Source organism: Vombatus ursinus, unplaced genomic scaffold (assembly GCF_900497805.2).
Source record: "Vombatus ursinus unplaced genomic scaffold, bare-nosed wombat genome assembly UNPS02015098.1, whole genome shotgun sequence".
Classification (NCBI taxonomy): Eukaryota; Metazoa; Chordata; class Mammalia; order Diprotodontia; family Vombatidae; genus Vombatus; species Vombatus ursinus.
In genome coordinates, this window is record NW_020954876.1 from 341,369 (window position 1) to 413,457 (window position 72,089).

General features: G+C 42.9%; 1 protein-coding gene, 1 pseudogene and 1 gene segment (V, D, J or C); 1 reads left to right on the forward strand and 2 right to left on the reverse strand.

The window, feature by feature from the left end:
• Window positions 1-12,864: 12,864 nt before the first annotated feature.
• Window positions 12,865-40,117, reverse strand: LOC114031215 (vomeronasal type-2 receptor 26-like; the record flags this gene model as incomplete). The annotated part of the gene is given in 5 exon segments (XM_027846241.1): window positions 12,865-13,797; window positions 21,144-21,267; window positions 23,353-23,580; window positions 30,878-31,716; window positions 39,841-40,117. Coding segments are annotated over 5 exon segments (2,376 nt in total), but the record flags the coding sequence as incomplete, so codon positions are not given.
• Window positions 32,131-32,620, forward strand: LOC114031207 (annotated as a pseudogene).
• A 12,596-nt stretch (window positions 40,118-52,713) lies between the features above and the next one.
• Window positions 52,714-53,217, reverse strand: LOC114031206. The segment is given in 2 exon segments: window positions 52,714-53,030; window positions 53,172-53,217. Coding segments are annotated over 2 exon segments (363 nt in total).
• Between the last annotated feature and the right edge of the window lie 18,872 nt (window positions 53,218-72,089).

The window sequence follows — 72,089 nt, forward strand, 5'->3', positions numbered from 1 at the left end:
TTGGAAGAACACAGGTCGTATCTTGGAAGTTACTGACCATTTACCTGGGGGGTCCAGCCATCCCCAACCAGGAACCAGCCAGCTCCTGCATTTTGCTAAAGAGTTGGGGGAAAATATAGGGTGTTCCCAAAGTCGTGATGATATTTCTTAGACTGTGGTTTCCCAGCCGTGTTTCTCTCTGAAGAAGATAAGAGATTTTGAAAGTAAACAACTCAGGGAAATGATCATTTTGATGGGAGTCAAGAAGTCTAGTACCTGATCTTATCACCCTCAGGGAGACCGTTCCCCATTCTGATCCTTTTGACCACCCGCTGCTGAAATGTGATAGACTTTGAAGCCAGAGCAGAAACCTCAGTGGAGTTGAGCTAGTATTTCTGAAGCATGTATACAACACTAGTGGGAAGAATGCCACTGGCTTTATCCCATCCTTCCTGATGTTTGGGTGGGAGCCATGTTTACCTATTGATTTGTGCTTTTAAAATGCTATGTTATTTTCCAGCCAAACTAGGAAAAGCCGCCCATGCTCATTGCCTCTCCTTCTACTCTTTCCTCAACTCTTTGAAATCTGGCTTCTGACCTCATCACTCCATTGAAATAGCTCTCTACAAAGTTACTAATGACCTCGTGTTTTCTTTACCCTAATACTCATCAACCAGTTTGTGGTTGCATTTGACACTCATCTTCTCCAAGGCTTTCTCTCTTCTCTGAGTTTTCATGGGCCCATAGACATAGACTCTGGATAATGGGAGACAGGGCATAAAGCGGCTAAGACTGTATCCTTAGAGGATATTGCTAAGATAGGACACCGTAGGTGGGGTCAGGCCATGAGGGACAGGTCCAGACTCCATCTTGGACACATTCTTTAGCTGAAGTCTGACAGGGACACAGGAACGTACAAGCAATTTACTTAGACAGAAGAGCTGGCCAACAGACTTAACTCTGTAATCAGAGAACCCTGTGCCTTGGGCAGTATTCCACTTATATTTCATAGTAAGCATGAAGCCAAGATGAAGGAATTCTGTAGCAAATTACAAACAAAACCCCAGAGTTTTCAATGTTTTACCTAAGAAAACAATGGTAAAGTGGGCATATCCTGAGGAAGGTGGCCCTTCTTGGGATCAATATCAACAACCATTTATTAAGTATCTACCACGTGCAGGCACTGTATCCCCAGACACTCGGAAATACAAAGAGACAAAAGACAGAATCTGCCCCCAAGGAGCTTCAAAGAGAAACATGTGGACAGATATGTACAGAACAAGCTATATACAGGATAAACAGAAAATAATTACACAAAGGATATCCTCTGTCTTGATCTGGTCATTTCCATTCTCAATTTGGGTCTAATTCCAGGGATACTGTTAGAACATTAATCGGTAACTTCTGTAACACAACAGAGGCCTTAGTGCTGTAAGCATCCCCAGGCATTAGGTCACTTAGATGCTTCACTGAAACAGGACTGTTAGTGGCTAGGGGAGACTACAAGATCCACAGGCCTCTTGGCACAGACCAGGCCACTGGGGACAAGTCAACCCTCCACCGAAGACACGGAGGCACCCGGATATTAGGAAGCAGCATGGATGCCTGCCTCAGACAAGGTTTGGGGGCACTTGGGAATTCTGCAGAACATAAGAATCCAAGGTGAAACCATGTGCCAGGCATTGTGCCAACTCCTGGGGGTACAAAGACAAAGTCATGCCTCTGAGGGACACGGGCAAAGACTCTTATTCTTCCTATTCCCAGTGCTGAGCATAGCGCTTAGCTTAATAAACATTCAACTAACCAACATTCTGAAAGGGACACAAGTTGTACACATGTCTGAATGCACAAAATGAGTACATCCATAATGTCTATTTTTTGAATAGAGCCGTGCATTCCTTAGAACAGCAAACGTGATGAAGAGCTTGGTCTGCCAATGCAGATCACTCCCTGCTCTGCAAATGTACCCTCTGAAAGTTGCCTGGGGCCCTGGGGGTCAAGTAGTTTCCCAAGTTCAAACAAGTCAGAGCTGGAACTTGACCTGATGTTTCTAACTACTCTGCCACGTTGTCTTTGCTAACACAGAAGATGGAGCTCTGAATGGCTGACTTGTTCCTTGAAAACATTCCAGGGCCCACCTGTCTTCAAGGGTGTCATCCATCCTTGGCATGATCTCTCTCTGCTTCCTCTTTCCTGTCTTCCTGGCAGCCTCAGTCACATCCTGCCCCTCCCCCCCGCCCCGCCCCGGGCTTTCCTGGTCCTTCAGGGGCTGGTGACTGAGATGACATTCCCTTTGCTTGGTATCTATCTTTTAAGGACCTCACTAGTTTCAGGTTGCCTCTCCTATTACACTGTGTGATCCTTAAGGGCAAGGAGTGCTTTTGCTGTTCTTTCTACTTCTTATATGTAGCATGGTGCTAAATGCTGGATAAAGCCTCGTGGTCTAATTCATGGGAGGCACTGGGCATACCGAGAAAACAAACAACAATCTCCAGCCTCTGGGATCCTTATTGTCCTGGTTACATAACATACAAACAGGTAAGCCAAAGATCTGAGGAGGCAGAGAGGAGGCGTCAGAACACTGGTCCAAGCAGGTCAGCTGTGGAGCTGTACCTGAGGCAGTTAGGTGGTGCTTTGGCTAGAGGCCTTGACCTGGAGACAGAAAGACCCGAGTTCAAATCTGGCCTCAGATATTTACTGTGAACAAATCACTTAACCTGTCAGCTTCAGTTTCCTCAAGTGGAAAACGGGGAGCATAGTGACACCTAGCACGGTGTTATGTAAAGATCACGATTATCAGTAAAGCCTTTAGCACAGGTCCCACGTCCCACTTATGCTTGAAACACATCCCCTGCACCCATTACCTTCTGGCAATCCGAAGCTTCCCTCAAAGGAGTTTGGGGTAAAGGACAAAACTAAGTTACCTTTTTCTGATCCATCAATAAATGTGATAAGCACAATATACTTTAAGATTACATGTATATGGGGCTTTAAATTTAGCATTTTACACATATTATCTCCAGACATTGACAAAAAAATTCAATATGATAAGGCTAAGCCCAAATTCCTAAAGGCCCTTGAGAGCTATCAGACCATTCTTAGCTACTCAAGCAGCCACTAAACTGTTCTAATCTCACTTACTATACTATTGTCTCCCCTAGATCTATCTTTCATGTTGGAAGCATGATTTTCCAGAAGCTGTGCGCTCTGGCTGAAGGGTTACAGTACTGTTTTATTAATGGTCCCGTTACTTTTTGGACACATCTCTGACCCTCACCACTCACTGTCCCCTCCCCAATAAAGAGTAACAATTAAATATCATCAAGGAAAATAAGTCAACACTTTGGTTACTTGTGAAAGTATGTGCCTCACCTTACCCAACTGATGGGCATCCCCTCAATTTCCAATTCTTTGTCACCACAAAAAGAGCTGCTATAAACATTTTTGTACATGTAGGTCCTTTCCCCTTTTTTATGATCTCTTTGGGATATAGACCAAGTAGTGGTATTGCTGGATTGGATCAGTTCACAAATCCACCAGTAAAGCACTGGTGTCCCAACTTTCCCACATCTTCTCCAACATTTATCATTTTCCATTTCTGTCATATTAGCCAATCTCACAGGTATGAAAAGTGGTACTTCACAATTGTTTTAATTTGCATTTCTCTCATTTCTCTAATCAACAGTGATTTAGGGCATTTTTTCACGTGACTATAGATAGCTTTGATTTCTTCATCTGAAAACCACCTGTTCATATCCTTTGACCATTTATCAAATGGGGAATGGCTGAACATGTTGTGGCATATGGATGTGATGGAACACTGTTGTGCTACAAGAAATGATGAGCAGGCAGACTTCAGAAAAACCTGGAAAAGACTTACCTGAACTGATGCAAAGGGAATTGAGCAGAACTGGGAGAGCATTGTACACAGGAACAGCAACATTATGTGTTAATCAACTATGACTGACTTAGCCCTTCTCAGCAACAAAGTGACCCAAGACAACTCCAAAAGACTCATGATGGAAAATGTGATTCACATCCAGAGAAAGAACTGACAGAGTCCGAATGGAGATCAAAGCATACTATTTTCACCTTATTTTTTGTATTCCCCCCCGCTTTTTGTTCTATTTCTTCTTTCACAAAATGACTAATATGGAAATATTTTACATGATAACACATTATAACCTACATCAAATGCTTACTGTCTTGGGGAGGTAGAAAATTTTGAATTCACAATTTTGCACAAAAAAAAAAAAAAGACTGGGGGCAGAGCTAAGATGGCAGAGGGAAAGCAGTGACTTGCTTGAGCTCTCAAACCTCTTCAAATACCTATAAAAAATGGCTCTAAACAAATTCTAAAGCAGCAGAACCCACAAAAAAACAGAGTAAAACAAATTTCCAGCCAAACACAACCTGGATGGCTGATCAGAAAGGTGTATCGCGCCAGGCTGGGAGAGGAGGGCAGTTTGGCGAGGGTGCGCAGGCCACAGCAAACCTGGAACAGGCCTCAGAGGACTGAATTGCGGGCAGCTGTGGCAGTTTCCAGACTTCTCAACTCATAAACGCCAAAGACAACTTAGAAGGTCAGTGGGAAAAGTCTGTGATTGCAGTGAGAGAAGCAGCTAGGTCTCAGCCGCCCCCAGGGCAACGGCTGCCTCCTGAGCTTCCGGCCCACAGACTGAGGGGGAATCCAGTTGCTGATCAGAGGGGGATTGCAGGGATCTCTTTGCCAGTGCTGAGGCAAGAATCTCTTGCTTTGCCCGTGCTTGCATCTGGGTCACAGTTCTGAGGGGCAGTCCTGGGGCAAGGAGGAATGCTGGTGTGGTGGAGCTTGTTGTGGTAGTAGAGAGAAAACACCTCGCCCCTTATCATAGCACCTTGGAAAAACTGAAAATTTACAGGTCCCTAGAAGTATCTCTGACAATAGCTGTACAAACCTCCGAAGCTTGAGACAGTACATTCTCCACATTGGAAGCAGACTCTTACCTTGACAAAGAGTTTAAAACTCGAATAATTGACCGGGATCATGAGCAAGCAGTGCAAAAAGAGTCAGACTATATTAACTTACTTTGGTGACAAAGAAGATCAAAACATACAGCCAGAAGAAGAAAACAGAGTCAAAACTCCTACATCCAAAGCCTCCAAGAAAAATATGAATCAGTCCCAGGCCTTGGAAGAGGTCAAAAGGGATTTTGAGAAGCAAGTAAGAGAAGTAGAGGAAAAAATGGAAAGAGAAAAGAGAGTGATGCAAGAGAATCATGAAAAACAAGTCAACAGCTTGCTAAAGGAGACCCAAAAAAATACTGAAGAAAATAACACCTTAAAAAATAGCCTAACCCAAATGGCAAAAGAGGTCCAAAAAGCCAATGAGGAGAAGAATGCCCTAAAAAGCAACATTGGCCAAATGGAAAAGGAAGTCCAAAAGATTACTGAAGAAAATACTTCCTTAAAAATTAGAATAGAGCAATCGGAAGCTAGTGACTTTATGAGAAATCAAGACACTGTAAAACAAATCCAAAAGAATGAAAAATTAGAAAACAATGTGAAATATCTCATTGGAAAAACAACTGACCTGGAAAATAGATCCAGGAAAGAGAATTTAAAAATTATTGGACTATCTGAAAGCCATGATCAAAAAAAGAGCCTAGACATCATCTTTCAAGAAATGATCAAGGAAAACTGCCCTGATATTTTAGAACCAGAGGGCAAAAGAAAAATTGAAAGAATACACCGATCTCCTCCTGAAAGAGATCCCCAAAGGAAAACTCCTAGGAATACTGTAGCCAAATTCCAGAGTTCCCAGGTCAAGGAGAAAATGTTACAAGCAGCCAGAAAGAAACAATTCAAGTATTGTGGAAACACAATCAGGATAACACAAGATTTAGCAGCTTCTACACTAAGGGACCGCAGGGCATGGAATATAATATTCCGGAGGGCAAAGGAGATAGGATTACAATCAGGAATCACCTACCCAGCAAAACTGAGTATAATTCTTCAGGGGAAAAAAATGGTAATTGAGTGAAATAGAGGACTTTCAAGCATTCTTGATGAAAAGACCAGAGCTGAATAGAAAATCTGACTTTCCAATACAAGACTCAAGTGGAACATGAAGAGATAAACAGGAAAGAGAAATCATATGAGACTTATTAAGGTTGAACTGTTTCCATTCCTGCATGGAAAGATGGTATCTGTAACTCATAAGACCATTGTCAGTATTACGGTAGTTGGAGGGAAAAAATTATATGTATGTATATACATCTGTATATAGATAGCTAGATAGAGGGCACAGGGTGAGTTGAAGATGAAGGGGTCACATCTGGAGAATAAAATTAAGGGGTGAGAGAGGATTATACTAGAAGGAGAAAGGGAGATGTAGAATGGGGTAAATTCTCTCACTAAAAAAAAACAGAAAAGGCTCTTACAGTGGAGGGGAAATGGGGGAAGGTGAGAGGGAATGAGTGAATCTTATTCTCATAGGACTTGACTTAAGGAGGGAATAACATACACACTCAATTGGGTATGGAAATGTCTTACCCTAGAGGAGAATGACGGGGGGGGGGGAAGGGGACAAGAGAATAGGGGGATGATAGAGAGGAGGGCAGATTGGGAAAGGGGGTAATCAGAAGCAAACACTTCTGAGGAAGGGCAGGGTCAAAAGAAAGAATAGAATAAATGGGGGGGTGGGATAGGATTAATGGAGATAAGAGTTAGTTTTTCACAGCATGTCTACTATGGAAGTATTTTGCATAACTGCACATGTATAGCCTATATTGAGTTGCTTGCCTTTTCAATGAGGGCGGGTGGGGAGGGAGGAAGGGAGAAAATTTGGAACCCAAAGTTTTAAAAACACATGTTTAAAAAAAAATGTTTTCACATGCAACTGGGAAATAAGAAATACAGGAAATGGGTTTCAGAAATCTATCCTGCCCTACAGGAAAATAGAAGGGGAAGGGGATAAGAGAAAGGGGGAAGAAACAGAAAGGAAGGCAGACTAGGGGAATGGGTATTCAGAATGCATGCCATCTTGGGATGGGGGAGGGGCGAGATAGGGTGAAAATTTGGAACTCAAAATCTTGTGGAAGTAAATGTTGAAAACTAAAAATAAATAAATTTATTAAAAAACAAGAGTATTAAATTGTGTTTACATGGAATTCGGAAAGAAATAAAGTACTATTCAAATGAAAAAAAAAAGTACCTCATTTGCATTTTTAGGCAATGACCCCTGTACAAGAAGTGGTTCACCAACATTAACTGAAAGGCTTTCCACATGTACTGTACGTCCATGGATCCTTTCCAATATTAACTAAATTTATCAATCTCTTCCAGAGAAAAAATTTGCTTCAATGATTACATTAATGTATTAATTTTTATCCATAATGAATTCTCTATGTTGAACAGGTATTCTGATATAGTTAGTGGGAATGTCCTTGCACTTTCATTGTATTCCTAAGACTTCTTTCTGGCATGAATTCTCCTATGGAATGAAAGACCTGCATTCTGAGTGAAGGCCTTTCCACATTCATTACATTCATAGGGTTTCTCTCCAGTGTGAGTTCTCTGATGTCGAGCCAGTGTTGTGATGCGGGGAAAGGCTTTCCCACAATCACTGCATTTAAAAGGTTTCTCTCCAGTATGAATGCTGAAGTGTTGTGTAAGATCTGACTTCTGGCGAAAGATCTTCCCACATTCTGTGCATTCATATGGTTTCTCTCCTGTATGAATACTACCATGATGAGTAAGATCAGACTTTTGAGAGAATGCCTTCCCACATACACTGCACTGATGAGTCTTTATTCCTGTGTGAGTACTCTGGTGCTGAGTAAGGTTGGAGCTTGGTCGGAATGCCTTCCCACATACACTGCACTGATGAGGCTTTATTCCTGTATGAGTACTCTGGTGCTGAGTAAGGTTGGAGCTTGATCAGAATGTCTTCCCACATTCATTGCATTCGTAGGGTTTCTCTCCAGTGTGAGTTCTCTGATGTAGAGTCAGTGTTGTGTGCCTGGGAAAGGCTTTCCCACAATCATTGCATTTAAATGGTTTTTCTCCAGTATGAATCCTGTATTGTCGAATAAGGGCTGTCTTCCGGTGGAAGGCCTTTCCACAGTCACTGCTTTCTCAGCAGGATGATTTGAAGACCTTTAGCCTGCCTCCTCATTAGAGGCCTACCAATCAGAATTGGGTCTCACTTGTCTGGAGAGTTCCCTATCACAAAATACACATCTGATTTAAGGTTTCTTTTGAATCTCCCTTGGCATCTTTGGTTACAGAGAAAAACTGTTAATTTGTTATTAGCTGACCTGATTAATAAATTGATCATTAATTACCCTGAAACTCTGTATCTCATGGCTTTTATTTACTACAGCTTGAGGACCATAAAGGGACCAGAGCTCTGTACCCCAGATTCTTATTAGAAAACTCGCCCTTACCTTTTAGGGCCTGTTGCAGTTTGAAGTGCTGGGAACCCCAAAATTCAAGGATACGGTGGGTCTGCCTTGAAAGAATTCAATGAGAAGATCTAGATGGGGTTAAGGAATGGTAGAGAGACTGGGTTGGGCCAGGTGTAGACAATGAAAGGAGTTAAATCTGGTTAATTGTTGTCTTTCAGAGCATAGCACCTTCTCTGATGAGGGCATACCATGCTGGGTGGTCCTGTGCCAGTGTCTCCCATGTCACACAATCAATTCCAAAGTTCTTCAGAGAGACCTTGAGAGTGTCCATGTATAGCTTCTTCTGACCACCATGTGAATGCTTGCCCTGTGTGAGTTCTCCATAAAATAGTCTTTTTGGCAAGCCTACGTTTGGCATTCGAACTCCCATTGGAGTTGCGCTCTCTGAGAAGCAGAGTTTGAATGCTTGGCAGTTCAGTTCAAGAAAGGTCTTCAGTGTCTGGTATCTTATCCTACCAGGTGATCTTCAGAATCTTCCTAAGACAATTCAAGTGAAAGAGATTCCGTTTCCTGGCATGGCACTGGTAGACTGTCCAGGTTTCACAGGCATACAACAATGAGGTCAGCACATTGGCTCTATAGACCTTCTGTTTGGTGGTCAGTCTAATACCTCTTCTCTCCCATACCTTCCTTTGGAGCCTCCCAAACACTGAGCCAGCTCTGGCAATGTGTGCATCAACCTCATTATCAATGTGTATGTCCCTGGAAAGTACACTACCAGGGTAAGTGAACTTGTCTACAGCATTTAAAACTTCCCCATTTGCTGTAACCAATGGTTCCATGTATGGATGGTGTGGTGGTGGCTGGTGGAGAACCTATGTTTTCTTGTTAATTTTTAGGCCAAAATTAGCACAAGCAGTAGAGAATCGATCCATACTTTGTTGCATCTCAGCTTCAGAGGCTGCATTGGGTGCACAATCATCTGGGAACAAAAAATCATGCACCAACACTCTCTCCACTTTGGTCTTGGCTTATAGCCTTTTCAAGTTGAAGAATTTACCATCAGTGTGGTAGCTGACCTTGATGCCACGTGCATCATCATTGGAAACGTTTGACAACATGGCTAAAAATATCCTGCTAAAAAGCATGGGAGCAAGCACACAGCCTTGTTTTACTCCGTCGTTGACTGGGAAAGCACAGGAACATTGTCCATTATTCAGACCCTGGAAAAGTATGCCATCATGAAATTGACCTACAATGCTGATGAACTTTTCCAGGCAACTGAATTTTGACATAATTTTCCATAAGCCCTCGTGACTGACAGTATCAAAGGCCTTGTGTACATACCTCTGTTCAACTCCTGACATTTCTTCTGGAGTTGTCGGGCAGCAGACACCATATGGACCATTCCTCAGCCCTTTTCTGAAGCTACACTGGCTCTCAGGTAGTTGGATCCAGCCTATTAAGGAAGACTCCGGCAAGAATCTTGCCAGCAATGACTAAGAGAGAAACCTCCCTGTGATTGTCACAGGACAATCTATTTTCTTTACCTTTATAGAGATGGACAAAGGAAGCACTCCTGGGGGGTAACCTCCTCTTGCCATATAACCTGGAAAACTTCAGTCAGCTTTTGTATGAGCAATGGACCCTCTGCCTTGTAAATCTCAGCTGGAACAGAATCAGCACCAGGTACTTTGCCACATGAAAGGAGACTAATGCACTCAAAACCTCTTCTTCAACTGGAACTTCAGTTAGGGGAGGATTGACTTCAACCTGAGGTAAACAGTCAATGGCCTCAGCATTGATTGATGATGATCTGTTGAGAAGACTATGGAAGTGTTCAGTCCATCTCTCTAGGATCATGTCCTTAACACTAATCAATGTGGCTCCATTAGCACTGAGTAGTTGAGATGCACCATAGGTCTTTAGCCCATAAATAGCCTTTGGGGCATCATAAAAGTGCTTTGGATTGTTACTATCCACATAAAACTTAACTGAGTCAAGAATCCTACATCTCTCTAAGCTTTGTACTTTACTTTTTATGGAATTAAATGCTGTCTTCCTAGAGATGGATGAACTGCCTTGCTGATAAACCCTGTGGAGTTCTCGTTTTTCATTTAGCAGCTTCTGAATTTCCCCATCATTTTCATTAGAACAGTCTTGATGTTTGTGAGTGTTCTGACCTGGATGAGCAAATGCAGTGCTTTACACCAAATCTCTGAAAGCTGCCCATTCCTTTTCTGCTCCACTTTCCCTCCAAGTTAGCAACCAACTGTTCCTGCTCAGAGAAGAGCTCTAATCCATTGACATTAATTCTTCTGGTTGTCATTTTGCCTTGAGGATGCCGCTTTTGTTAAAATGTGAATATTTAGCTCGGAAAGGATAAGTCTATGATCAGTCTGAGTGATCTGAAAACCACAGTGAAAGAAGGGTAATTAGAAGGATTATTGAGTATCTAGATTGGTTGGGATGGGACAGATGCCTCAGGTGAAACACCAATATGGGAAAGTTCAGGGGCTGGGTTGCTTTCAGAGACATGCTCTTTTCCTTTTAGGGGTCCAGATCCCATCACCCCATTAGGCCCACATGGAAAACTTATCTACAAGGGGTAACTTTGTATTACAAACACTGGCTGTGGATTGACTCCCTATTGATGACTATTAAATCTTCTCTAGTTAGGAATATTTTTTTCTGTTCTGAGTGTTTTCTTTGTGCCACAGCTTTTAATATTTGGTCACTCTCACAGTGGGGCCATCAACAGAATGCATTCTGACTGATAGAAATCCCCTGAATTAGACTAGGGAAGTAAAGTACAATTTTTGGCCAACTCAGGACTTGAGGTATTGTGAGGTTGTATCTAAGAACCCCAAGCTGCTTAACAGTGTGCCTCAATTTGCAGGACCTAGGGCTTCAGGAGGAAAGTCTGGGCTGTTGATGTGTGAGAAAATAAACTTTAAAACTACTTTGAATCAGTTGGTGTGTAAGTTTTCAGCAGAAGATTTCCTTGAGCAGAGGAAGTAATTAGGACAAGTCATTTTTATTTCTAGGCACTGAGACGCTAATATAACAGACCTTAACTGTTCATTGGGCAGTCAAGCCTTTGATGAGCTGTTAACAAGGGCTGAAAGAACCCGGATCCCACTCCTGGGCTTCAACAGGAGCAGAAGCAGACCTTCTCAAAGTTTGTAATTGCTAAGAATATCTTAATGGATCTTTGAGGGTTTTATCCCAGAGACTTCTTTGATATATTAGGACTAGGATTAGGCAGTGCAGATTTCTACCCCCTTTGGGGAGAATGGGAGAAATTTGAGGTGCTTTAATCTAGAAGATGCCTGAATGTTAATAACTGAATACTAATCAAGAAAAATTCAACACAGGTTCGTGTTATTGGTAAATAAGTTTTTAAAAAAGGTTGGAGATTTCATTGAAATAAGCAGGGAAAAAGAAGCAGGGGAAAGGAATTCCAAGCTGCCTCAAGCCCTGGCTCCCACCCTATGTCTCCCCCTCATGGTCAAGTAAGAGGGTGGCAACAAGAACAGAGTCAGTATCTTTGGGTGGTTTGAAAGGAATCGGGGGTGGGGGGAAGAGATTAGAGAGAGCTGGGAATGTCACTATGTGTCTTATAAAATGAATTTGTAGGCTATAATTAACTCTCCTTTTTGAAGTTTTAGTAGCAAGTAACCCTTAGAAAAAATGAGAATTAAATGTTTTGAGTACTGATTCTGAACCCAGATTTCATTTGGTTCAAAATATATCCTGAAGCTAAATCAGAATGTGGTCTTGAATGTGCTCCTCTATTAGGATAAATATGGTAGATTAAGATCTAAAAAGGGAGGGATGGCCACTTTAAAGTTTTTGGCTGTGGATTAGCTAAAAATTGTAGGGCCTATGAAGTGCTTGAAATAAATAAGACTTGTAAAGAATAACACAAAATAATTGAAATTATTACTCAAGTATTCTATATGATTTCATTTGGAAACATAGATCCCAGTGTAATTGAATTTATTCGAGTCTCATTTTAAGTGAAATGTGTCTTTACTTGAATTTATTACACTATATGGCATTAAAGATAAATTGGAAAAATGTATGGATCAGGAAACTTGTTGGCTGTGTGGTCTTAAGCCAAATTGACCAAAGGTTATCAATTTATTAACTGCATAAAATAGTGCCTTATATAAATGTGATAATTTATTGTATAAGAAATATGGATTAGAAAGTGAATTCTTTGATTCTTTTGAGTTATAGATTTGTTTAAAAACTGACATAAATATGTTTAAAATTTTAAAAAAAATTCAGAAAAATAAAGGATGGTAATAATGATTTTTTTAATGAAGTTCGGAGAGCTCTTTGCTAAACAATTGCCAGCACAAAGCTGGGTTCTCTAACAACAGATGGGGAGATGGAAAAAGAACCAGCTGAAATTCAAATATCAACAAGATGGTTAAATATAAGCATCCTGTGCTGATATGAGCTTTATTGAAACTTTTTATGGAATTGTGAAGCAATGGCGTAGAACAATTTCAGCCCTTGGAACCCACTTTTTTCTTTATCCCTTCTTGAGTATTTCTTTCTGGCCTCAGTAAGATCACATAGCACTTGGGAATAAAGATGCAGCCCAGTAACCCAGCACTGGAGGCAAGGATGGAGAAGATCTCCACAACCACCATGGCCTTGCCCTTGGTGCTCTGGTACGTGGGGAGGAAGGAGACCCACACACTGCAGAACACCACCATGCTGAATGTGATGAACTTGGCTTCATTGAAGGTATCAGGCAGGCTTCTGGCCAGGAAGGCCACAATGAAGCTTCCCAGGGCTAGGAAGCCCATGTAGCCCAGGACACAGTAGAAGGCACTATCAGAGCCCTCATTACATTGAATGATGATGTGACCAGGTTCAGAATATGGGTCCATGTCTAGGAAGGGGGGAGAAGTTCCCAGCCAGATGCCACAGAGAATCACCTGAATCCCAGAGCAGATGAGGACAACAGAGTTGGACACCCTAGATTGTACCCACATCCTGATTCTACTCCCCGGTCTTGTTACCCTGAAGGCCAGAACCACCATAATGGTTTTTGCCAAAATGGAGGGCACAGCCACAGTGAAGACAACTCCAAAAGTTGTTTTTCTGAGGAGGCAGGTGGCTGCAGTGGGACGGCCAATGAAGAGCGAAGAGCAGAGGAAACAGAAGGTGAGGGAGATGAGAGTATAACTGAGAGCCCGGTTATTGGCCTTGACTATGGGAGTGTCTCGAAACTTTACAAAAACCCAGAGAACCAGAGTTGTCAGGAGAGAGAAAGAAACAGCTATAAATGCTAGTGTTATCCCCAAAGGTTCTGTAGTATCCAGGAAGGTCACAACCTTGGGGAAGCAGTGATCTCTATCCCTGTTTGGATACTGATCTTCTGGGCACTTCTCACAGTGGTCCACATCTGAAGAGGAAAAGAATCCAGTCAGATCCTGTTTTGTATAGGAGGAGATACTGTTAGTGACCTCCTCTCTGAGATTACCTTCCATCTACCCTGTATATCTTCTCATTGCCTTACTATTCACATATTGTGTTCCTTATTAAAAGGTGGGCTCCTTGAATGTAGGAACTCTTTTGCCCTTCTTTGTATCCCCAGCACTTAGCATTGTGCCTGGCTTTAGCATGTATTTAAGAAACCCTACTGCCTCTTGCCTGGTCTGTAATTAGTGCCCCACATTTGGTTGGTAGTAGTTTATATTGTGATTAACATAATGTATGATCTAATAAAGCAAAGTGTTGTAGAACCAGTTTCTACTGGGCTGACATCAGGATATCATTTGTTAAATAGGATTCACTGAAGTAAAATACTTTTAGATGCTTTATTACCAAAAAAATGAAAATAACCCCAGTCCTAATCCCTGAGACACTCAGTCATGAACCAAGTGATCTGCTTTCATAGAAAAGCCTGCCTGGTGAGGGGAGCCAGGTAGTGGTGTCTGCATCCCTCTCTGGAGAGAGAGACTCAAGAGTGAGAGAAAGCCCCGAAGAGAGAGGAAGGATGACACCGGGAGGCAGGTGGCTTTCGGTGGGCCTGTGGAGGGCACTTTTCCTTTCTCCCGGCCCAGTTGGTTGCTTGTTTATGACAGTGGGTGAGGAGGGAGGAAGGGAGAAAATTTGTAACACAAAGTTTTAAAAACACATGTTCAAAAATAAAAGAAAATAAAAGGAAAATAAAAAGAAAAGCCCGTTTATGCACCATTTTCCTCTTGCACAATTCATTTTTTTGCATAATCAAACATATCTTCACTGTCAGACGTGAGACTTCACTAAATGAGCATTTAAAGATTTTTGTTGTTGTTATGTTCCTACAAATGTGGTTGTGATTGCATCAACATAGTAAATCTTTCTCAGGTCTTTACCCTGACCTTTGGAGACAGCAAGAAATCAGGAAGACTTGAGTTCAAATCTGACCTCAAACCTTTACTAGCTGAGTGACCCTGGGTAAATCACTTAAGTTCTGCTTGTGTCAGTTTCCTGAGGCATAAAACGGAGACAATACCATATATCATCTAAAGGAAGGATCAAATAAGATAATATTTGTAAAATGTTTTGTGACATTCAAAAAACAATACAAATATCAGCTATTCTTATTTACCAATGCAGGCAGAGGTGTCTTGTCTGCAAAGTAGAGTCTAAGAGCAGTGATTCTTTACTTGGGGTCCACAAATCTCCAGGGAGGTTTGTAGGAGGATTTCAGAGGGTCCAAAAATTTGAATGTATAAAAACATATTAGTTTTACTAATTCCACCTTAAATTTAGTATTTCCTTCATTTTTAAATTAAAAATGATATTCTGAGAAGGGGTTCATAATCTTCTTAGATTGCCATGACATAAAAAAGGTTAAGAACTTCTGTCTTAGAAAGTTCTGTGGGGCACAGAGGGATAAATTGATTTGCTCTGAGTTATAGATCCAGTATTTGGAAATAGGACTTGACCCTAAGACTTCTGGATTTCAAGAGCAGCACCATTTCTGCTACACTACTCTGCCTTTTTCTGAGCTCAAAATTGTGATAATCGCCTTTGAAGTGTGTTATTTCTCTTAATGTTGTATGTTTGTCATGTGTTATTCTGTATCACGGACACATTATGTGAACTGAATATTATGGCTTAATAGAAAGAGCCCTAGACCCAAAGTCAAAAGACGTAGGCATTAATCTTGACACAGTCCACATCAGATTTGGAAGAGTCAAGTCACCTCTATGTGTTTCATAAATAAACTGAAATATCTGAAAAAGATGATGGCTAAGATTCCTTCTACCTATGAGATTCTATAATTAGTCTTCTAGCTTGTCTCCCTTGGTTGGCATGTTTCAGTGACATTGGTTCCATTCAACAGGTGATCAGATGAATAAAAACTCAGAATATTCTACCACAGGTCAGGTACAAATAGTCCTTTTGAACATTTGAGGTGGTTTTCTCTAAATTTGTTCATCTTGCCTTTCTTCTGAGCTACTTCAATTCTGCTTTGCTCGTACAGCACAGCACCTTCTCTGATGATGTCACACCATACTGAGCAATCCTGTGCCAGTGTGTTCTGTGTCACATAATCAATTACAAAGTTCTTAAGAGAGAGCTTGAGAGTGTCCTTTTATCACTTCTTCTGACCACCATGTGAATACTTGCCCTGTGTGAGTTCTCCATAAAGTCGTGTTTTAGCAAGCATACATTTTGCATTCTAACAGCCAACCCATCAGAGTTGTGCTCTCTGCAGTGGAGTTTGAACTCTTGGTAGTTTAGTTCAAGAAAGGACCTCAATGTCTGGTATCTCATCTTTCCAAGTGATCTTCAGAATCTTCCTAAGACAATTTAAATGGAAGTAATTCAGTTTCCTGGCATAGTGCTGATATACTATCCAGGTTTCATAGGCATACAACAAGGAGGTCAGCACAACAGCTCTGCAGACCTTCAGTTTGGTAGTTAGTCTAATACTTCTTCACTCCCATACTTTCCTTTGGAGTCACCCATATGCTGAGCTAGCTCTGGAAATGGCATGCATCAACCTCATTATCAATATGTACATTCCTGGAAATCATTTGACCCAACAATACAACTTCTAGGTTTATTTCCAAAGATAATTAGGGGGAAAGGAATATGTTCTTTTATCTTCTTTTATTTAGTATTTTATTTTTCCCCAGTTACATATAAAAACATTTTAACATTTGTTTTGAAAACTGAGTTTCACATTCTCTCCCTTTCTGTCTCCCCACCCCACCTCCACTGAGAAAGCAAGCAATTTGGTATAGGTTATACATATGTAGTCATGCAAAACATAGCAATAATAATCATGTTGTGAAAGAAAACATAGATAAAAAAACTCAGGAAAAATAAAGTAAAAAAAAAGATTTTTTTCAATCTTTAGTCAGACACTGTCAGTTTTATCTCTGGATATGGATAGCATTTTTCGTCATTAAGTCCTTCAGAGTTGTCTTGGATTGTTGTATTGCTGAGAATGTCTAAGTTATTCACAGCTGATCATAGTCCATGGAAGTCATTCCAGGTTTTTCTGAGAGCATCCTGCTCATCATTTCTTATAGTACAATAGTATTCCATCATAATCACATACCACAACTTGTTCAGCCATTTCGCAATTGATAGGTATTCCCTCAATTTTTAATTTTTTTTCTCAGAAAAGAGCTGCTATAAATATTTTTGTGCATGTAGGTCATTTTCATTTTGATTTTATCTCTTTTGGGATACAGATCTAGTAGTGGTATTGCTAGGTCAAAGGGATTATAGCCCTTTGGGCATACTTCCAAATTTCTCTACAAATGGTTGAATCAGTTCACAATTCCACCAACAATGCATTAGTGTTTCATTTTTCCCATATCCCCTCCAACATTTTCCTTTTCCTTTACTATCCTATTAAGCAGTCTAATAGGTATAAGGTAGTACTTCAGAATTGTTTTAATTTGCATTTCTCCAACAAATAGTGAGTTAGAGTATTTTTTCAAATGGCTACAAACAGCTTTGATTACATCATCTGAAAACTGATGATATCTTTTTATCATTTATCAATTGGGGAATGGCTTTTACTTTTATAAATTTGACTCAGTTCTCAATGTGTTTGAGAAATGAGGCCTTTATCAGAGAAATTTGCTTCAAGATTGTTTTTCACAGTTACTATTGCTGACTGTACTTCCATCCTAGTCTCTCCCCTTTATTTTATTCTCTGTCTCCTTTTACCCTGTCTCTCCTCAAAATTGTTTGATTCTGACTACCCCTCCCCCAAATCTGCCCTGTCTTCTATCAGCCCCTCTTCTCTCATCAATTCTCCCTCCTACTTTCCTTTAGGGTAAGACAGATTTCTATACCTAATTGAGTGTATATGTTATTCCTTCTTTGAGCCAATTCTTATGGGAGTAAAGTTCATTCACTCCCCATCACCTCCACCTTCTGTCCCTCCACTGTAAAAGCTTTTTTCTTGCCTCTTTATGTGAGATAACTTGCGCTATTCTGCCTTTCTCTTTTGCTTTCCCCAAGTACATTCTTCTCACTCCTAAATTTTATTTTTCATACATCATCCTTTTATATTCAACTCACACCTGTGCCCTCTGTTTATGTATGCTCTTTCTAACTGCACTAATAATGAGAAAGGTCTTGTGAGTTACAAATATCTTCTTCTCAAAAAGGAATGTAAACAGTGTAACTTTATTAAGTCCCTTATGATTTCCTTTTTCTGTTTCCCTTTTATGCTTTTCTTGAGTCTTACATTTGAAAATCACATTTTCCATTCAGCTTTGGTCTTTTCATCATGAATGCTTGAAAGTCCTCTATCTCATTGAATATTCATTTTTTTTACTGGATGGATTATACTCAGTTTTGCTGGGTAGGCGATTCTTGTTTGTAATCCTAGTTCCTTTGCCTTGCCCCACAAAATATCATATTCACATCCCTCTGATCTTTTAATGTAGAAATTGCTAAATGTCGTATTATCCTGACTGTGGCTCCACAATACTTTAATTATTTCTTTCTGGCTTCTTGGAATATATTCTTCTTGAACTAAGAACTCTAGAATTTGAATACAATATTCTTGGCGGTTTACATTTTAGGATCTTTTTCAGAAGATGATTTGTATATTCTTTCCATTTCTATTTTACCCTCTAGTTCTAGAATATCAGGGCAATTTTCCTTGATAATTTTTTGAAAGATGATGTCTAGGCTCTTTTTTTTAAATCATGGCTTTCAGGTAGTCCAATAATTTTTAAATTATCTCTCCTCAATCTGTTTTCCAGGTAAGTTCTTTTTCCAATGAGATATTTCACATTATCTTCTATTTTTTTCATTCTTTTGGTTTTATTTTATTGTTTCTTGATTTTTTCATAAATTCATTAACTTCCATTTGCTTCACTCTAAATTTTAAGGAATTATTTTCTTCAATGAACTTTTGGACCCCCTTTTCCATTTGGCCAGTTCTGATTTTCAAGCATTCTTCTCCTCATTGGCTTTTTGGACCTCTTTTACCATTTGGCCGAGTCTGTTTTTAAACGTTATTTTCTTCAGTATTTTTTGTGTCTCCTTTACCAAGCTGTTGACTCATTTTTCAGGATTATCTTATATCATTGTCATTTCTCTTCCCAATTTTTCCTCCACCTCTTTTATTTGATTTTCAAAATCTCCTTTGAGTTCTTCCATGGCCTGAGACAACTCGTATTTTTCTTGGAGACTTTGGATATAGGAGTTTTGACTTTGTTGTCTTCTTCTGAGTATGTGTTTATCTTCCTTATCACCGTAGTAACTCTATAGTAAGAGTTTTTTCTGTTGTTTGCTCTTTTTCCCAGATTATTACTTGACTTTTAACTTTTAACTCCTGCCATCTTTGCCATTTTAACTCTGTCAAAGTTTTGTGATGACAGGCAAGTGTTGAATAGAAGGTGTGGATACACTGGGAGCTATATTCAAAGCCTTGCACACAGGCTGCCCAGGTCATAGGGTGTTTGTTCTTCTCAATGGAAGCAGCAGGATTTGGCTGCCCCCTGGGTGTCTGAGCAGCCTTTTAAGGGATGCACTGCTTGCCTCCTGATATGAAAAAGAGGCTAGGGAAAATGTCCTAAAATTTGTCTGCTTTACCCAACCCTGGCTTTTTTTCTTAGCGGATACGAATCCCTTTTGTGTCAAAATGTGAAAAAGTACAAAAACTACTTAAAGATGATTCCACTCACCACAGGTACGTAGAATGTGTGCACACTTATAGACAAAATGAAATCCAGAAGACCTGAATGATGAATAGCACTTGTTGCAAGCAAACTCAGCAGGTATTGCATCCAAATAGCAGCCCTGGGTAGAAAAAGGCTGACAAATGAAGGCCAGCTTACTGAACTTGGAGGTTGATATACATTTTTCTGGACTGGCTGCAGTGAATGGGAGCACCATGAAGCTGCTCTAATATTTGCAGTCAAAACTAATCTAGTCAATTGTCGTGTATGCCTACCAAAAGGAGTGAACTCCAGGCTCATAACAACACAATTGTCACTTGCAGGAAAGTGCCATGCCACTATCATCAGTTGCTATGTTTCTGCCATGATAACCTCTGATGAGGGCGAAAAGAATTTTTTTTGAAGATCTGGAGAGACTCATCATCAATATGTCAAAAGAGGACAATTCTGGGTGATTTTAATGCAAGAGTAGACACGGACTACCAGATATAGCAAGGCAGCCTCTGAAGCTGAGATGTAACAAAGTATGCACCCATTCCCTGCTGCTCGTGCTAATTTTGGCCAAACAATTAACACCAAGAAAACACAGGTGTGTTTTGTGATGTGGCCAACACCACACCATCCATATCTGGAGCCATGAGATACAACAAAGGGAGAAGTTTTGAATATAGTGGATAAGTTCACTTACCTTGGCAATATACTTTATAGGGAGGCACACATTGTTAATGAGTTTGATACACACATTTCCAGAGCTAGCTGAGTTTTTAAGAGGCTCCAAAGGAAAGTGTGGGAGAGAATTATGAGACTTCCTACCAAACTGATGATCTACAGAACTGTTGTGATGACCTCAGTGTATGTCTGTGAAACCTTGATAGTATACAAGTGTCATGACAGGAAACTGAATTGCTTCCATTTGAATTCTTAGGAAGATTCTGGTGATCACACGGCATAACATGTTACTAGACACTGAGGTCCCTTCTTTAGCTAAACTTCTCCTCTCCTCTCCTTCAAATTTTACTGCAGAGAGTGCAACCCCAATGGGCTGGCCATATTGTTGAACTGCCAAACATACACTTCTAAAGACTATTACAGACAGGACCCACACAAGGCAAGTACTCATATGGTGGTCAGAAGAAGAAATACAAGAACAGTCTCAAGGTCTCTGCAAAGAACTTTAGAACCATTTCAGTGGCATGGGAGACACTGGCACAGGATTTCTCAGCATGATGCGCCTTCATCATAGAAGGTGCTGTGCTCTATGAGCAAAGCAGAATAGGAGTAGCTCAAAAGAAACACAAGGTGCCTAAGTTTAGAGAATCCACCCTAAATGTTCACAGGAACTATTTGTGCCTGACCTATGGTAGAGCATTCTGAGTTTATATTGGTCTGATCAGCCACAGTTGGACATTTTGTAACTTGACTCTAACATAGTGATGTCATTTGGTCCTCTTCTAGACCAAAGCACAACAACCAAACTTGGCAGTTCATATCCTACTACTTGGGCAGTGATGTTACTTTGGGTTGCATGACTCCAAAATCTCAGCTCCACACTGTTCTGCACAAAGGTCTCAGAAAAGAAGTCCCCAGAGACACTTACCAGTTTTACTGGAAATCTCCCCCTCTGGGCACTGGGAACAGCTGAAGCAGCAGACAGGCTCCTCCTCCATAGTTGTCTTCCTGTATCCAGGGTGACAGCTGTCACTGCACACAGAACGGGGGATCTAAGTCAACGATAGGGAATGGAAAGAACACCATTTACTAAAGGGACATTTATGAAGGATGGTGCAGGCCAAGAAAGTGTATCATCTAATACCACTCTGATGATTCTACATTGATTTAAATGTCAGTGGATATCACTAATGGAATGTGCAAGAAATCTTCTTTCTAGTCCTATCTCTGTTACCAGCTGTGGGACTCTTGCTGAAACTCTTGATGTCTGGGGGCTTGAGTTTATCACTTGTAAAATGAGAGTTTTGGGACGTATGATCTTAGAACACTTACATCTTGTATTACTAATACGTTGTGGATCATTGTATCGCTAATACCCCAAGTTGCAGAATGAAAAGTTGGCAATCATCCAAAATTACATCCAATATTTTAGTATGGAAAGACCATAAGCTTGTAGGATGTACCTGAGTCGACTTCCAAAATAAGGACCTGGTCAATGGGACTTAGAGGAAAAGGATCATGCTTTGTCTGTGGGCAGTCCATGTGAAAGAGGCTGGGCTATTTGCTTCCAAAAACGGGTACTGTTTTGTAACGAGGTTTTGTTTTCCATGACAAGCATCCCCTTACATTCTCAAAATTTGCAATCCCGTTTTTTTTTGTGAAAATGAGGGGCTATTTGATTGGCTGCAGAGCCAGAACTGGGAATGCATTAAAAAAACAGTAATTGGCACAGGCTTTTTTTTAACCTGTCTGAGTGACAGACATGCTGTAAAGCCCTTGATGGTTGGAGGTTTTGGGCCCTCACTAGCCAAAGCCAACATGTGGCCAGCAACCATAGGCCCTGTGTTTTGCCTCTTTGTATTTCTTCTGTCTTGCTTTTAGTTGAAGAAATCTTGGAAAATGTGAGTTTACAAGGTTGAGAGAGTGAGTCATCATAAATTCAGTGAAAAGCATCTACATCAGCATTTTGTACCAGACATGAAGCCAACACAGCCCTGAGAAGCAAGACCCAAGTCCAACAGTATAACAGGCAATGATTTATCCAGTAGTGATGCTGAATTTAGAAATTTACTTGGTGGAATAAATTCTTTTACAACTATTTTAAGTTTGGGATATAAAAATACACATAATATATATACACACATGTCTATGTATGTATGTGTGTAGACACACATGTTATATACATACACACACACACATTCAGTTGGGTTTTAGTCCCTGGAGATAAGGGGCACACACACACACACACACACACACACATATATATATATATACATATACATATATATATATATATGCAGCTGGTACAGGAGAGAGCATGTTCCAAAGTGTTGGGTAGGGAGAAACGTTTCTACTTTTCATTTTGTTATATCTTCTCACAAAATACACTTTTGTAAAAACTAACTGATGTTAATAAGTCAAACAATACTGGAGTACTGATTTCTGGTGATTTATATTGGGGAAAACATCCAAAAATTGGAACTTAAAGCAACTCATAGTGAAGACATCACCATGACCCCTCCAAGTTACCTCTGGGGCCCCAGTAGGGACATTGTAGAATTGAATTAGAGATACTGACTCATCAGTATGTGAATCGTTGGGATGAGAATTTTTAGAGATTTATAAGAGCTAGAGTGCTGTGGAGACACAGACAATTAGAGGACATTTAGATATTTGGCCAACTTGGCAAAATGTAGGTTACACTAATTTTGCTTTCTGTAAGAAGAAAATTTTGGTCAGTAGCTGAATGAAATTTTAACTCAATTGAACTGAATGGAAATTTCATCACCATTCATGAAGATGCAGGAAAGTGGATAATAGCAATGGTTTTGGAGTCAGAAGGCCTTGGGTCAATCAAAAGCTTTCTGTATGTTAGTTTTCTTATCTGTCAAATAAAGAGGTATACAAGTTGATCTTGAAAGACCTTTCCTCTTCTGTCCTATGGGACTAAATATTGCTATATTTTGAAACATATACTCGATTGCTTTTTTTCCTCTTATTTATCCATAAGTTTGTTTTAAAGGTAAAAGACAAAAAAAGAAGCAGAGTAATATTTTCTATACATATTTATGTGTGCCTTAGAGTGAGATGTGTTCTTATGACTGACCATGTAAGTTGATATGCAAATAATCTCTGACCTTTGAACCTAACCATCCCCAGTTTATGGCTTCCTCATGTATTGTGAAATCTTGGCCAGATGGAGCCTTGGGGTTAAATTCGCCCACTTTCACCAGGAGTTCGGTATCATTAGGAAGGTACATATAATTCTTCATGTCATATTGAGCCTCAGAGCTTCTTTTCTCATTCATAAACACCTCATCACCAGCAGTGTTGTTAAACTGAAGGTCCTTCAGAAAGGAGTGGAGCTGAAAGGGAAGAGAAATCTATCATTTCTTGGTGTTTGAGGCCAGGGCTCTCCCAGAAGTAAGACCTGTGCAGTCTGCCAGATATGCTGGGACTGGCCAACTGAGATTTGTGCCCATGTTTGAAGTGATGAAACATGTGAGCTTGAATTTTGCCTCACCCATTTAATCACCATATGTCTTTGGACAATTTATTTATCCTCTCTCAGCCTTGCTCCTTAAAATGAGGTAAAAAAATCTAATAAAATAATATAACAAAGTGCTTTGTATATTTTAAAGGACTATAAAAATGACAGCTATTGTTAATTGTCAGCATTATTTTTTCTTATTCATTGTGAAACCTAAAAGGGGTCAACACAGTTAGAAAAGGAAATTGTTTCTTGTAGAGGAATCTGTCTGCCTAGAAAGGAATTGTTTTCAGACATGCCATGAACTTAGTGGGATTGGGCTCCTTGCTAGAATATGTTTTTGGAAGGGATATTTTATGCAAAAGGAACAAGGTAGTGCACCAATTTAGTCACCAATTATAAATAATCAAGTTGAATAGTAAGTTGTTCTGGACCCTGATGCCTCTCCCTGGTCCTCAATGCCTATGAAATTTGAGAGTTGAAAGTTCTCTGAACAGCAGCTGTCTAATATAAATCCCCATTGTGCCCTCTGGAATGCCTGTCCCATAACTAGCAAACTTCTTTTCATCTTAAACTTGCCACTTTCTGATTCATTTCGTCTTCTAGCCTTCACTGAGATGAGGATCTAACCTGAAAAAAAAAACTGATTCTTTTGTTACCTTTTCCAGTTCTGACTACACTTTCTCTAATATCTCCTGATTTACTTATCATGGTGTAGGAGTCAGAATACTCCACATTGCCCAAGATCCTCTCTCAATCCTCTTCATTAAGCAACTTTTACTTTTACCTTCATGATATCCACATTTATCACCCAATCCAAATGTTGCTGGTTGTCATCTCCTGACCCCAGAACATTCTCTTTCCTCCTAAGGTAAAAGCTCAGTGATTGCAATTTTTGCCCTTTTTTATTTCATTTTACATATTAGGAGGAATGAACCAGAACTTTAGATAGCCTCATACATACTTTAATGCCTCTTAATCTATTTCCTTGCCGTTACCTCATCCTCGGCTGTTCACAGAAATGGTTTGCTCCTTGATGTTATGATTACTCATAAGTGTTCCACTTACATGTTCATCAACCAAAGCATTCCGTTATCCTTATTTACTTTTTTCTTTATTCCAAACTTTTATCATTCTATCTTTCCCAGTGTCTGAGTACTCCCAGATCTGTTATTCATTCTCATTATGAGCCTTATTCCCTCTTACCCTCATTTCTTTCTTTTTTCTGAAAAATATTTATTTTATCTTTAATTTATGGAGTAAAACAAGCATATATCTATAACATAGTATAATAAAAATATGATTGCACGTGAAACTACAAATCTAATATGTACAACTTGCTATTTGTTTTAAATATATAATAAAGTTATCATGTAAATTACTTTTTTGCCCTTTTTTCTTCCCCCCCCCACCCAGAAGATGGGAACCATTAAACAAAAAATATGTGTGTGTATATGTGTATGTATACATATACGTATATATGTATGTATACACACATCTATATGTAAAATCATGCTATATATACTTTATCAGTTCTTTCTCTGGATGAAGACATTTTCTTTCTTCTTATGTCCTTTGTACTTAATTTGAGTATTTACATTAGACAAAATGAAATATTCACTTAATGTTCCTAAAATAATATTGCTGTTACTATATAGAACCTTGTTTTGGTTCTCTTCATTTCACTCTTCATTATATCGTGTAAGTCTATCCATGTTTTTCTAAGCTCTTTGAGCTCGTCATTTCTTTTGGCACAGTAGCATTCCATTATACTCATACACCACAGCTTGTTCAGCCATTTCCCAATTGATGGGCATCCCTGCAACTTTCAGTTCTTTGCCACCACAAAGAGAGCTGCTATAAACATTTTAGAAAATATAGGTTCTTTTACTTTTTCCCTATGCATCTTTGGAAATAGACCTAGTAGCAGTATTGCTGGGTCAGTGAATATAGGCAGTTTGATAATTCTTTGGGCATGATCCCTGGATGCTCTCCAAAATGTTGGATCAATTCACAATTCCACCAATAATGAATTAATGTCTCCATATTTCCACATCTCCTCCAACATTTGTTGCTTTCTCCTTCAATCATTTTAGCCTATCTGATAAGTGTAAAATGACATCCGTAGGCTGTTTTAATTTGTATTTCCCTAATCAATAATGATTTAGAGCAATTTTTACATGACTATAAATTGTTTTTATTTCTTCAGTGCAAAACTGCTTGTTCATATCCTTTGACCATCTATCAATTGGGGAATTACTCATATTCTTAGAGATTTGACAAAGTTCTTTATATGTTTTATATATGAGATCTTTATCTGATAAACTGCCTATAAATATTTCCCAGTTTTCTGCTTTTCTTCTGATCTTGGCTACATTTGTTTTATTTGTACCAAAACTGATTAATTTAATACAATTGAAATTATCCATTTTACACCTCAATTTGTTCACCATTTCTTGTTTATTCACACATTATTCTCCTATGTATGTCTGATAAGTAATATGTTCCATGTTCTTTGATTTTTCTTGTAATATCTATCTTTATATCTAGGTCTTCTATCCATTTTGACCTTATCTTGGTAAATAGTGTAAGATATTGGTCTATGTTCAATTTATGTCATACTGCTTTCGGTTTTCGCAGTAATTTTTTTTTTTACCAAATAATGAATTATTTTCTTGAAATCTTAAATCTTTACACTTGTCAAATACAAGATTACTATATTTATTTACTGTTATAAATTGTATGTCACCTAATAAAAACAGAAACATTTATCTATGTGCTTCTATTTCTCATCCAGTATCATATAGTTTTGATAATTACTGCCATATAATACAATTTAAGATCTGGTACTGCTAAACCTCCTTTCTTTAAATGCTTTTCATTAGTTCCTTTTTTTATTCTTGTTCTTCTAAATGAATTTTGTTATTATTTTTTCTAATTCAGTAAAATTTTTTTTGTTAATTTAAATATCTCATTTCTTTCCAAAGCTCCCACTAGCTATACTCTCCACCCAAAATCAGGGTCAATGTCAAATAGACTCTTTGGATTGACTAAGGGATATGGTTACACCACCTGCAACCTGTATAAAATCATTGAACCAGTTGCAACTGTGAGACTTTGAGATCTGAAATGAGAAAGAAAGGAGTGCATACATCAAAATCTGAGCCACAAAGCACTGGCAGGACGGGAGCACAAAGCAAAAGGATAAATAGGAAAGTAGGACTGAGATGAAGCAGAGAAGAGAGAAACAGAGGAAGGTCAACTGCAGAAGAGTCTGGTTGACCTTACTACATGTAGCCATCTCTTCAAGGACTGAGAAAAATTCAAAGAAAGGGTATTCTCTTTCCCCAACTTTTCCTTCTGGTTCTTGTCTACTAACAGGCCCTGTAGTATACTTTTGTGTTTCCTTACCCAAATATTTCTGATAACTTGAATTTTGCTTGCCAATTATGCCAGGGATTAGCCAGTGATTAATATAAATATAAAATATTTTAGAGAGTTCAACCTCTGCCCAAATGTCAAAACTTTTCCTAACAATGTCTTCAGAGTGATTTTCATAGTAATCTTTTTTTTTTTGACTTTTTGGTGAGGCAATCGGGGTTAAGTAATTTGTCCAGGGTCACATAGCTAGTAAGTGTCAAATATCTGAAGTTGGATTTGAGCTCAGGTCCTCCTGACTCCAAGGCCAGAGCTCTATCCATTGAACTGCCTAACTGCCCCCATAGTAATCTTAAGTTTCAGTTTAGTACAAACTCCCTAAAGCAACAAAAAGGGAAGAATGTTACCCTGAGAGGCTTTTATATTTTTGAGAAGCTTAAAATAAACTATTATAAATGTCATGTTTGTATTTATGTACTTTATGTTTATGACACAAATATATATTATTAAGAATATTCTTGTATCCTTTATTCTGTTAACAAGTAATTGATTATGTTCTGTAACTGTTTTTGTCCTATAACTGCTTAAGTCGCAGTTCTTTGATTCTGAATTTAATTCAGAGTTCAGCTGGACAATGACGGCTTAATTTTAAAAATCCAACTCTTTTTCCCTCAAGGAATTTAACTGACCTTGGGGAATGTAGATGAAAGCAAGGGAATTGGGCATGATATCTTTACACCACCAGGCTATCCTTCAAGAATGAGTGGTTTGCTGTCAAAAGTCTGGGCCTACATTTAAACAATAAGCAACTATTAGTTTTATGAGAGAAGTAGGGAGTCATTGTTTGCCCCATTACAAAATTTTCAGCCAACTATGTTATTCTTTCTGCCTCAGCATCTCAAGCAGTCATGTTGCCTCACTCTCATGATATCGTCTATCCAGTTCTGATTTTGTTCTGTACTCTCCAAAACCTATATAATGAAAATTATTCTCTTCTTTGGGGTCTTTAGCATAAATAAAGGAAGCCATTAATCCATTTGTTGACAGGCAGAATGCACCTGCTAGTAAATATTATTTTGCTTGGAGATTTGCCTCAGTGTACCATTTTTTAAAATGACAACTATATGCATTAATGTACGTATTTGTTCTGTTCTCCATTAGAAGTTAAGGTCCTTGAAGACAGGAACACTTTGTTCCCTTTCTCTGTATCCCTTGCACTGAGTGCATTATCTGGCATACAGTAAATGCTTAATAAATGTGGATTGACTTAAAGACTTAAAAGTAAGGATTGTTTAATTATTTGTACTTATTTCCTCGGTGTCTAGTAAAAAGCCTGGCACAAAGAAGGCACCTAATAAATCATACAATTATTAAACGATCGATTTTTGCAGAATGAGAGACTTTGAGTCTTTTCATTTGCATATGAAAAGTCCAGTAGAGAAAAACAAACCTGGCTCTAGAGCATACATTGACTTTTTCCTTTTGCCCCAGTCATTCAATCATATAGACCAACAGGAGAACATTAGAATATTTTCCTAAATGGGCAATACTGAAAACCACAGATTATTGGGCAAATTGCCATTGCCTATTCATGGTGTAGTCTGCAGAGATGAGAATTTGGAAAATTAATAGGATGGTCATAGTTAGTAAAGGCAAGGTCTGTCACTGAGGAGGCCCAGTCTTGCTACTGGAGGAGTTGTCAAAGTGAAAGGCCTGGGAGCTGGTAAGTCTCAGAACTGAGGTCCCAAGGGAGCAGAACTAAGAAGGCTTCTGTCTGTTAAAAGCTAGGGGTCTTTGCTGTTTTAGGAAGAACCCATCAGTTACCTAGCAAAAGAGTGCAACTGAGGCTAGAGATGGAGGTGGTTAAGAATTCAGCCAGCCTCAAGGAGCAAGTCCAAGAGAGTCCAACAGCATGATCTAGCCAACAGAACCAAAATGGTCTTGGAGAAACATCAGGCACTGTCTATTAATTGATTGATTCATTCACCAAATATGTCACAGAGCTTTGTGAGGCCTTTATGAGGAAAGAACACCAAAGACACTCAATTCTGAAAGTCACAGTTGCCTTGGACACATGTGTGCCTCACTACCATTGCCCTTTGATTTGTGTTCACTATATGCATGGACATAACACGTATTCTTTTTTCAAAGAGGGCATCCCAATAGACCAAGAGTGTTCAATGAAGTAGTTTGAACAACACCTTGGAGATGTAGTTTGGAAAGAGGAATTCTTGGGTGGAATAATGTTAAGTTTAGTTTTGGTCATGTGCAGTTTAAGATGCTTACAGGACATCCCATTTAAGATGTAAAAAATCAGATGAAAAGGCAAAACTGGAGGTCAACAGAGATGAGAAAGTCATTCCTTGGAGATAGAGACATGTGATCTTCATCCAATATGTGGGCTATTCTCACTTTCTTTTATGTAACCAGTTATGATTTTCTAACCCCATGATGGTGCTTATCCCATAACCAATTATATAATTGTCTGTTCTTTCCTTTCGTCATATAAAAATGCCTTGTATCTTAAATTCAGGGTCTTTTTGGCCAGAGGCAATACTAGTTAACCCATTCTTTATTAACAGGTTTGGAGACCTATTTATAAATTATGATCCTGCTTAGAGAATTTCCTCCCCGTACTTTTTCGATAAATTTCACATGGGACAGAGAGGTTAGGGCTGGCTAAGAATATTCAAGAATCATCAGGACAGAGATAATCATTGAAACCATGTGATTTATTATGATCACCAAGTGAAGTACTGTTGGAGAGAAGAGAGGAAAGCCAAAGAAAGAACACTAGGGGATGCCCAATTTTAACATACTGGAGACAAAACCCCAAAAATCTCTAGAAGGTTAGAGGATGGTTCAAATCAGTCAGTGTGCCAAGAGTCAACAGGTATTGATTAAGCACTTACTATGTGCCAGAAACTCTGCTAAATGTGACTACATAACAAAGAAAAATATAGTCCCATCCCTCAAAGAGCTCACAGTGTGTGTGTGTGTGTGTGTGTGTGACAACATGCAAACAACTATGTAGAAAAAAGAGGGGGAAATGAAAATAATCAGAGGAAGAAAGTCAGTAACATTATGAGGGTTAAGGAAGGCTTCCCATAGAAAGTGGAATCTTAGAATGGACTTGGTGGAAGCCAGAGTAGACAGCAGATAGAAAAGAAAGAGAAAACATAAGACATGCAGGACAGCCAATGAAAATGTTTGCAAAAGGGAGATGGAGTGTTTTGTGTGAGGAACTGTAAGGAGGCCAGTGTCACTCAACCTCAAAGTACATGATGGTGGGATTGAAGATGTAAGAAGACTGGAAGATTATGAAGTGAGCCACATGTTGAAGGTCTTTGCAAAACAGTGGATTTCAATTTGATCCTAGAAATGAAAGGGAGAAGTTGGGATTAGGATTAGTAAAATGAAATATAACAGAGATGAAAAGTAAAGTATTTCATGGTTTCAAAAAGTCATCCACCCAAGGATAAGATGTATGAGGCAATTTTAAACAGTAAAGTAATGGTACATCTGAAAAAAAAATTGACCATTTTAGGTGACCAAAACTCAATACATGTTAACAATGGGACCAGAAAGTTCCCTGAAGGTAAAACTAATGTAAGATGAATGGAGTAAGACATAAATTCCATATTTTGAGTTCTGTGGTAGCTCTGCTCTATGCTGCCTTGGTTAGATTATTTGTGGGGTTCAAAAATTCTTTGGTTGAAGGCCCTACTGCAACTTCCATGATTAAAATATCAAGAATCAGCAACTGACAAGACCAGTTCCTAAAAGGAACTTACCTACTAAGGATGAGGCACCCAGCTTTCTCCACCTTCCTCAGATGCAGTCTCTGTTTTCATCAGAAGCTTTGTATGAAGGGCCCAAGCCACAGCATACACTGCATTGTAGATGGCGTAACTCAGGCCAGACATGGTCATGTCAAAAAGGAAGATAGTCAAAGCCTCCAATGTAGCATTTGGGGCACACTGCTCTAGCTCTCGCTTTTCATTCTCATCCTTACACCAGAAAGCTGACAACCAGAACTCCTTAAGTACAATGTTCTCTGGGTCTTTGTTAGGGTTCACTGTCCTGAGAAAAGTCTTAAAACCAGGAACCTCACTGGTCATGTACGTAAATGTGAAAGCTCCACCAAAAGCGTGACTATCAGAATAGTAGGGTCTCATGGTGATGTCCCAGTGAGAAGTGGTGATCCAAAGCTTGTATGTTGGAACAAATGGCATTTGTGAATATCTGAGAACCATTAACGAATCTGTATCACCATGAATGACAACTGCCCCAGCCGAAGATCTGACAATCCTGGGGGTATGAAGCAGCTGTGATTCTTCACGTGATCTCTCACTGACAGGGATCTTCTCTGTCAAGGATGCACAGACATCATGCTTTGCCATCTCCCCTGTCACTTCCCGAAGGAATTCCTCACCTCTGAGATCATCTGTGGTCACCAGAACTACCCAGGTCCATTTAAAATGTACTAATAGCTGGACCATACCTTGAGGCAAGGAGGAGTCCCTGGGAGCCATCTGGTAGAGAGAAGGAAATTGGGCCTTGTCACTGAGGATGGGATCAGAAGGGCCAAAGCGGAGCTGAACAATAGGGAAGACATAGGAAATGTTAAATTCTATGAATGTGGTGGTAATGATAGAATTGTGGGAAATTACAAACTCTCATCAAGTTGTCCTTTCTCAATGTGGACAAACGCTGTGGCTTATAGAATATACTCCCTGTTATAGCAGAATTTTTGGTGCAAAAATTTAATTTTTAAAATTTTTTCCTTAATAGTATTTTATTTTTCCAATTATATATATATAATTGGAAATATATATATATATGTATATATAGTTTTCAACATTCAGTGTTGTAAAATTTTGAGTTCCAAAATTTTCCCCTCCCTCCCTTGCTTTCCTCCCACCTGCCCAAGGCAGCAAGCAATCTGATATGAGTTATACATATACAATCATGTTAAACTTTAGCATGTGGCTTTCTGGAGATACCACCACAAGAGGGGTGGGAAGGACAGTTGTGTCTGAGTCTGCATAAGGCTATGTTTTAAATTATTCTGGGAAAAACATTTCAAATTCTTGGCTATACTCTTCAGTGTGGCTGAATAGCTCACATGGTATTGTTATGTGTTCTGGACCATCGATGGAGCCTACAATCCAGAATTCTGATATCATCTTCACAGAAAATCTTAGCTGACATTTTTATGTTTTCCAATGAGATAACAACATAATTGATAAAAATCCAAGTGACCTTAATCAAATATTTGTAAAAGAGTAATTGGTTTGGAAGGAGGTAAAGTTTTCATGCACAGCCCATCAGATTACCTTAAAAGCCAGAGTTATGTATCAAGAGGTCATGTTTGGCTGGAGGGTGATAATCCCCAGAATTCTACAGATTCCAAGTGCTATGGACGTATTCTACATGGACTAATTAGGGGATTTATTTGCTTAAAGATTTGGCCTCTGAATGATTTTGGATTTCTACACGACAGCCCCAATGGCTACAGATTTTCTGATGAATAGTCAGAATTTAGCCAACCAAGTCACTTCATTATCACATCATGTTCTTAAGTCACTGAAACTATGTATTTATAAATGAAATATTTTATATTGAATTTTATTTTCAAATAAGAGTGAAAAGGAAGGAAACTTAATCTATTACTGAAGGTTTATACATAAACACACACTCTACTATCCCTTCTGTCTCTCTCTCCCTTTCCTCACTCCCTTTCTCCTTTCCCTTCTATCTCCCCTCCCCCAAAGTAAAAACTTATAGATTTAAAAGAAGAAAAGATTAAAATTGTCCTGGTATTTTGTATGATCTGAATAGCTGGAATTTTGGATCACTGATATTCCTTCGGTTGGATTTTATGTATTCTATAGATCTAGCCAAAGAAACTCTATTCTCCCTCCCCAATTATACTTTGGTTTGGCTACACTAACCATGAGGGTGGTGACCATTTATTTTTAATTACAGGTCAAATTTGGCTACAACAGAAACTTCCCATAATAAAGATCATCAAATCCTAGGTTTGGCCCACTTACTTAACAAAAGGAACAAAGGAATTTCAGCAATCCTTTGGGATTCTCCAAAATGAGGTCTGACCTGTGTTATGCACAGAATACTAAATATATAGAAATATAAAACTGTTTAATGGTTACAGTAACATCTATGAAATTTACAATTATAAAGTAAAAAAAGGACAGAAAAATATTGGTTTCAAGATACCAATAACATTGCATTCCAAATTCAGAAATTGTCAGGAATTCTATGTTTTTATAATTTTAAAAAAATCCCATTTAAAATTATTTATTGAAACCATAAATACGAATTATCCAAATTGCATAATGGGACTGGTTCTCTGTACTACATCATTATGAAGCAGTGCTTGGTTGCTGACTACAGATGACTGTTTCCTCACCCTAAAGAAGGAAAAATCAATCAACAAACCCTTTGCTTAACTTTATATATAGTTAGGACCTTATTTTATTCTTAACTAGCTCAAATTGCTCATACTGCAGCTTATGCCCACTTCTTTTTTCCAGCATGGAAGGGATAGATATTGGGAGTTCATCTGCCAAAACAAACTCTGGAATTATATAAACAAAATTATTTTAAAAATCTTTTTGTAAAACTAAAATTACATTTACACGATTGGAGAAATATTCATTATTCATGGGTAGGAAGAGCCAATATAATAAGAATGATAATATTACCCAAACTAATTTATTGATTCAATGTCTTCCTAATTAAATTAGCAAAACATTTTTATTGAATTAGAAAAATAATAAGAAAATTCATTTGGAAGAATGAAAAGTCAAGAATATCAAAGGTACTAATAAAAACTGTAAAGGAAGGAGGTTTAGTGTTACCAGATATTAAACTATATTATAAGGCAGTAATTATCAAAACTATCTGGTGTTGACTAAGAAATAGAAAGGTAGATCAATAGAACAGAGTAGAAACGTAATTTGCAGCAACAAATAAACATAATAACCTTGTATTTTACAAGTGTTAAGATTTTGGGATAAAAATTCATTATTTGTTAAAAATTGTTGGGAAAACTGGAAACCACTGTGGCAGAAAATGGACATAGAAAAAAAATCTTACACAATTTACCGTGATAAGGTCAAAATGGATGCGTGACCTAGATATAAAAAGAGATATTACAAGAAAATTAGAAGAACATGGAACATATTATTTATCAGACCTATAGATCGATGAACAATTTATGAGTAAACGAAAGACAAAGAAAATTTAGATGTAAAATATATAATTTTGATTGCACTAAATGAAAAGTTTTGGTCTAAATAGTACAAATGTAGCTAAGATCAAAAGGATAGTAGAAAATTAGTGGAAAAATTTTATAAACAATTTCTCAAATATAGGTCTCATATTTCAAATCTCTAAAGAATTTTGTGAAATCTATAAGAATCTGAGCCATTCCTCAATTAATAAACGGCCAAAGTATATAAACAGGCAGTTTTTCAATGAAGAAATCAAAATAATCTATGGTCATGTGAAAAAAATGCTCTAAATCATTATTGATTAGAAATATGAAAATTAAAACAACTGTACGATATCATTTTACACATAACAGATTGAATAAAATGATAGAAGAGGGAAATTAAAAATGTTGGAGGGAATGTGGAAAATTGGGAAACTAATTCATTGTTGGTGAAATTGTGAGATGACCCAACCATTTTGAAGAGCCATCTGGAATTATGCCCAAAGAGTCATTAAACTGCCTAAACTCCTTGACCAAGCAATACCACTATTATGTCCATTTCCAAAGATGATTAGATAAAAAGGAAAATGATGTATATATTCTAAAATTTTTATAGCAATTCACTTTCTGGTGGCAAAGAACTGGAAATTGCACGGATGCCTATCAATTGGGGAATCAGTGAACAAGTTGTGGTATATGATTGTGATGGAGTACTCCTGTGTTATAAGCAATGATTAGCCCAATTGTCTAATAAAAATATGAAAAGATTTGCACAAAATAACAAAGAATGAAATGAGCAGAACCAAGAGAACATTTTACACAGTAACAACAATATTGCTTTAGGAATGACTTTGATTGAATAAGTTATTTTAACTAGAATAAATATTCAAATTGACTATAAAGGGCATATGAAGCAAGAAATTTTCTGAATACAAAGAAATTATATAGAAGTATGTATAGAATAATTTTACATATATACATGTATGTGTGTATATGCACACATACATGTATATACGTAGATGTGTGTATTATATATATAAGACACACATATACACACATGTATTTATGTGTGATGGTGGCCATATCTAGGGCAGGAATAGTGGAAGGAAGGAAAAAAAGAAATTTACAAGATAACACTGTTCTATATTTGAGGGAATCATAAGTTGTACATGGTAGATTTGCAGGTTCAAGGGCAATCATCTTTTTTATTGTGCTATGTTGAGGAAATGCTTGTTTTATGCCATAAATAAAATAAAATAAAACCAGATAATTTAATGGTTTCCTTTAACACAGATATATATACATATATATGTATGTATATATATATTACTTTGAATATGGGTTTTGTTCAGGCATCTTTGAAATAATAGATATTAAAAGTCCTGTTGCATGTACAAATGTGATTATTTTGATGTTTCGAATATAATTACAGATTTTTATTCAATGTATTTATTTCTAAACATCAAATATTAATGATGCTGGCTGAGATGGGCATAGCTTTCTGTGCAATGATTAAATCTCACAATCACTTCAGTAGTTATACTCTACCAAGAAAGATACAAAGTAAAGGAATCTTATAGATAACATGAAAAACAAAGTTATCACCATGGAAATCTTAGCTATGCCAACGGTGTTTCTCACCTTCCACTTTATAGTGTTATACTTTGACAATAATGAATGCTAAAGGAGCAAAATCAGAATCCACCAGGTGAACACTAGACCACACATAAAATCGTATATTTGTATCACCTGTTCTGACATCATTTCCCCAACTCCCACTCAACTGTCAAATGGATTCTCAAAATGGCGGCTGCTACTGAATCCCTCCCTGAGTCTCTCTTTCTTTTGCTAAAAAGGATGGGCCAAGTAGGGTGTTATGTAGGTTTCCAGTATGTTGAGTCATGAGCCCTAAATGGTATGCTCTTCATTGATTACCAGCTACACTTAATTAGCTTTCAGATAGGTATTTACTAAGCAAGTATAGCAAGGATAGTTTCTACCATAACATTCCCCCTAAGCATGGGCACATGCTGTACTCACACTGATCCCTGAAGAGAATTGGCTCAAACTGAGAGAACAAGTGTGACCCAAAGGTTAATTCACATTTCCTGGATAATGGAAGTCCTTTTCTGCCTTTGTGACATCCTTGTGAAATTCATCTTCAGTGTGGTTCTCTGCTGAGTTACAAGGATTAGTGCCCTTATAGAATCTTCAAACTTCTTTTCTTTGTGTGTCTCATTTGTCATTGATGTGTGTTCACCTCTCATTGCAAAAGTTAATGCCTTCTACTGCTTGACACAGACACTGCTTTTGACTCCAGTGTACGTTACTAGTGATGATGGGAAATCCAGCCGTTATGACCTTTCAAAGTTCATAAGGTCATCTTGTGGAAATATTTTCCTTCCCCCTTAAAGGCAATTACCTTTCAGGAGTCCCTTACCCCTGGATTCAAACACCACTTGACTAGCCTGCTGTTAGAATGCACAATTCTGCACTGGCTTATTATATAATACATAAAGCAAGAGGCATGTCTTCTTTTTTCACTCAATCAAAATTTATTTTATGTGCTGTCATTTAATGACCCATATGGTCTTTTCAAACTGATTAATGCCTTACTTACACTTGCTTTACTGTTGATTGATTTATATATTCATCTGAAATGTCTTCTGTGACTCTGTTGTCATTGAGAAAGTAATAATTTGAACAGACAAAAAGTTTGTAAACATCACAAAATGAACGTAACTATTAAGATATAACAAGACTGAATAAAAAAGTCATGTTAAAATTACCCATGTGAACAGACTGCCAGATAATGGGAAACTGTAGTTATAATTTACTCACATTTCAGCTGATAATTTGACAAAATCTCGCTGTATAGCCTCATAGATCAAATGCTGCAAGGGATAAGAGAGGACATTCAGTTCAAGCCCCTTGTTTTATAAGCAAGGAAACAAGGGTTTGGGGGTAGGGGAAAAGTTGACTTGTCCAAATACATACAAATAGTAAGTTGAACAGGTGTGATTTGAACTCAGGCTTTGAAATTCAAAGCAAATGTTCCTTCCACTGTATCGAGCTAATTCATGCTGACCCTGTGGGAAAGATGGGAAAATGTGGGCTAGTCAATAGTACAATGAGCCAATGTGAAAATGGTTGAATGTGTAGACCAAAGCATGGTCATTAACGGGACATCACTTTGGAAGAGGGTCTCCAATAGAATGTTCCAGGAAGCCGTTCTTTGTCATGGACATTTTACCCCATTATCAATAGTTTGGGTAAAGCCAGATGATGGTGCATTGCTTAATGTGCAAATAATAGAAAGCTGGGAGTGTTAACTTCAACATGTATGACAAAGTGAAGAAGGCTCAAAAAAAGGCTTAATCAGCTAGAACAGTGGGCTAAATCCAATAAATGAAATAAAACAGAGATCAATGTGATGTCTTAGACATGGGTTCAAAAAAAGCTAACTTCATAAGTACAAGAAGGGCAGAAAGTGGTTAAGTAGGCATTATTTCATATGAAAGAGATGAGACGGTATTAGTGGAGTACGAACTCAGCGTGCATCACCAGTGTGTTAGAGCAGCCACAAAAACTCATGAAATCTTAGTCTTCAGTGAGAAGCAGAGTGCCCAGCATGAGGGAAAACTATCACAATCTGAATTACTAAAACCACATCTGGGATGTCATGGTCAGTACAGGAAAGGACAAATACTATTTTAGGAAGAATACTGATAACATGGAGATTATCTTTCCCTGTCCATCAACCCATTCTTTGGCCACTCTCTCCTCTCTGCTCTATTTCATCTCATTGGTGAATGAATTCCACTCTACAATATTTTCTACACTCAATCCACTAAATCCCTTATCCTAGGACCAATTCTGCCTTTCCCAACTTTGGATTACTCCCACCATTCATCCTATCATTTCTATTTGTATACTCTTGAAGGGAGTTGGAGAAATTGAAAAAACTGTACTAATTGGGTCCTCTACAGATGCTTCTTATTAATTCAACGGGAATCAAAAACAACTCATTGCAGTAAGAAGATTCTTTTGCACTTCCTAATTCTTTCCCCATCTCACTGACTAAAGTGACAATTCCAAAAATTCTCATCTAATGGCAGTTAGGTGATACAGTGAATAGAGCGCTGGCCCACAAGTCAGGAAGACCTGGCTTCAAATCTCAGGTAAGTCACTTATCCTTTGTATGGCTTAGTTTCCTGATTTGTAAAAGGGGTATAACAATAGCACCTACCTTCCAGGTCTGTTGTGAAGATCAAATGAGATCACATATGTAATAAAAAGTAATAGCTATCACATGTAATGCTAATTGTGTGTCAGAAACTTTATACCTTTATAGTAAAATGTAAATCTTAAAATACTATATAAATGTTAGCCTTCTTAAAGTCCCTTTCAGTACTCGTTCTACCCACACTCTTAACTGATGTCCGTGCATCATACTTCACTAAAAAAACCTTGTCATTTTTTGATGAGTTCCCTTTTAACTTCTCATAAAGTAATAGAACTCGATGCCTTCCCTTGCTGTCTCTTTCACCTCAGAATAATGTGGAGATAGCCTCTGTCATTGTAAAGGCTAACTACTCTAAATACACCTTTGATCCCATCCAATTCAATCTTCTTTACTAGATTGCCTTCTCTGTCATTTTCACTCTCTTACTAACCATGTTCCTATAGTCTAATAAAATTCAGGAAGTAAGGTCCAATTTCAATTTGTCTCCTGTTTCGAGCTCAGCAGATCCTTACGTGAGAAACAAATGCCAAACCCTCTCACATCAGTCAAAGGGAAATCAGAGCACTCTATATATCTCTAAGCCTGCCAGGCATTCCATCATCAGTGTTTTATATCCCTAGATTTGTGTTTACTCTAGCTGGAGCCTGAACATACTTCTATCTTCCCAAGAAGCGCAACCCTAATGATCCCCTAATTCCCAGTTGAAACCTATCCAGCTATGTTTGGGTTCTCTAGTCTGGAATACAAAGACCTGGATTTATAGTGTCAGTATGGACACTGAGGGTCAGAATATGGGAGGTGGAGAAATAAATTACAGTGAATCCTAGCAACTCTTATCTCTGGAGCTTCTCTGGGGCAAGACCCCTGAGGAAGTAAGAAGTGCAGAAGAGAAATAAAGAGAGACAGAGATAGAGAGACAGAGCCAAAGATAAAAAGGTATGTAAAGTCAGAGACAGAGACAGAAACAAAGCCAGAGGGAAACAGACAGAAACAGAAATGAAAGAGAGAGTGGTATAGAAAGAAAAACAGAAGAAAAATAGAGACAGAGAAAAAGAGTATTCTCTATCTTTAGCTTTGTAAAACAATCAGAGAGATGAAATTTGATTTACAAAATCAAAAGTTGGGGTGGGGAGGGAAAGATGGGAGAATCACTGGGCATAGTTACTGGGGTTTCCCTGTTTGCCTTTTTTTTTTTTTAAATAGAATGCTTGTAAAAGTCAACTCAATTAAAATTATCTCTTTCATGCAGAGAGGTACTTACTGATAACTCCTGCAGTCCTTGCTGGGCTGACTCGTAAAAACTGCTGCTCTTGTAAAACTATTCACCCTCACTGAATACAGAGGAAGAAAGCTTCCAATCACCAGGTCCCCATCTCTGGCGAGGCTGGGGCTGATTTTGGAAAAGCAGAGAAGCTTCTCACTCCTGCACACTGAAGCAGGAAGCTGCAAAAGCAGCGTCAAGACCAAGATGAAAAGCATCCAGAAAGTGTCTCTCTGAACATGAAGCCCCATCTCCCTGAACATCAGCCAAAGCCCCAAACCTGGGAGGAGTCAAGGAGCTGCCTTGACCGCAACAAAGCCAACTGCTTTGGTCATTTGACTGATGGGAACTGACCAGCAACACAAATATTGCTGATTTCCAGTTGAGTCCTCCATCTATAACTGAGGAAACCCAAATGAACACGTCAGGCCCTTGTCCAGGACAAGGACAACGATGTAAGACCAAGGACTTAATTTATAAGGCTCCTGTGGGTATTTGACAGCACTGTGTCTCTCAATGCCCTTGTAGTTGACTTCCAGGTGTCCTCCTAATTACCCTATGTAGTTAGGTAAGGAACGAATCATTGCTTCCTCTCCTCTCCCGACCCAGCCTGCAGAGAGACATCTGCAGTCATCAAAAGCTTGGGAGACTCTCCTTGCTTGGGGCATCTCCAGCTGTGTCTCCACATCCAAGGGAAAAAGAGAAGAGGAATAGCATGTTTTGACCTCTCCCTACCATTTCCCAGCAGAGCTCACAGGATAGGTGAAACTTTGGAGGCTCAGTGATCTCTTGTCGCCATGGGGTACTTGTGTGTATTTCTGTGTGAGCATAGGGCTGCAGGGACTCTGAGTCTGGCCCATGTTGCTACCTCAGGGAGGAGGTTCTGGTAGGGCATCCTGAGTCTGGCTGTATCAGATAGGACTCAGTTTGAACAGACAATACCAAACACTTTCAGTTCAGATTGCTGCACAGAGAACTGACCACTCGTGGCCACAGTCCACCATGTTCTTGGAGGAAGAGATCATGTGCTCCGGGGTTCATGTACCCACAATCCAGAGTAATCACTCCCTAAGTGCTATCTACAGATATGTTCGTAAAGCTCCTCTCTCACCATGCTTAGGATCATAGAATGATAGAGATGGCAGTTGCCTAGTCCAACTTGTACCAAATAGAATTTCCTTCTATAAAGACTAGCCTTGGAGATACATCACTGCCTCAGTTTCTCTGCCTCAGTAGGGTCTTTTTCACAAATTCTTGGGATCCACACTTTCCCCCTAGATCATAGAATCATGGGATTTAGAATGGGAAGGGGCCTTAAAAGTAGTCTAACATTCTAATCCCCATTTTAAAGATAAGGAGACTGAGCTCTATAGAGGTAAAGCAACTTATGTGAGATTATATAGTTAGTTCATCGGTTGTTGTCCTTTGTACTCAAAGAGCACCAAAATGACGTCACTATGCTAGAGTAAGGTTTCAGTGGGTCCGACTGTGGCTGATCAGACCAATATGAGCCCGGAATGCTCTACCACAGGTCCATGTGAACATTTGGGGTGGATTCTCTAAATTTGCATAACCTGAGTTTACTTTGAGCTGTTTCAATTCTGCTTTGCTCATAGAGCGCAGCACCTTCTCTGACGTAGGCATGGCATGATGAGTGGTCCTGTGCCAGTATCCTCCATGTCACACAATCAATTCCAAAGCTCTTAAAAGAGCCTTGAGAGTGTCCTTGTATTGCTTCTTCTGACCACCATGTGAATGCTTGCCCTGTGTGACTCCTCCCCAAAATGGACCATTTTGGCAAGCATACGCTTTGCATTTGAACAAGATGGCCAGCCCGTTGGAGTTGCACTTTCTGAAGCAGAGTTTGAGTGCTTGGCAGTTTAGTTTGAGAAGGGACCTCGGTGTTATGTATCTTATCCTGCCAGGTGATCTTCAGATTCTTCCTAAGATAATTCAAATGGAAGCAGTTCGATTTCCTGCCATGCTGCTGGTGTACTGTCTAGGTTTCACAAGCACGCAGCAATGAGGTCAGCACAACATCCATGAATGGATAGTGAGGTGGTGGCTGATGGAGCACCTGTGTTTTCTGGTGTTAATTGTTAGTCCAAAATTAGCACAAGCAGCAGAGAATCAATTCATACTTTGCTGCAGCTCAGCTTCTGAGGCCATTGAGCTCAGGTTGAAGTCAATCCCTCCATAGGTAAAGTTGCAATTGAAGAAGAGGTCTTGAATGCCATTAGGCTCCTCTCTCATGGCAAAGCACCTGGTGCTGATTCTACTCCAGCTGAGATTTACAAGGCAGGGGGTCCATTGCTCATACAGAAGCTGACAGAAACCTTCCAGGTTATATGGCACAAAGAGGTTATCCCACAGGAGTTCAAGGATGCTTCCATTGTCTATTTCTACAAAGGTAAAGGAAATAGATTGTCCTGTGACAATCACAGGGTGGGGGGGGTGGCCGGAGGGAGGTCTCTCTTTTAGTCATTGCTGGCAAGATTCTTGCCAAATTCCTCCTTAATAGACGGATCCTTCACCTGGAAGATGGTCAACTACCTGAGAGCCAGGGTGGCTTCAGGAAGGGCCAAGGAACAGTCGATGTAGTGTTTGTTGCCTGACAATTCCAGGAGAAATGCCAGGAGCAGAGCAAGGTCTGTACACAACATTTATAGATCTGACCAAGGCCTTTGATACTGTCGGTTGTGAGGGCTTATGGAAAATTATGTCAAAATTTGGTTGTCCAAAGTTCATCAGCATTGTACATCAATTTCATGATGGCATGCTTGCCCAGGTTCTGGATAATGGACCATGCTCTCATGCTTTCCCAGTCACCAATAGAGTGAAACAAGGCTGTGTGCCCGCTCCCATGCTTTTTAGTGTGATGTTTTCAGCCATGTTGTCAAATGGTTTCAATGAGGATGGCCACAGCATCGAGGTCAATTACTGTACTGGTGGCAAATTCTTCGACCTGAAAAGGCCACAAACCAAGACCAAAGTCGAGGGAGTGTTGTTGGTTAGATAGTAAATAACCAAATCATCCAAATTCAGGGAATATAATTGCAAGTACAGAGCTCTCTCTACCAGGAAATTTCTTTTATTGTCAATGTTCCCTATGGGAACCGCATCTAATTATGACCCTCCATGTCAAGAAAATTTCCTTCTAGAACCACTCAGAAGGGGCCTCAAAAGTCATTAAGAAATCACTGGAGCCTTAGCTAGGAATTCCAGCATCTGGGAGAAATTCGGTTGAGAGAAGGAAGAGAATGATTCTGGGGCATCCTTAGGTCGCTAGTTGGGAGTCCATGGAGTGCCATTGTAGTTGCTGGTTCTGAGTATTCCAGGGGGCATGGGTTCCCAGCCCCAGGGGCACGATACAGGCAATCTGCTAGATTTGGAGTCGGCTAGGTTGCATAGTGGGTAGAGTACTGGATTTGGCGACAAGCAGACCTGAGTTAGAATCTCACTTCAGATAATCATTTGCTCTATGACTGTGGGCAAGTCACTTACCTTTTTTCTAGTCTAACTTTTCTGATCTGTAAAAGGGGATATTAATAGCATATACCTTATACGTTAATTTGAGCTTCAAAGATGATAACACATGTAAAGTGCTTTGAGACTAAATTATTGACATTGAGTAAACTATTAACAATTGTTTATGTCAGTAATAAAAGTTTAAGATGTGATTACATCAAGAGATGCAGAAAAATTTGATACACCACAAAACTCATTTCTATTAAAATCACTTGAAAGTATTAGTATAAATTGATTTTTCCTTAAATTGATAAAAATAATTTACCTAAAACCATCAGCAAGCATTATTTGTAATGGGGATAAGCTAGAAGCCTTCCCAATAAGATCAGGGCTGAAGCAAAGATGCCCACTGTCACCAGTATTATTCAACACTGTATTAGAAATCCTAGCACTGATGGTAAATTCTTCAACTTGAAAAGGCCACAAGCCTAGCCCAAAGTGGAGGGAGTGTTGGTACATGAATTTTGTTCACAGATGATCGTGCACTCAATGCAGCCTCTGAAGCTGAGACACAACAAAGTATGGATCATTTCTCTGCTGTTTGTGCTAATGTTGGCCTAACAATTAACACCAAGAAAACAAAGGTTCTCCTTCAGCCAGCACCACACCATCCCTATATGGCATCATTGATAACAATAAATGGAGAAGTTTTGAATACTGTAGAAAAGTTCACTTCTCTTGGCAGTATATTTTCTAGGGATATACACATTGATACTGAGATTGATTCACCCATTGCTAGAGCTAGCCCGGTGTTTGGGAGGCTCCTCTGGGAGACAATTCCAAAAGTTGTTTGTCAGAGGTGGCAGGTGTCTACAGCGAAACAGTCAAGGAAGAGAAATAAGCAGAGGAAACAGAAGGTGAGGGAGATGAGGAGAGCATAGCTGAGAGTCTGGTTCTTGGCCTTGACTATAGGAAAGTGTGAGAGAGAAGAGGTATTAGATTGACTACCAAACTGAAGGTCTACACAGCTTTGTGCTGACATTGTTGCATCCCTATGAAATCTGAACAGTCTACCAGCACCGTGCCAGGAAACTGAATTACTTCCATTTGAATGGTCCTAGGAAGATTCTGAAGATCACCTGGAAGGATAAGATAACAGATGCTGAGGATCTTTCTCAAACTAAACTGTCCAGCATTAGAACTCTACTACAAAGAGCACAACTTTTATGGGCTGGCCACATGGTTCAAATGCAAAACTTTCGAAAAAGACTGTTTTATGGAGAACTCACACAGGGCAAGCACTCACACAGTGGTCAGAAAAAGTGATACAAGGACACTCAAGGTCTCTTAAGTACTTTGAAATTGATTATGTGATATGGGAGAAGGTGACAAAGGACTACCCATCATGTCATGACCTCATCAAAGAAGGCACTGTGCTGTCTTTGAGCAAAGCATAATTGAAGTAGCTCAAAAGAAAGGCAAGATGCGCAAATTTAGAGAATCCATCCCAAATGTTCAAATGCATGTGCCCATGTGGCAGAACATTCCGAGCTTGCATTGGTCTGTTCAGTCACAGTTGAACACGCTGTAACTTGACTCTAACACAGTGATGTCATTTTGGTCCTTTTCAAGAATGAAGAACAACCAACCAACCCAGTATACTACCTTATAATCTGCCAAAATGTTTTTAATCATATTTCCTATTTTATTCCTTCAATTTCTATTTAACATTTTATATTTATAGCTTCCCTTTCTAGTACAATACTGAATAACAGAGGTGTTAATGGACATCATTGCTTCACCCCTCATCTTATTCATTTCATCCCCTATATGGATAATACTCTTACCACATGTAAGATATTTTTGTACTTGTGGGCTAGATTTTTCTAATTTTTATTAATATTTACTTATTTATAATACTAAAAAGCTGGGACAATTTACATTTCATGCTGTACTGTTTTCATTGATGATTTCTTGCAATATAGCTCTGAAAGACCAATCTTTTAAAAAGTCCATCATGGACCTTCCTGGGGGTGGAGTGAAAGCAGTGACTTGCTTGAGCTCTCCCCCAAATCCCTACAAATACCTATAAAAATGACTCTAAACAAATTCTAAAGCAGCAGAACCCACAAAAAGACAGAATGAAACAAATTTCCAGCCCAAGACAACCTGGATGGTTGATTGGAAAGGTATGTCTAGCCAGGCTGGGAGAGGAATATAGTTAGGTGTGGGCGCGCAGGCCCACACCAAACTCGGAGCAGTCATCAGAGGACTGAATTACAGGCAGCTGTGGCTGTTTCCAGACTTTGCAACCCACAAACACTGAAGACAACTTAGAAGGTCAGTGGGTAAAGTCTGTTTCTGCGGTGAGAGAAAAACTAGGTCTCAGCCCCAGTTCCCCAGCACAGCCCTGGGGTGGTAGCTGCCTCCTGAGCCTCTGGCCCACACACTGAGGGGCAATCGGGTGGCTGATCAGAGGGGGATTGCAGGAATCTCTTTGCCAGTGCTGAGGCAGGAATCTGTTGCTTTGCCCATGCTTGGATCTGGGTCACAGTTCTGAGGGGTGGTCCTGGGGCAAGGAAGAGCACTGGTGTGGTGGAGCTTGTAGTGGCAGTGGAGAGGGCATCCTCCTCACAGTTCCAAGACAGAAAAGAGTGCTTGTGGTCACTCATATGCCAGAGCACAGGCCAGTAAAGGAGTAAACACCTCGCCCTTTATCATACCACCTTGGAAGAACTGGAAATTTACAGGTCTCCAGAAGTATCTCTGAAAACAGCTGCATAAAACCCCCGAAACATGGGACAGTACATTCTCCACATTGGAAAGAGACTCTTACCTTAACAAAGAGTTTAAAACTCAAGTAGTTGGCTGGGATCATGAGGAAGCAGTGCAAAAAGAGTCAGACTATATTATCTTACTTTGGTGACAAAGAAGATCAAAACATACAACCAGAAGAAGAAAACAAAGTCAAAGCTCCTACATCCAAAACTTCCAAGAAAAATATGAATTGGTCCCAGGCCTTGGAAGAGATCAAAAGGGATTTTGAGAAGCAAGTAAGAGAAGTAGAGGAAAAACTGAGAAGAGAAGTGGCAGTGATGCAAGAGAATCATGAAAAACAAGTCAACAGCTTGCTAAAGGAGACCCAAAAAAATACTGAAGAAAATAACACTTTAAAAAATAGCCTATGGGTAGCTAGGTGTCACAGTGGATACAGCACCGACCCTGAAGTCAGGAGGACCTGAATTCAAATCCGGCCTCAGACCAAACACTTGGCACTTACTAGCTGTGTGACCCTGGGCAAGTCACTTAACCCCAATTGCCTTAAAAAAAATAAATAAGAAAAAAAAACCTAACCCAAATGGCAAAAGAGGTCTAAAAAGCCAACGAGGAGAAGAATGCCCTAAAAAGCAATTGGTCAAATGGAAAAGGAAGTCCAAAAGTTTACTGAAGAAAATACTTCCTCAAAAATTAGAATAAAGCAATTGGAAGCTAGTGACTTTATGAGAAATCAAGATACCGTAAAACAAATCCAAAAGAATGAAAAATTAGAAAACAATGTGAAATATCTCATTGGAAAAAAAACAGAACTGGAAAAGAGATTCAGGAGACATAATTTAAAAATTATTGGACTATCTGAAAGCCATGATCAAAAAAAGAGCCTAGGGGGCAGCTAGGTGGCACAGTGGATAGAGCACCGGCCCTGAAGTCAGGAGGACCTGAGTTCAAATCCGGCCTCAGACCAAACACTTGACATACTTACTAGCTGTGTGACCCTGGGCAAGTCACTTAACCCCAATTGCCTAAAAAAAAAAAAAAAAAAAGAGCCTAGACATCAACTTCCAAGAAATCATCAAGGAAAACTACCCTGATATTTTAGAACCAGAGGGCAAAATAGAAATTCAACAAATCCACTGATCACCTCCTGAAAGAGATCCCCAAAGGAAAACTCCTAGGAATATTGTAGCCAAATTCCAGAGTTCCCAGGTCAAGGAGAAAATATTACAAGCAGCCAGAAAGAAACAATTCAAGTATTATGGAAACACAATCAGGATAACACAAGATTTAGCTGCTTCTACATTAGGGGATCAGAGGGCATGGGATATAATATTCTGGAGGGCAAAGGAGATAGGATTACAAACAAGAATAACCTACCCAGCAAAACTGAGTATAATCAATCAGGGGAAAAAATGGTTATTCAGTGAAATAGAGAACTTTCAAGTATTCTTGTTGAAAAGACCAGAGCTGAATAGAAAATTTGGCTTTCCAATACAAGACTCAAGTGGAACACGAAGAGGTAAACAGGAAAGAGAAATCATAAGAGACTTATTAAGGTTGAACTGTTTACATTCCTGCCTGGAAAGTTGATATTTGTAACTCATGAGACCTTTGTCAGTACTAGGGTAGTTGGAGGGAAAAAATTATATGTATAGATAGATAGATAGATAGACATAGATATAGATATAGATATAGATATAGATATAGATACAGACAGACAGAGGGCACAGGGTGAGCTGAAGATGAAGGGGTCATATCTGGAGAATAAAATTAAGGGGTGAGAGAGGATTATACTGGGAGAAGGAGAAAGGGAAAGGTAGAGTGGGGTAAATTATCTCACAAAAAAATAGAAAAAAAAGGCTCTTATAGTGGAGGGGAAATGGGGGAAGGTGAGAGGGAATGAGTGAATCTTATTCTCATAGGATTTGACTGAAGAAGGGTATAACATACACGCCCAATTGGGTGTGGAAATCTGTCTTACCCTATAGGAAAATAGGGGGAGAAAGGGACAAGAGAGCAGGGGAATGATAGAAAGGAGGGCAGATTGGGAAAGGGGGTAATCAGAAGCAAATACTTCTGAGGAGGGACAGGGTCAAAAGAGAGAATAGAATAAATGGGGGGCAGGATAGAATTAAGGGAAATAGAGTTCGTTTTTCACAACATGACTACTATGGAAGTGTTTTGCATAACTGCACATGTATAACCTATATTGAGTGGCTTGCCCTTTCAATGAGGGTGGGTGGGGAGGGAGGAAGGGAGAAAATTTGGAACCCAAAGTTTTAAAAACACATGTTTAAGAAAATGTTTTCACATGCAACTGGGAAATAAGAAATATAAGAAATGGAGTGCAGAAATCTGTCCTGCCCTACAGGAAAATAGAAAGGGAAGGGGATAAGAGAAGAGGGGGAGAGAAAGAAGGGAGGGCAGACTAAGGCAAGGGATATTCAGAATGCCTGCCATCTTGGGGTGGGGGGAGGGGCAAGATGGGGTGAAAATTTGGAACTCAAAATCTTGTGGAAGTAAATGTTGAAAACTAAAAATAAATAATTTTTTTTAAAAAGCCCATCATGTTTCCAATGAAGTTACTTGACTACGCTTTTAAACCTAAGTCACTCTGGCTTTCATCCAGTGACCAATAATAGCCCCCGCCCAAGCCTCTGTGGTTCACTGTTTAGGTTTTGATGGCTTAGAATGGGAGTAAAAAGAGATTGTTTTCTATTCTGGCCAGATGCTCTGAGGGTCTTACTCTCCCAGATTGATATTTTTGTGATGGTAAAATGGGCTATGTTTTGTCTTAATTCTTACCTAATCTTTCGTCATTAAATGGCTGTTGCCTCAGATAAACTGAGACCTGGCAAATACTTTAATTTTAAAAAGTCGAGGTTATCCAGTGAATCCTGGGCCATGTCCAGTTGTCGAGATTCTTGTCATCCCAATGGACTTTGATGACTCTGAGAAGAGATCAAGGCTAACAACTTTGAGCCACTCTGCCTCACTCAATTGCTCTCATGATGTCATTGGCCCACTTCGATGATGAAGTCTGAACAACAATAGTAAAATTGGGTCTCCTCCCATCCTAGGGGGGAAGGTCATTGTCTTAAGCTGCAGGCTTTTTCACATTGCTGATTTCAGAACCAGTTCTGAAGATTTGAAATGTGACCTGGTTCAGAGTCTGGGTCCATATCTGGGAAGGGAGGAGAAGTTCTCAACCAGATGTCACAGAGAATCATTTGAATGTCAGAACAGATGAGGACAACAGAGTTGGACACCCTAGATTGCACCCACATCCTGATTCTGTTCCCTGGCCTTATATCCCTGAAGGCAAGAACCACTAAAAGGGTTTTTGCCAAAATGGAGGACACAGTCACAGTGTAGACAATTCCAAAAGTTGTTTGTCAGAGGTGGCAGATGTCTATAGTGGGATGGCCAATGAAGAGCAAGGAGCAGAGGAAACAGAAGGTGAGAGAGATGAGGAGAGTATAGCCAAGAGTTTGGTCATTGGCCTTGACTATAGGAATATCTGGAAACTTCACAAACACCCAGAGAACCAGGGTTGTCCGGAGAGAGAAGGAAACAGCTGTCAATGCTAGTGTTATACCCAAAGTTTCTGCAGTATCCAGGAAGGTCACAACCTTTGGGAAGCAGTGATCTCTATCCTTATTTGGATACTCAACTTCTGGGCACATCTCACAGCGGTGCACACCAGAGGAGGAAAGAAATCCAGTCGAACCTATGCACAGGAGGAGTTACTGCTAATGACCTCCTCTCTGAGATTACTATCCATAAATATATTATGGTAAGAAATGAATATTTCTCTCTTGTATTTAATAACTAATTTTTTATTATGACCAAGGTTTTCCTACTTTTCTACTTCCTCATCCAGAAACCAACCAGTGTGGGAATCTCTCTTAGAGATTTACCCAGATCAAGACAATAATCAGACCTAAACCTAATCAGACTATAATGGAAATTCTAAGTTTGGGCTGATAGGTATATTCCTGCTTGTTGTGTTTGTTCAAACAGGTATATTCCTGCTTGTTGTGTTTGTTCAAACAGGTCTTAGGAAAGCTTGATTGTCATATTACCAAGACAGGTGATATGGAAAACGATGTCTCTTTGACCAAGATTTGATAAGTCAGGTACGTCAAGACCTGCATTTTAATCTAGCCCACACCTCTTATTGTGTTAACCAGTCCAAGTTAATTGCCATCCCTCAGGAACACTTACTGTTCAAAGGGTGTATAAACCATGACTCCGCCACCATTGGAGTCTTTGGTCTAAGAGACACTACCAAATGATTGGCCTTATTAATAAAATGAATAAATTGCTGAGAACTGTCTCTCAAACCTTTTTATTCATCACACTGTTCACATATTGTCTTCCCTATTAAACGGTAAACTCCTTGAGTGCAGGAACTATTTTTGCCCTTCTTTGTACCCACGGCACTTAGCACTGAGCTTGGCACAGAGTAGAGGTTCAATAAACCCTACTGCCTACTGAATGGTCTATAAATAATGAACCACATTTTACTGATGGTGGATAAATTTAATGTATGACCCAAGACCCCAGCCAAATAAGCAATGTGTTCTAGAACCAGTTTAACTGTATTGTGTAGTACACAATACTTTCAGATGCTTTAAAAAAATAATCTGAGTGCTATTAAAAATTAAATTAAAATAAAAAAATTAAAATTATCTGAGCGCTATTAAAAAAATTAAAATAATCTGAGTGCTAATCCCTGAGGGACTCATCATGAATTGAGTCATCTACATTCAGAGAAGGGCCTATTAATGACTCCCTTTCTCCTGCTATAAAATTCAGTTCTTTTCCCAATCAGATGTCCTCACTATCAGATATGACACTTCACCAGCTGGGAATTTAGTATTTTGTTTTGTTTTACTTTTTACAATCAGACTGTTAAAAAAGAGTCAATTCCCTGCGTCATTCCCCATTCTCCATTTTCACTCACAACCTGCCTGACTAGAACTCTCTCCCAAATTCCTTTTTTCCTGATAATATTATTTTAACGTCATGTTCCAATCTTTATCTTAAACCACCCCCTCTCCAAATACCCTCCGACCTCAGACTATGGTAGAACTCACCCCTTCTGAGTCCTAATACCCACTTCAGCCTGTCTGCCTAACTGGGCCCCCTGCAGTGGAATCGCCTCCTCCAGCCCTGTCCTGGTTCAATTGCTCTCCTGCACTTTCAATCCAAAAAGAAACCTGACGTTCTGTGTCCATCCTCAGCTCCTCCAAATCACACATATCCATTGGCAGACAAGTCTAGATGCTCTCTAACTTGTCATCCCTCCCCAGAGTCCTGTATTCCATCTCCTCCTTTGCAATTCAGCCCTGTTAGGTCCCAGCGGCTGGGTCTAGAGCCACAGAGGACTGTGAGTGGAGGAGAAGGTGGGTATCAGGACAGAGTGCTCTGACTCTGACCCCATGAGATGGGCTGGGGAAGAAGCAGCTGCCCACATCCCCTAGCCCAGTGGGAACAAGTCCAAGCCCTGAGGGTCTGGGAGTCCCTGGGAAGGCATGGAGTCTCAAGAAGCCAGCCCTCTCCCTGCCTCAGTCAACTGGCATTCTGCAACTTGTCCAAGTGGGGACATGGATGAGGAGGGCCATTGTCTACTGGGCTTCCTGATGTCAGAATCACTTGGTGATGTTGGTGGGGTTTGGGAGAGTAGCCCCAGAGCTTACGAGTCACATTGGGCTTGATGGAACCACACAAGAGAGACTAAAGGAGGGAATGAGGCATGGAATCAAGGTGGCCGGAGATGGAGGGTAGAGATTCCAGAGGAAGCTTTGGGAGAATGGGCTCTATTTTCTCAGGGTCATACTAAGGAAAGTTTGACGTTCAGGGGCAGGGAGGTGGAAAATCAGGAGACTGAGAAGAGAAATCCTGGAATAACCATTGTAAAGATTGCAAAATAGAGTTAATTAAGGAAAAGTTCCTACAGGATGGCTTAGGTGCCTTGAGGGACCAGTTCAGAAGAGATGACATCATTTTATGGTGGACCCTTCAGCTCAGCCAGAGACTCCCTGCAGCAGTGGTCAGTACAAGCAAGTGAAGAGGAATGAAGGGAGATGAGGAGGGTGGGTGATGGCCTGGGAGACCACTGAATGAAGGTCTGTGGGATGAAGAAGGAGGTGGGGAGTACACCTAAGAAAAACAAGCCAAAGGGAATGATGGAATGATGGCAGGTTCATGGTGCTTGAAGGAGAAGTCATTGGACCATGAATGGAGAGTCGGAAGGGACCTTAGCGGGCCCCCATCCTACAGATGAGGAAACAGAGGCCTTGGGAGATTAAATGATGTGGCTAAAGTCATCTAGTAGATAAAGATGAGAGTCAAGATTGAAACCCAAATCCTCTGATTCTTGAATGAACGGTTTCCCCACCGTACCACACTACATTTGCTTCCCTGGACCACGGGCCCCACATACAATGTGGTACAGGAGGATAGACGTGTACCTCCTCTTTCTTCTCCCTCCCTCAGGGTCAGACCGTGGCTCTGCCCACAGGACACTGAACAGCCCTCAGGCCCTGCTGGTGACCGAGCCAGGGAGGTAGCAGACAGCACAGCTCAGAGGTTTTTGTCCCACTTCCTCAAAAGCCTTGGCCACTGTGCCCTAATAGTAGCCACTTTTATAGTAAGAGGACTGACAGTAGCAGTCAGCCTCATCCTCAGCCTGGAGACCAGAGATGGTCAGAGAGGCAGAGTTGGCTGAGGTGTCTTTGGAGCCAGAGAACCTCTCTGGAATGCCTGAGGGACGGCTACTCCAGTCATAGATGATGAGCCTGGTGGTCTGGCCCTGATGCTGTTGGTACCATTGCACGTAGCTGCTATCCATGTTGCCACTGCTTCGAGTGCAGGAGATTGTGACTGACTGACCCAGAGAGCCTGACACTGATGCTGGCTGGGTCAGCACAAAGTGGGCCCAAGCACGTGGACAGACAGAGAGAAAGAGAGTTATGAGTCAGGGGCCAGGGACCCTCTCCCTCTGCCCCCCTCACCTGGGAGGGAGAGAGGAGACAGCCCCTCTGGGCCCCCAGGGTCCCCTTTCCCTGAGACTCCTCAGGCTGGCACCTTGGCAGAGAGTGAGGAGGCTGAGCAGGAGAGGAGTCCAGGCCATGGCGGAGATGCCCCCAGAGCTCTGCTCCCTGAGGCCGCTCAGCTACAGCTGGACTCTGCCAAGCCTCTCTTATCTCCCTTACCCCTCCCCCAGCCCGTCATGCAAATCTGCACTATTTCTTCAGTCCTCTTAGGGCCCAGAGAAGAAGCCAGACTGTGTGAGGAGGGAAGGATGGGTAACAGAGCAGAGACTAGGTCTGCCTTACGGGAGGGGCTGGAAAGGAAGCACCTGCTGGGGCATAGTACGGTCCACTGAATGCAATGGAGGGATCTGAGAGGCTCAGTTTAGAGAAAAACTCATCAGTCTCCAAACAGTCTCATAGTGTCACCTTGTGGTCCATAGGCAGATGGACCTACACCCTGAGGCTGGTGTAGGTCCTGACATCAGTGGTGAAAGTTCAGTTGTCTGACATTACCTGGGAGCTCAGGGTACTATGGGCCAGGAAAATAATGAGGAAGAAGGCAGAAAATTGTTCCGTATTAAAGAAGTACAAAAGGAGAAGATTATTCAAACAAGGAGAGAGGAGTAGGAGAGGACACAACACTTGATACTCACTTTCATCTGAACTGGTCAAAAGCAGGTAGAATATAGATATGCAGAATTGGGTTTGGTTATTTAGTCATTTTTAGTCATGTCTGACTCTTTTTGACCCATTTGGGGTTTTCTTGGCAGAGATACGGAAGTGGTTTGCCATTTCTTTCTATAGTTCATTTTACAGATGAAGAAACTGAGGCAAATAGGATTAAATGACTTGCCCAGGGTCACACAGCTAGTATCTGAGGCTGGATTTGAATTCAGGTCTTCCTGACTGCAGGCCCAGCACTCTATCCACTGTACCACCTAGATGACCCAACAGTTGGGTACAGAAATCCATTTCATGCAATGGGAGGGAACGGGGAGAGAAAAGAGGGAGAAGACAGTGAATTCAGGGAAGTAATAGTCCTAAGCAAAACAAACTCTAACCACAAAGTATAGATCACAAAAAAGAGTATGGAAAGAAGGGAGGGATGAAGGAAGGGAAGGAAGAAAGAAAGAAAAAGGAGGACAGAAGAGGCCTATAATTAGGGAAAGAGAAGAGGCACGAGACTGGAGCAGAACACATTCCTCACCACGATTTTTTTTTTTGCAAAGAGAAAGGGGGAAGCAAAGGGAAGAAAAAAGGATAACAAAATTGAATTAATTCTCATAACTGTGAATGTGTCATGAACTCATGCAAAAAATGGAAGAGGATAGAAGAACGGATCAATTGTATGTGTGTTATGTATGTATATGTATGTGTGTGTGTACATATGTACATAGGTGTATGCATATATATACACACACTGAGTAATATAGCATTTAAATACTTAAAAGTTAAGTGAGTTACACAGAGAACTATAATAGAACTATATTAGTAAGGTCCAAGGATCTGAATAAAATTTATGGTTAGATATGATAAACATCTGGAAATTTTTGGATGGGAATAAAAAGGAGCATACATAATTCTTAGTTGTGTATGGTACCTACAAAACCTGACCATTTATTAGGCCTTAAGAACCTCACAGAAAAGCAGAAATATAAAACACGTCTTTTAAGGACCACAGTGCAGTAAAAGTTATATTCAATGAAGTGCAACTGAAAAATGAAAAATTAACTGGAAAATTCATTAATCCTTTCCCTTCTCTTGGGCTATATCTAATCAGGTGACATTAACTGAAATAAATATAAAGTCTTACACTTACAATCAACTTCACCAGTACAAGACGGGGTTAGATAATAGTTTATCTGAAAAAGGCCTGGGAATTTTAGTGAACTGAAAGCCTGACATGAGTATGGGACAACCAAAAATGTGGCCTTCATTAAGAAATGCATAGCTTCTAAGAACAGGGAGAGAAACTAAAATAGTTAAGGGTCTTGACTCATGGCATAAGTCTATGCCACGTAAGCATCAATTGAAGGAACTAGGGATGTTTAGCTAGGAGAAGGGAGAGAGTGAGACATGATAGTTGTCTTCACTTATGTGAAGGCTGTCATGTAGCCAAGTCATATCTCATTTGGCTAGGGAAGGCAGACCTAGGAGCAATGGGTAGAAATCACAAGGAACCAACTTTAGGCTCGATGTTAGGAAAAATTTGATATCCTAAGTGGTGCAGTGGGTAGAGCACTGGGCCTGGGGTCAGGAAGGCCCGAGTTCAAATACAACCTCGGATACATCCCAGTTGTATGACCCTGGGCAAGTCACTTAACCTGTGCCTCAGTTTCCTCATCTATGAAGTGGGGATAGCAAAAGCCCTTCCCTCCTCGGGTTGCTGTGACATCACATAAGATAATTACAAAGTGCCTGGCACATAGTGAATGCTATACAATTGTTAGTTGTTATAAACATAATGTCTATACAAAAATGGGATGGACTCCAGCAGGAGGCGTGGGTTCTTGCTGAAGAGTACGCCAAGGCCAGATGACCACTTGCTGGACGGGTCGTAGCAGGAATTCTTTCTCAGGTTTGGGTTGGAGTAGACGGTCTTGGAGGTCCCTTCCCAAGCAGACACTGCGGTGTGTTTTTAGCGCACTGCAGTGATTGGTCATTGTCAGTGGGTGAAGGTGGCCCCATTGCAGTTGAGGCTTCTGAAATGGCGCGGCTGCTAGGGCTAGATAGAGGTGGGTTGGACCCTCATACCCTTCGTTGTCCTTGTCTCTGCTTGGCCGTGCCATGGCACTAGAGTGAATACTTGAGGTCTCTGGTGGCATAATGCACAGAGTGCTGGGCTTGGAGTCAGGAAGAAAAGGTGCAAATCTGGCCTCAGGCATTTTCTGCGTGGTCTTGGGCAAGTCATTTAACTTATGTCACAACAATGCCACCAACTTTGCAGGGTGGTTGTGAGAATCAGATGAGAAGCTTGTAAAAAAAAAAGTGCTTAGTGCAACGCCTGGCACATAGCAGGCATGGTATAAATGCTTATCCTCTTCCCTTGCCATTAGGATTAGAAGAGGTGTCAGAGGGTCAGGTGTCAGAGGGCCAGGCCCCAAATCCTGGGGGAGGGGAGGCCCCTTTTTGACACTGCACACATTCCTACACCTCCAGTGGAACCTACCTCATGCTCTTCTCCTCTCCATGAAGTTTGGTTTGGGTTCCCATGCTATGCACAGGCCTCCTTTTCCAGGTTCACTTTTCTACTCCAGAGGGAATGACGGTCAGAGTCCCATGGTTTCGCATATCTAGCATCTCAATCTACATCTATCTATCAACAGCTAAGTGGCGGCATAGTGCATAGAGTGCCAGGCTTGGAGTCAGGAGGACTCATCTCCCCGAGTTCAAATCTGGCCTCAGCCCCTTACTAGATGTGTGAACCCTGTTTGCCTCAATTTCCCCATCTGTAAAAGGAGCTGAAGAAGGAAATGGCAAACCACTCCAGGATCTTTGCCAAGAAAACCCCAGATGGGGTCACCCAAGAGTCGACAGGACTGAAACGACTGAACAACAACCTATGTCTGCAGATATTTATACATATATGTTATCTACATACATGAATAGAAATTACATATGTAAATTAACACGGACTTCTTTCAGCTATGGTTCCTCATAGAAGAAGCATCCTCAATCCTAAGGTACAAATGGTGAGGTCCCCATGTCCTCCAAGCCCAGACCAACTGAGCATGTCTCCAGAGATTTGGAAACCCCTCCTTCTGGGTCTACGATTCTGTTCCTTGCTTCTGCAGTGGCTAGGACAAGCTCTGTATCTTCTGAGCTTCCAGACAGGACACATTTTTGGTCACATTCTCAAACCATATGTTAGCTCACTCGCCTGCTTGGCTGAAGCCTGACATGTGCCCAACATGACACTGCATGGAGACGCCAAGCCCCTGGGATCCAATCCTACTTTTCTACTTCTGTGTTTTGTGAGCGAGGGTAAATATCCCCTAGTAACACTGTTACAGCTTCCTCATCTGGTGAATGGAGTAAGTAGGGATATGCTACTTATCTGGCACAGTTAATTTGAAGGAGAAACAGGAAAAAAACCCCAAAATGTGGCTGTCAGACTCTGGTCATCCTACTTATTCTAGTCACCAGAACAGATTAGCCAGTGATGCTAAAAGCAAACCATCTTTAATTAGCACCCTTTAAGGCATATGGACAAAAGCACGAGGCTTACCGTGACAACCAGGGTGAGAAGACTGTGTGGAAGGCAGGGGTAACCAGGCCCTCACAGCCACAGCATTCATTGAACTGAGGCAAGACCAAAGGGGTTCTGCAGAGGAGTCCTAGAAAAGGGCCTTCTTAGGTTTGCCATTGCAGCTCCCACTGCGGGGGTAATTCCCAGTTCAGCAATCCACCAGCTGAGGTCACCGTCTCCTCCACCCAGGCAGGAGCCAAGACCTCTAAGACTAAAGGGAAAGTGGGTTCTGTGTGTGTCCTAGCTCAGCCCCTCCTGGGTCAGCCGTGCAATAGGCCAGCACCAGGATCAGAGCAAGAAGCAGGGCTTCTCTTGGGCTTATCGTTGGGTTCCTGTTTCTGGTCTCACAACCAACAGCTCTAGGCTGCAATCAGGCACGGAAGGTTCCAGGCATAGAAAGTTCCAGAAAATGGAGAGATTGTCAGGCAGGAGGAAGGGATAGGTCCAGAACAGAGACAACCTATCACAAGAAAGCAGCTTCCTCAAATCAAATTTATTGGACTCACAACTGTCAGGCCCTATGGGGTAGTTACTGCTACTATTAGCACACCACAGGGCATGGGAAGCAGACAACGGTGATTGTGAAGGTCCTCAAGTCCTTGCCATATGAGGATCACTTTGGAGCAGCTGGGGCGCTTATCTTTGAGAAGTCTCGGGTGGACGCGTGTTGTTGGGGTCTAGACGGGCTCTGCCACTCCAAAGATCATGACCAAGAATAATGGGGGCAAGGTGAAAAGAACTAAGTGAAGGCGCGATGTCCAAAGCACAACGGGCTTCCTCAGAAGCTGGTGGGTTCCACCTTCCTCGAGGTCCTTAAGCAAAGGCTGCCAGACACATTGTAGAGGGCATTCTCTTTTTCTCTAGTGCACGGGTTGGATGGGCTGGCTACGGAAGGTCTGTCTTCTATCATTATTATCCCCTAGGGGAGACCCTGCCAGGGAAGGAGCCACCACAAATGTGCTCAAACCATAAAGACGGGCTGGGCCACAGACCACAGAGTCACTGTTCCGCGGCCCATCTTGCCTTCCAGACTTAGGTAGATGAAGGTCCACCAGGGGAGGAGCCTAAAGCATACTCCAAATTCTTCTCCAGCGCAGCCACCTGCAAGGATGAGGGTGGGAGGGCATGGTTCCAGTGGGGAGAGAGGATGATCTTTATTATGCCGTGCTGGCTTGAGAGCTCGACTCCGGGCTTTCTTCTCTTCCTGTTGACATCCTTTAGGGAAAGTGAAGGCTGTGTTTTTATTGCACTTTGAATGTTATCATAAGTATTGAAATTTTATTTTTAAAAGGACCATTTCATGGTCATGATTTCAGGGGTGGAGGACCACAAAATGCACACTGAATGAGTGACGTTGTCGCTGGGGACAGGGGCGGTCGAGACAGCATGTAGCACAGTGACCTGTTGTTTGGGGTCTTCTGGACAGCTCTCAATGTCTGTGCGGTCGCATGACATGGCAGATCTCCTGGCCCAGTCTTCTTGCACTTTCCTCTCATCTTCACACGGTAGGGCCCAGCCACACCGGCCTCCACGGTGCCTCTGCGCTTTCTGTCTCCCAGACCCTTAATGTTCTTCCTCCTCATCTCCACCTTTTGGAATCCCTGGTTTCTTTTAAGACTCAGCTGACATGCTGCCTTCATGAAAGCCTTCCCTGACCCTCCTGCCACCACTACCTCATGTTTGCTTTGAATCTATTCCACTTGTAAGTATGCATGTTGCCTCTGCTACATGCATATAAGCTCCTTGAGGGCAAGGGGCTATTCCTCTTTTGTCTTTGAATTATGAATTCAGCGCACAGCACCTAGCACACAGTTAAGTGCTGGATTGACTGCTATCCTAACAGAGAGTTCAAGACTTGGTGTAATGTCAAAACCGCTGTATGAGGATAGAAGCATAGACCACACACATAGATCGTTGGCAGCCGGATTCCATGACTCCTGGAAATGAGGAAATGGGTTTGCTCTTCTTTGGGGACAACCAGTCAAAAGAAACCTGAGCTGAGACTCTTTAGTGCTTCCCAGGCATTTGCTACCAAAATAAAAAAAATAAAATAGAAGCCAATACCCTGCTCTACTTGGGTTTACGTCACAAATGGCAAGAGTCACATATTTAAGCTGGGAACAGAGAGGCAGGGCCAGGGAAGGAAATATGAACAAGTCAACAAGCATTTATTAAGCACCTACTATGTGCCAGGTGCTGTGTCCCGGAAAAGACATGCTTCCAGCTGCAATGCAGGCTGCTCTCCTGTCATGGAAACAAGACACTATCACTCAATAGTTTTCCTCTGAGGTTCCTTCCAGTCCTTTTCGTGATTCTGTGATCTTGATCCATGAGGAAAAATCACAAAGCCCTCCCAACAGTAACAATGGAATGATTCAGTGTCTTGTTTCCATGACAGGAAAAATTCACTTGCCCAAGAACTTTCACTGGCTCCCTACTGCTCTATACAAAGACTCTCTCACTTTGGCATTTACAGCCATCGTCTTTAGCTACTTCGTATGTGTGTGTGTTGATTCTCTTTACATTTAGGTTGTATGAATTTATAGATGTACCTGCCTTCCCCATTAGAATGGAAGCTTCTTGTGAGCAGGGACAGTTTCATTCCTTGGATTTGATTCCCATAGTCTAGCACAGAGATGGCCACAGTAGATGCTTAATAAATGCTCGTTGGTTAATACAGCCCTTCACAACCTGACTCTACCCTCCTTTTCCAAGCTTATTATTCTATATTCCAGCCAAACTGATCTTCCTGTATGTGTGAGACGCCATTTCCCACCTCCATGTCTTTTGTCCCTCTTCACCTCTGCCATGTGGAATCTCTAGCTTCTTTCTTTAAAGGCTTAGCTCAAGTGTCCTAGAGCAAAACTTTCCTGATCCCTTTAGGTGCTACCTCTCAGTCCTCATCAAATTATCAGATATGCTTTCTATTTGCATATTAATCATCTTAGTAAATTGTAAGCTCCTTGAGAGAAGGAATCGGTTCTTTTTTCATTTCTGTGTGGGTATCTTTAGTCTCTAGTATAGTGCTTTATATATAGGAAGCACTTAATAAATGCTGGTTGGGCTGGATTCAGTTGGGTTGGAGACTTAGAAAAGCAAAATACAATGTACTTTGTCCCAGTTCCTGACTCTCCTTTCCTCTCTTCTTATTCTCTTCTATGCCTAAACTCAATGGTCAAGGTTGGTGATGGTTCTCCAAAGCAATCCTTTGAGTTTGTCATGTAAATCTGAAAGGAATGAAGATCTCTGTCTTCCTGGTTACTATACAAGCCCTGGAAGACAGCACTGGGTCAGGGTACTAGGGTGGGCTGCACTGAAAGGTCATCTAGCAAATACTCCGTCTTCTAAAGGTTATCAAACCAGTGATTAAGTCCTTCAGTCCACATGGCCCTGCCAGTCTTCCAGACAGGGCAGCCATCTGACCAATCCCATGGATCTTTCCTTTGATGATTGTCCTGGATGGCTCTGAGGGCAGCATGGCTGCAGTTTGCTCACTGAGGCTCATACACAGAGCCAGGGCCTGGCCTTGGACGCCTTGTGAAGGACAAATTCAATTCAGCTCCAGAGGCAGCTGGCTACAGCGGAGGAAACACAGGGCCTCAAAGTCAAGATGACACCAGCTGTGTGACCCTGGGAAGGTTCTCCAAACCTCAGTTTCCTTATTTGTAAAATGAGATTGAGGGCTCATCACTCACAGGGGTGTGGAGAGCATCAAATCAGATGTCTATAAAGTACTTTGCAAACCTCCAAGCCCTGTTCACAACAGCTATTCAGCATTTATTAAGTCTCACGCTAGTGAGTATTAGGGCCACGAGCTAAAGAGATGCAAGGTTTGCACCATTAGGCGGCCTCTAGTGTCCTCATGGAGAGAACATATCCATAGGTGTACAGATCTAAGGTAATCTGTGGAAGGAATGAGCACTGACACCTGACAGGACCCAGAAAATGCCAGAACACAGGCAGCCTCTGAGCTAAGACTTCACGGAAGGAAACTGAGGAGAGTTAACATGAGACATGGGGATGCCTGTCTGGCAAAAGCAGGGTGGTGGGAGACGGCAGGTCAAACTCGGGGAATAGCTAATGGGGCCGCTTTGGCTTGCAAGGGGGGGTGCCTGAAGGGGAGTGACATGGACAAGCACTGGAAATCAAGATCACAGAGGTTCTTCAAAGTTGGGTTGGGAGCAATAGTTCTTTGGCTTATAGTTCTAGCTGACCAGCAGGCCTTGGCCAAGAGGATGGCCGCCTCCTTACAGAGCATCGCCAGCTCGGCTGAAGCTGTGCTCCCCATCTTAGCAGGGCCAGGCACCGGCCCAGGTACAGCACCTGCCTAGCTGACAGAAGCCAGCCTCACTAACCGGCTGGTAAACGTCATTGTTTACCAGAGCATCCCCAGGCTTTGACCCCTGGGATGAGGAGGTGAGACATGCCAGCCCATAGGTTCCCTGGGCCCTGGCAATCAGGTTGAGGATGACCAAACTCCCCGCCAGAGGTCCCCAAAGGGCCACACCCACATCAATTCAATTCAATTCAACAAGCTTTTATTAAGCCCCTATTCTGTGCCAGGCACCGTGCCACATGCTGGAGGTACAAAGACAAAAATTAAATAGTTCCTGCCCTCAAGGAGCTTCTATTTTCCTGGGTTCCTCTTCATCCTCCTCCTGTTACCCAACTTCCTCGAGCCACAGGGACCATCACAAGGGCCCTGGCTTCTGGTGCAGAGGTTCTCATATTTGGCAAAGAGCCAGAGCCATGCCCCTACCCAGCCAGCCCCAAGCCAAGGAGGGCCATGCTGTGCCACGGAGCACTGCCATCAGAGCAGATACAGATGTGCTATCACCACTCAACACCGACAGGGGTGCAGTCAGGCTGGCTTGCCCAGGCTCCAGATCCAGGGTTCCCTGGGGGTTTGAGAGAAAAGCCCTAACAACAAGACTGAAGCTGCATCTCATCCAGAGCATGATCTCAAGGCTCTGACGGGGCCTTCCTGAAAGACCAGAACTTTATTGTACTTAAATCCCAAGAAAGAAGCGGCTGTAGACACTTCCAGGCTCCAAGTGTTTGGGGTAGAGCAACCAGTGGCAGGGCCCCCAACCCTGGCACGTCACTCTGTGAGTGCTGCCCTCGAGCCCCACATCCCCAATGTGAGGGAGGGCCACAGCTTTTCTGGAGAGGAGGGTGGGGTCTCTAGAATACCTCTTTGATTGGGTACCCTCCCCCATGCCCACCTTTCTACCATTCTGCACAAGGCCTTGCTGAGCAGCAGCCCCACCGCCTCTGGCCGGGTTGAGCCTATGGTTGGCCATGGGGCATGTATACTTCATCGGATCATACAATCAGAGATCATAGATTCCAAGTCTGGAGGGCTCCAGAAAAGATGCAAGGCAGGGGAACCGAGCAGGAGGAGGGGGGATGTTGAAAGCAGAGGCAGCCTGTTGCACGTCAGCCTTACGCATCTCAAAGAGGCTGGAAAAGAACAAGTTTATATGAACCGCCATACTCTCAGCTTTGATAAGCCTGGAGAGCCCTTCCGAGAAAGAAGAGCCCATGCTTGTACCCTCATCACGTTGTCGTGGTCTTCAGGAGGCCACAGCCAAGGAACCGGCCACACTCTGGTCTGGAGCCAGCTGCACCCTCTGCTATCATCCTGTCCAGGTTTGAGAATGGCCAAGCCCTGGCCCAGGAACCCAGGCTTCACAGGCTTCCGACTGCCATCTTGAAATTCCACAAAAACCTGGCCCTTGCATTGAGGATGGAGGACATGTGGACTCCATGGGTGGAGGGGTGGGTTCTTCATGCTCTGGCTAATGATTGGGCCAAGGCCACACCTGTAACACCATCATCCTACTGTCACCAGACTGTGACTGCACTGACACCTGGATAGAAACCCAAGCAGAGGACGCTGCTGAAAGCCCTGAGGATGCAGCCTGTTTATCAGGCTAAGACCCTGGCTGGGCAATCCTCAGCCTCAGCGAGGGCTGGCAGTATCCAGATAGGAACCAAAAGGTAGAAGCCGCTTTGGGCCCAGATAACAGGCCTAAAGCTCTATTTTGCCCAAAGCAATGAGCCCAAGGTCCTAGGGGACCCTGAACACCAGCCGACAAATCCCCTGCCCTTGGGTCCCAGTGACGGGACGGCCTGAACAATGATCTGAAATTGGGTGGGACCTAGACGATGGGTCTTCCATCACCAGAGCTTTAGGCAGAGGGCAGCTTGGGCCTCCATGACGTGAGGGCCGAAGTCAATGTGGAGCAGGACGTCCGCATTCAGGCTCTCTCAAGGCCCCTTCTCAAAAGCACAAGGCGTGCTGAGGTCATCCAAACCCAGTCTACGGGCAAACTGTCTGCCCTTCTCCTCGCCCCCAGATTTTATCAGTCTGAGATGACGGGGTTGACACGCCGGGAGGCCGCAACGCCCAGGTCAGACCGCCTCTGGGAAACCAACTCAAATGAGGGACAACGGCCCCCTCAGGCCGGGAGCACCTCACCATGACTGAGGAGGGGCGGGCTGCTACAGGGAGGGAAGTGCCACCAGGCCCTGGTCAAGCCAGAAAAACAGCTGCAAACTGAAAAAAAAAGGCTTCGAAGCAGAAAAACGGTACACAAGGCTCTGCCCTGGATCCCTGTGAAAAGTAGGTCCTATCTGTATCACTGACTGGTCAGACGCCAGGACTCTGGCTGTGGCTATGGCTATGCCCAGGCCAGAGCCATCGTCTCCCAGGACTACACACTGCTCTCTGGTCGGGGGCATGAGCGGTTACCTGGCAATGCCCTGGACGTCAGCTCCCATTTTCCCTTGGCCACTGACAGTCATCCCGAAATTCCCCATGGAGTCAAGCCCAGGGCTGAGGAAGTACGACATCTCAACCACAAATCCACATGTTGGCCATACCCCAAGCATCAGGGTAGACCGCGGCTCTGCCCCTCCCACAGGAGCCCAGGCAAAACTACAGTCCCTGGGCATATGGAGCCCCCCGGGTCTCAACAATCGCCAGGCCCAGGACCGGGGCATCCCCTCCACCTTCCAATGGCTTGATTCTCTGCAAGAGAGCCGAAAACGAGCCATGACACACTGCGTCCTCACCTCTCAGCTAAAGCCATTCTGCCCTCCATCAGCCCAAAGAGCAGCTGACGCCCCAGACCAAGGAGCCAGCACTCCACCAGACAGCAACCAAAAAGCAGAAGCCACTTTGGGTTCAAGTCTGACAGGCCTGAGTCAGTGACCCTTGGCTCTGGTAGACCCTTCCCCCCCTGCCACAGTCAGGTCATCTGAGGCTGTATTTAGACCTGCCTTCCTCCCCAGTGCCCACGTCTGGGGGTGGGGAGGCTGACCAGAGCATGGAGGCTTAGCGGGGAACTTAGTCCAGATCATTAGGGGCTGGGAGTGGCGGGGCATGGCCCCCATGCTGTATCTCCTCTGAAGAGGGTCGGGGAGGGAGAATGGAACCATACCAACACCCAACCCTCCCCACTAGCCATTCCTGCATTCAGACTGTGCTATGAGGCTTAGGACATCCCCAGAATGGAATTCCATCTCCCTTCCACACCAGGTAAGCCTCGTTCAGCCTGGGACACGAGCCCAAGAACGTTCAGGGAGCTCGCTCTATCGAGGGTCACATGGTCGCCCCTGGTCCCAAGAGGCTGCTCGGGGCCCCTCTGGGCCCCAAACGTATTATTGATGAACGGGCAGCCAACAAGGGGGCACAGATTCAGCAAGGCTGTGTCTATCTGGTCACAGCCTGAATGGGTCTGGAAGAGCATTCTGTCAGTCAACAAGCATTTATTAAGCGCTTACTGTGTGCCAGGCACTAAGCTGAGCACTAGAGATACAAAGGCAGGCAAAAGTTAGTCCCTGCTGTCAAGGAGCTCCCATCCTAGAGGGGGAGACATCATGTAAGTAACTGGGTCCACACAAAATCTATCTGGAGCAAACAGACGGCCATCTCCAAGGGCCCACCCTGACCACACCATGTCTATGACCCCCTTGTCTCCCGTGGTTTGGCTACAGTTTCACATCCCAATGACCAGGTGAGGGCAAAGGGCAATGCCCTGACCTGGGGGCTAGGCCTTCCCAGCCCGAGCTGAGGCCTCACACCATCTGTCACAAGGTCCCTGTGGCCTGACCATCACCAGACCAAGTCAGAAGCCCTATACTGTGTCTCCATCATCCTCCCGTCCTCAATGACCCAGCTGAGCCCAAGGCCCCGTGGCAGCATCCTGAGGAAGGTTCCAATGACGTGCCCTCATGGGGGTACTCTCACCTGGACGTGCCCTGGGCCGGGCCGAGGCTGTCCCACAGCTACGGCCCCAGCCTCAGCACCAAGACAACAACCAAAAAGGAGAAATCGTTTTGGTCCCAGATCGCAGGGGCAAAGGGCTATTCCAAAGCAATGAGGCCGCGGCTCTGGCCGACCTTGGCCATCACCGTCCCTGGATCCTGAGGACAAGACTGCATTTGTCCTCAGCACCTTGGACATGGAGCCCCAAGCTGAGGCTGCCTCTGAGCCGGATAAGAGTGTGACTGGGTGGGCTCCAGATCCCCCCACCCCCACCACCAGCTAAAGGCAACCCCGGGCTGAGAGCCAAAGGTCATCCATCACTGTATTCAAACTGCACCAAAAGGCTGAGGGTCAGACACGTTCCAAAATCGTGGATGGGGGTCCAGCTCCTTCCTGCCATTGGCCTAGATTCTAGCCAGCCCCCAATGCTCTGCCCAGTCTAGATCAGCCTGGGATAATGAAGCTATGACACGGCATCGAAAACACAACCTAAGGCAGAATGAGGGGCATGCCCTCTGGGGCTCCAACACCACCATGGGCCCTGTCATCCACCTGTCCCTGGGAGGGGAGTCACATGAGGGCCAGGTGGCCTGAAAAATTGGCCCACCTCACCAACTCTAGGCTCTGAGTTTGACCCGAACCCTCTGTGAAAAGCTGGGAGCCAGATAAGCCATTAACACACCCTGACAAGCTAACTCTAACTAAGGATTTGGCCGTACACACCCATGACTTAAACAGAGGCATGAAAGCTACTCATCCAGTCGCTGCCAGGCCCTAGCTTGGTCCTACTCTACGCTCACTAGGCCCTGCCCTGCGGTTGCTGAGGCCTCTTGGGATCCTGACACCTTCCCGAAACTCCCCAAACATTTGCCCCCTGGGCTGAGGGCCAAAGACAGCTCGACTACCGGCCCTGGGAGCCCCAGGGCCCCAGAGGCGCCCCTGTCTGATGAACAAGCCAAGGCAACATCTCTTGCACCATCACCCTGCTACAAGCAGGCTCTGCACGCATGTGCCACAGAATAGCGTCACAAACTCCAGATTCTGACGGCTCTCTCACGGGAAGAGAGCCAACGCAGCCCACGCTGCCCAAGCCCGCCCTCAAAACTCCCCCGGGGCTGAGGCTGAGCAATCCTAAGCCAGAGAACATCTTCCTTCTGTCCTCACCCATGTGCCCCCTGGCATCATTCTGGTCCAATCCTCAGGGCAAGGAGCCTTCCCTCGGGTCCGTGGGTTCTGGACACATCCAAGTCACCATCATGCCATCATCGCCAGATGATGACCCTTGGCCCCAAGCCCCAACACCTAATTCCGGTGCTTTGTTCACTGGGTGGCGGCCAGGCCTGTGCTATCCCGAGCCACAGCCTGAAGGCTGAGCATTAAGGTCTGCTGTCCTTGGACTACGTTTGAACCACTGCAGGGAGGCCTCTGGGAACAATTCCTGGGTGAGGTCCATATGGCAGGGTCAATGATCTCTGTGCCATCTGGAGGCTGTTCCGGGCCTTCCAGCCCCACCCAAGAGAAACAGCATTCCTGCACTGGGGCTGTCTTAAGAGGGTCACACTGGAGAGGAGCAGGTCACCACATCAGGGGTAAGCATCTTTCCACTCCACTGGCAATCTGGAAGAGGAGCTTGGGAGCCCAGAGGACCACCAGCCCACATGTTCACCATGCCCTAATCACCAAGATGAGGTGCTACAGTACCCCTCCCCAAGAGCTGAGCCAGTGCTGTGGATTCTGTAGGGTCTGGTTAATGAGCCAAGGCCACATCCGTAATACCATCATCCTATTGTCACCAGGTTATGGCTCCGTGGGCCCCCACAAGGGCAGGAATTCTAATTCTGGTGATATTCTTGAGAGAGAGCCCAAGATAGGCCATACCCTGAATGAACTCTAAGGGCAAAGCTGCCCTCCTCACACAGTCCATCCCCAAGCTGGAGTCGCAGCTGGGCTGACACGAGATCACCTTCCCCCGCTGCATGGGCCCCTTTATCCACTGACCCCCCCTGAACCCCCCCCCCCCACACACCTTGCCTCAGGAAAATGTCCTTCCTGTATGTAGTGAAAGATTAAAGTGTCACAAACATTTGGCCACCACAGGACTGAGAGAAGCTTATGAGGAGATAAGCAATTTCTGGCCACCAGCATGGAATTCCAGCTGGGTCTATTCTAAAGACAGGAAGCCTACATCAGTTGAGGTGAACCAGTCCAAGACTACAGAGGGAAGGAGCTCTGGACCACATTACCTCGAGGACCGGAACCTCAATTAGCAGAACAGCATTCAGAGGCTTAGCAGATCCTTTAACTCCTACCAAGAGCACCCAGACACCAAGTGCCCCAATTGAAGGGAACTGGGTGCAGCTTACAAGACAATGAATCCTAGGCCTCAGCCCTTTTCCCCACCCAGGCCACTGCAAGCCCAGGCCATGGCTGACCTTTAACCCCCCCCATTAAAAAATTGGAACAGTCCTCTGCCATTGACTCTTCAGGCGTGCCAGGACCCAACATGGGGCCAGAGCCACATCTTGCCAGGATCCTACCTCGATCCCCAGGGGAGGATACTTGCTGCAACTCGGTCCCACCCAGAAAAGTGGCCAAGAGGCTGACCTGGCCTTGGGCCCCCAGGCTGGGCTCCATCAGACTCTGGCTCGTTTGCCTGATATGCCCCAAGAATCTGCCCAGTGGGACCACTGTGGCCTGATCATCAGATCCAGGCGACCCAGGACCCTCTCGCAGAACCAAGGGCCTGCCCTGGTCACCGCTGTGTCACCATCATCCTACTGTCACCAGACTGTGGTTCACTGGACCCTCGGCTCCATGAGAGGACTACACGTGCTCTGGAGCACTTGCCGGGAGTCAGTCAAAGTTCGGCCACCACCCAGCCGTGTTCTGAGCCCTGTGGACAAAACTGGGTGATCCACCACACTCTATCTCTGATCATCAACCTGGGACCACAGCTGGGTAACCCCAGTCATTCCTGGGGCCCAGGATGCAGGGCTGAGGCTCCCCAAGATGGCAAGCAGTGTGGGGAGGACGGAAGCCAACTCTGACACAAGTGACAGGACTACTCTGGTGCTCTGCACTCAGGCCCTGGCACACCCTGCCCAGCAGGCCACAACTTCACTGTCCTTGGACCTTGGGAATGGGGCTCGTTGGCCTTGAACCCCAGGCCTTGCATCCTATAAGCCTAACGGGTTGACTGCAACTTTACTAGGATTTGAGAGCATCAGATCCCATCTGACCCTGCCAGGCCCAGAACACAGGCAGAATGGGCCCAGAAAACTTTCATCCTGCCCCTAGCCTCAGGCCCACCCTGCCAGACTGAGGTGTTCTAGGTCCAGGACCCCCCACCCCAATCCTGGAGACAGCCTCTGCTCATTACTGGCATGAAATTCCCACCAGGCTCTGCTTCCATGGGGAGTCACCATGAATCTGGCATAAGCCCCCAGCTCTGGTTGGGAAGCTAATCCCAGCATCACGTCACCTCTGGGGACCCCAACCCAAATGGCTAGAATACCACAGAGTCCCTTTTTCTTTTCACTCCTCCATGTCCCAAACACCACAGGAGCACAGAGCTCACACCACCCGAGTGGGATCAGATTGCCCAGATCTGTGAATACTAGACCTCATCCCTAGTGGATTAGGAAAAGCAACCCCCAAGCCTGCCCTGGACCCCTGTATCCCCTCACTCCCTGCTAAACAACAACAACCCTGTCATGTCTGCTGCACATCCAGGGCTTTGGGCCCCATTATCTTGGGGCCTGATAAGCAAGGTGACACTCTACTGCACCCCCAGCTTGCCTCCAAACCTGTGCGACCGAGACCAGATGGGGCCCAAACAGAGCTCCTGCCCTGCACAGCTGACCTTGCCCAGAGATGACCAGCTTTGGCCAGTCACTGGCATGTGATTCCGGCCCCTCCCAGGGGCCCCTGGGGCCCACAATGATAGGGAACAAGGAGGCAGGTGGGCCACAGGAAAGGCACAGGATAGTCCCTCCTCAGAGGCCCAAAGCAGAAGTCTTAGGGGAGTGCGTATTAGGTTCCACTAATCCTTTCATTCCTGTCAAAAGCTCGTCCAAACCCTAAATATAACAAGCTACCTGGGCTGGGACTAAAAAAACTGGGTTTAGGTTGTAAAAGTTGGGGAATTCCAGACCCCAGGGATCTGGTGAGCCCACCAGCCAAGCCTGCAGTAGGCCATCACTGGCCCTTTGTCATCCAGTAAGACTGGATCATGATGGTGCCGTTGACTCTTCATGGCTGCCTGGCCATAGCCAACGGGAGGGGCCATGCCATTGCCGGTGATCAAACATGGGACCCCAACCACATCCTGCAATGTTCCTCATATTGATGTATGGGGATGATGCCGGCTGGCCAACAGGCTGCCCTGGCCCAGGTTCCGAGGCCAAGGGGGCCTACCTCAGATGCCGACTGCCTTCCTGATATTCCCCAAGGATTTGCCCAGTGGGATCACTATGGCCTGATCATCAGAGCCAGGTGGCGTCCACCCTACACCGAAGCCTAGGCACAGGACACTGATGATTCTGCAGGTACAAGCCGAGACTGAATCTGTAACACCATCATCCTACTCTCACCAGACTCTGAACCAGTGGGCAGCCTTGCGTCCCCTCCCCCCATCAGAGAGGACAGAGCACAAGCTCCTGGTGAGAAGGGGCACTGCCAACCATAGGCCATGTGGCTTAATATGCACCTGCTGGTTGGTTAATCAATCCACTCTTGGCCATCTCTATAGGAGCGTGGTCCAGACTCCAGGGGCAGTGCTCCCCAAGACCGTGATCAGAAGGCCAAAGTGATGTCCAGATGGAGACCACGGTGGCTTATGCCTACCTGGCCTCTCCTTCATTGTGTCTGCAGCCTGAGAAGACAAGACTGGGACCTGAGCTCCAAGGCTCACTCCTGGAGGCGTGGCTCAGTGAGGATGGGTCAGAGGGCAGAGTCCCTACCAGGTCCCACAAAATGGCCTAGCTCAGCCTACGTGGCAGCCAGAGGCCTGGATGGCAAGGTTCCACCAGGTCCCAAACCAAATACTATCTCTGGAGGAATCTGAAGTCCAGAACAGGCATGAAGTTCCATCCAGATCAAGCTTCCAGAGGAGGTCATAATGGTCTGGGAGACTAGGCCCCAGACCCCAAAAGACTCCATCACCAAGTAACCATAGGATAACGCTGCCCTGTGTTCAAGAAGCCAAATTGGCAGACTGGCACTGAGGCTCCCCGGGCCCCGTAATGCTCGTCAGAAGCACTCCGACTCCAAACACCACCACATGACTGGACTAGAAACCAACAGCTGGGCCCAGGTGGTACAAGCCAGTGAATCCCAGGCTAGAGCGACCAAGCTCTGGGAAAGTAGCCCTCTTAGCCTGCCCTGAGTCCTGGCTGACCTTTAACCCTCTGGGAGAACTCACAGCATTGGCATGATTCAGACACATTGCTACCGTCCATCTGAACTCTCAGACCATGAACATGGACAGCCCTCCTCGAGGCTGGGCCCAGGGGCTGTGGCCTCCTCCCATCCATAAGGATGTTTCCACCAAGAGGCCAGGTCCTCCTAGGGAGAGGCCACTCTGCATGGGCATGGCCACATCTGTGTCACCATCATCCTATCATCACCAGGCCATGGCTTCCATGGCCCTCCAGCCTGAGGAAGGGTCCCAAACAGGCTTCTGACTCAAAGACCTCACTTGCCAGGCAGCACTATGGTCTCAAGTCAAATTGCCAGTCTCTACTGTCCTTAGATATGGCCTGGCTACCACAAGGTGGCCTCCAGGCACCAATTCCTGGGTGAAGGAGCTGCATGGAGGCTCAGCGATCTCCATGCCATCGCGAGGCTGCTCTGGGCCCCCCGTCCCACTGAAAAGAAATGGCATTCCTGCACTGGGGAGAGCGAGTCATCAGATCTTGGGCAGAGCCAACAGCACTTTGGAAGAGGAACTTGGGGCCACATTGGACCCTAACCAAAGGACCACTCCATATGCAAAGGACCACCTGCCAGATGTTCCCCTGGGCACCAACCACCCCTGTATCCCTGGCGTGGCTGTCAAAAACTAATGCCAGGCAATGCAAGGTTCTGAATTTCATCCCCAAGTCCAGGGGTTCCAGAAAGGAATCCAGACCCTTAATCCGTTGTTACAGATTGGGACATGTCTGCATCATGGTCAACCTGACCAACCTGTTTTCCCCAGGTGAGGGCACTCCCTAGCCACGGGACAGATACTGAGCTCAAACGGTAATTTGCTGTGGCCCTGTCTGGGTGCTTGGATCAGGGGAACTGTTGAACACTTTTATCTTTCCCTGGATGAGGTCAAGCCCTTCTCCATGGTCCTGAACCAGACCCTACCTGGATCCTGGCTTTCAATACACTAGGGATTGCCATCTCAGCCTCCATTCTCCACAATGGCCACCACCGTGTATTCATGAGGACCAAGTGCT